We start from the raw sequence: 69,246 nt of genomic DNA, 5'->3' as shown, positions 1-69,246 counted from the left end.
CCATGAAGGTTACCAGCCTCTCCGCCATTCTGGCGCTCTCTCTTTCCGCCCACGCTCTATCTAACGGTTTCGTGGGCTGCTACTCATCCTCCGGCAGCTTGGTGAACAAGGGCTCCAGTCAATTTCAATCCACGGGATTATGCACAAGTACTTGCGGTCGCAATGGTGCGAGATACGCTGCTACCACAAATAGCGTTGACTGCTACTGTGGCTCTTCGCTGCCTCCGAGCGCGAAGCTCGTCTCCCAGTCAGAGTGCAATGTCAACTGCCCAGGATTTCCAGAGGACCATTGTAAGTGTCGCCATTCCATGCTCATCACTCTAAGGCACCTCATATCACTAACACTTAAATTGCGACGCATGTAGGTGGAGGCAATGGCTTCTGGTCCGTTCACCAGACCTATATCACGGGCGATGCCGTCGACGGCGGCGACAACAACAACAACAACAACAACAACAACAACACAGATGATGGGGATGGGGACAGCGATTCGGGCGACAACTCTGGGAGTGGTCCAGACGATGGCCCTGGTAGTGGTCTCGGGGATGGCCCAGATAATGGTCCAGGCAAAGGCCCAGGTGGCGGCCCGGAAACGACGATGGCATCCAGCTTCACCGTTTATCCCACTCCTTCTGCAGTCATTACGGTGACAGCTGTGACCGGCACCAGCTCCCCATCTGCCACTCTCCCGAGCAAGGAATCGTCCAGTGTCTCCGTCGCGACGGTGTCTCCAACCACAGCCACCTCGGGGGCCAGCCGGCGATTCCGGTTCTTGTTTTTCTAAATTGCTCATAGACCAGCATCACGTAGTTGCGGTCGCCCAATACTGTATACCCACCTGTCAGGGCACAACTGAACTGGGCATCACCATTCTTTCTGTCTTTGATATGAACCTTCGACAGTGGCTCGTTTTGCAGCGGTAGCTACTCCAGTATGACGACCACGTTATTGCTGTCCATGAGGCAGATTCTCGCATGCTGCGCAAGAGACGGGCTAGAGCGCCCAATTTCTGTAGGAGTTTGACCACATTGGCAACACGTTGCCGGCCACTTTCGAGCATTTACAGAGAGCTGAATCGACCATTGGCCGGCCGACACTCTGGCGCAACGCCAGGATATCCCCCCCGTATCGGTGCAGCCGTGGGTCCAAGGCCACGGCAACGGAGAGAATCATCAAGCCCCACGGTCGCATCGCTTCCATAATGCGAGAATAGGGTACATCTTGCTATCATGGAATCCCCCTCAGAATGGCGATTATTCACTCGGTTCCTGTAGGTTACACCTGACTTGGCTGCATGGCTCAAGGCTACGTCGGAAGTCGCAGCCCATCTCCCGCATTTCTTCCACGGTCTTCTCATACCTCGTTCCACGATAGCCGGGCACGATAAATATAATGCAATAACGGACTGTTCCGACTCAGGATAGATCATTGATGTAGGGCGCGGCGCTGTTTTCGCATAGAGTGGGACAGCGAGACACAAGGGACCTTAACGCCACAGCCAGGTTTCTTTAGCGCACAGGCAACAGCCTACTACTCACTAGTGACTTAGTTGCCTTAGTCGCCGAGGTCTGCCTAACGGGACGGCTGCCTAGACCTTCTGAATAGTGACTCACTTTATATAATACAATATGTATCCTTCCCTCACTCCGTCAGACATCAAGCAAACAATACACGGGGCCAATATGGGTTCGAAGCCTAGTTCACCCATCAAACTGCCAGGATTTAACCTTCCCTTGAACTGGCAGCCCAAGGTAAATATCTGTCATCCCCGCCACATGGTGCCCGGGGCAGAACATAACACTTCGTTCTTCTTAGGAAACGGAGCTTTTCCCCAACGCATTAGACTATGGAGATATCAATGATGGCTACGTTGGGTAAGACTCCCCGAATTGCTACGTATTATCCAGCAAAATGGGCGAAACTAACCGCGTACTCTGCAGTCATCTAAGCACTCAGCGTGAAATAACCATGATGCAGGTCATGAATACGATCTCAGAGAAGCCCGAATGGTGGCGTAAGGTATGACCCCTTCTAACGATACATTGGGTCTTGCCATTAGACTGATGCAGAAAAGGTGTTCGACGAAGGCATCACGTCACGATGGCGGACGGAGGTGCTGGCATCCGGTCAAGACGTGACTCCTCAAATGATGGACTATATCATCGTAGAACTCCAATGGAAAGCTCGAAACCTTCAGAAAGAAGGACTGCTTTCGATATTTGATGTCGGGGTCGTCCGCTCCGACACAGCCGTTTCGAAGGAGCTTCAAAAGGCGTTGCAGCAAGCCGTTGCTCCCCTCGAGAACATACCGGCCCATGAAAAGGACTACCACCCCGGCTCAGACCAGAAAGTTGTCGACCTCGTTCACCCTTCGCTCTTCCCACTGGTTTACGGGCGCACGCGCATTCTACCCGATCATTTGATCACGTCGGACAACAGTCTCGGCAGTATTGGTCAAGGAGTGGTCGTGCCCGTTCCGTCGGAGGAAGAGGCCAGGCCATCCGCCGAGGCAAACACTCCGTACAGAAGATGGCAGGTGGAGCAAATGCGCGCGTTCAGCCGACAATTTCAATGGCTGCCCTGCGACGTGGAATTGGGCACAGAAAGTGGCTGTCGCATTGTCTCGTACATCAACAACCTGCACCCGACAGAGCATGAGCCCCTCTACCGCGTGGTGGAGCAGATCATTGATGCGGCCATTCCGCTCTGGGAACACAGCTTGACGCAGGTTCGGGAGGAAGGAAACGAGCGCATTCCCTACCACGGGGTGTCTTATCTGCTACACCCTGACCCAGAACCGAAGCCCGAGGAAGATGAGGACTCGGACAGTGAGGAGTTTTCTGAGCGCTATTATGCGTGGGAAAAGGCTCGTCCCATTGCTCTTCCGGAGCCAGGCCGCTTCAGACCCCCCGAGCCCGCCTGGAAAGGATGGGTGCACTTGCGACAGTCTTTTCACGAGACGGGGCTGCAAGTGATCGTAAAATTGGCTAACATTGAACTCACTCCGGAGCGGCCAGATTATGAGGGAGGATCATGGCATCTCGAGGGACAGCTAGTAAGCATTATAATTCTGGGAGTCATGAGGATATTTTGAATCCACTAACATATACTCGGACTAGAATGAACGCATATGTGCGACAGCCATCTACTATTACGGCAGCCATAACATCACTGAAAGCACGCTGTCCTTTCGTCAACGGGCTGGGTCTCTGTACGATGTGGATTACGACCAAGATCGACATGAATTCATCCACACAGTCTATGGCTTTAGTCCCGACGTGAGCGGAAATGGGGAATCCCAGATCACCCAGCACCTTGGCAGCGTGGTCTGTCGCGAAGGGCGACTACTTACGTTTCCCAATATAGTGCAGCATCGGGTGTCACCCTTTGGCCTGGCAGACCGCTCGCGACCGGGCCATCGCAAGATCCTGGCGCTGTTCTTGGTGGACCCGCATCGGCGCATCATCTCCACCGCAAATGTACCACCGCAGCAAGAGACCTGGGCCCGCGAGAGACGGGATGCGATTCAGCAGGTGCTTGCGCCGAAATTACCGGCTGAACTACAGCAGATGGTGTCTGATAACATCCCCGCGCTTGCCATGACCCTGGAGGAAGCCCGGGAATACCGGGTGGTGCTGATGGACGAGAGACGAGCCAAACAAGGGCCGCAAAATGACGGGTTTGAAAAAGGCGACTTTTCACTTTGTGAGCATTGAGAGCTCTGTTAGGTCGACGCAGGATAGCTCAGTCGATAATAGCCAGCCACTCTAATTGGTGGTCTTTTCCACCTCGAATTCAAAGGAGCGTTAGCCTCCGCGCTGTAAATAAGTGTATCTGATACAGCCACCGGAGTGGCTAAGGTGCCAAGCTCTTCACTTCGGTTGTAACGGCCATTTGCACAAATTCATCTACTTTTGGTTTTAGTTGTTACCATTTACACCCTCTTGTCTCTCAATCGTCCACCCGCCCCTGTCTGTATACCCATTATTGTGCCACCCGCACCCTCGTCACCGGCCCCTTGTATGCCTTCCGAGCATAGAGGGCATAATATACCAAAGCGAACACCACAACGGCGCCAAAGATGACAATAGCCCAATTGAACTCAGAAGGTGCGGTGTCGTTAGTCAGGGGGAAGAAGGTAAAGACGAAGACGACAATCAGCACCAAGAGGGACACCGTATCAACGAACGGAGTGAACCGACCCATGCTCCAACGGGCCGGTGGAAGAGGCTGCTTGCGCCACCGTCGCAGCCGCACGCAACTGATGGAGATGAGGTAGGATGAAAGCAGGGCCGCCGTTCCCAGTGACATGATGGCGTTGAAGGCCACGGAGGATCCGATGTTAATCAAGGACAGAAGGGAAACAATCAGCAAGCTGACGCAGAGAGCGTTCAGTGGTACGGTGAATGTCTTGTTGACCTAATCTATCGGTTAGTCCGATATTATCCCGCCAGGAAAGGTGAAGCACCAGGGAACGCCACCTGAGAAAAGAAGCTAGAAAATGGAACGCCCTTGTCACGAGCGAATGAGTAGATCTGTCGCGAAGTAGTGGCTACGTTGCTGATCGTGGCGCAGAACTGCATGATCATGATCACCACCGTCATCCCCGTTGCCGCGGGCACTGAGCCAGTCGAGTTTAGGAACACCTGAATGAAGGCAAAGCCGGTCGTGGAAGCCATGACCTTGTCGATGTCCCCCACACAAAAGGCAAATGTAACGATCATGACGAACCCGGTGGCGCCATTCAAGATAAGCGTCCAAACCATGCCTAGGGGTAGCACGCGTGATGCATCGCGGATTTCCTCGGCTTCTTATATGGTTAGTCTGTCATCAAGGAAAACTTGTCCCGTCAGGAGGGTCATACACATATGTACCGCCGAGTCAGGGCCTGCCTACAAATTAGCATTGCTTCAAGGCGTAGTATTTATTTTTAATTCTGGCATCTGCGACGTACCGATCAAAGCATAGATTGGTCCAACCACCCCGACCAAGCAAGACAGGCCATTGCTCCCCCATCCGCCACGGTCGACAATAGATCCAAAGACGTCTGATGGTGGAACCGACGGAGACAGCACCCACAGTGGAATCAATATGCCAAAGAATCCAAAGCAGTGGACAATCAAAATGATCCCCTCGATTAGCGGCAGCTTCTGTGCCAACAGCGTGTTGAAGAGCAGTGCAGCGAACGCCACTGCAATCACCAACAACGTGACATGCCACGGCTTATATTCGTAGGAATCTGGGTAGTTGATTGCTAAGAGGCCAACTAGCATGTTTGCTACGGTGTAGCTACAGCCAGCAATGCCCGTATGCCATCCGAGCACGCATACCCAGCCAGTGATATAACTCAACAGGCACTGGCAACTGGGCGGGGCGAACTCGGACACCCAGTGGTATTGTCCGCCGGAGGTTGGGGCCCTATTTATCCAAAGTCAACAGCCGCTTTCTAGGAACAGCTGCCATCATTAAAGCCCCAGAATAAAAAGAAATGAAAGAGAAGGTCGGTGTTCGAGGGTTATCACACATGGATGCCATCTCCGCCATGGAGAGAATTACGAAACTGAATCCGCAGAGGACACCGAGGTAGGTGTAGATCATTCCACCTTTTCCTCCATCTGTCAAGCCGTATGAGGCACCGCTATTCAATCGTTAGTACCTTTGTTAGGACTGCCTTGTTCATACGGCATTGACTTACAATAACACTGCCTCCCAGGTGCACATCAGCACGGCGCTGAAACCCAGCACCGAGAGGAATCGAAAATTGCGCTGTGCTAGTCAGCTAGGAAGCCGAAATTGGAGCCACCTCTCAAGTGCCTACTCACATTCAACTCCTGATCGCGTCCCACACGCCACATATCGCGGCCATCTTGAGTGGTTCCTCCCTTGGTGGAGGGCAAAGAGCCCTCCTCCGGCGCAGTGGTGTAGGCGACCGACTTGCTCCCTTTCTCCAGCCACATCCTAAGATTTGGCTTTGCTTGACATGTATTGCTCGATAAGAACGAACAAAAGTTTTGGCTGCCAAAAAGATGAAGGGGGGATCGGAGGGTTAATCAATACGTGGGACAGATGCAGCGTCACGGTCCTCTCTGCCGTGGCTCGCAAGACTAGCAGCAGTTAGCAGCATTAGTCCCCAAGCTAGAGATGGCACCGCCGAAGCACTTGCCAGGGACCCCGGTTAGACTGTAGCCCGCCGTTACATCGTCCAACTGACAGGTTATTATCTTCTCAGACGATGGAGCGTGATCCCTGTCAGTTGGTTGTGCCCTCATCCCAGCCTTACCAAAGGAAGGCAGGTCACCGCCAGTCAGCACCGTAGCCATCCTTCCCTAAACCCTGGCCACGTCAGGCCTAATATACAGTAGTCGTAACACTGGGAACCGGGATCGGATGGAAAATTGTCGTCTGGCTTTCATTTCCGACCGACGGCCCGGCGGAAAATTTGGGTGTGGTCGCTTCTGAGCCTGTTTAACCTTCTTGTCCTCCCCAGTCGACATTCCGACCAGGGTACCTGTTGATCCTAGGAATCACTTCCCTGTCCTCTGAGCCGCCTGATCTATTATAAAGTAAGTCCCGGCAGATTGAGAGCCTCAGCAATGCCTCTGTCCATCGTCCCGAGTTCCCTCAAGCCTCACCCCGTCGACACATGGCGGCGCCTTACGGGATCAGCCCGACGGACCGCAGCGGGGTGATCGTCATCGCCGCAACGCTGTTCATGTCTTGGATGGTGCTGGTGTCCTTGTTCCGGGTCTATATGCGGGTTGCCATGAACGGACCAGCTGGATGGGATGATGTCGTAGTCTGGATCGGTGGAGTAAGTAACCCTGACCTCATTGCCGCTCGGAATGCCTGAATTGATCGATCTCAATGAGACAGGCGATAGGAATTGGGAATGTGGGTGCTATTATGAAGAGTGTATCGCAGGGTCTGGGACGAATCAATCCGACCGACGCAGAGGGTGCCATGAAGGCAAGTTCTACCTTCTCATCGGGATGCGTCATTTGTCTTGGTTACTGACTCGGGGTTATCATGACAGGCTTTGTATACAGCCGATCTCCTGTTCCTCGCTAGCCATGGCGCCTCCAAAGTATCTGTCTGCCTCCTTCTTCGGCGCCTGGGCCGAGAAGGCGCCTATATACGACTCTGCACTGTGGGCCTCGCGGTACTCGTCCTCTGGTTCCTCGCTTCCCTTCTTGCAGTAGGACTTCAATGTGAACCTTCTCAGCCATGGAATCTCACGCAATGCCACTCTTTCGTCAGTTGCCTTTGCCACATTCGGATGATGACCAGAATACATGCTAAGAGAGCCAGGTTACGGGATGGCGTGCCATGACAGCGCTCGATGTGATCACAGAGGCCCTTCTGGTGGGCCTGAGTATTCGTTTGGTGTGGGGAGTGCAGATGCGTCGAACTCAAAAGGCCGGGGTGATAGGTGCCTTTGGCACTCGAATTTTGTACGTACACTCATTGCCTGTTGTTGCCGCGTATATGGCTCGGCCACATTAGCTGACCGTTGGCAAGGATTGTCGCCCTTATCATTGTGCGCCAATGTTACCTCAACCGGGTTGGGTTGAACAATATGCTGCTGGGCATATCGAATGTGGTGGTCGCCACCGAAGTGCTCCTGCACAGCAGTCTCATGGCGGCGACGGTGCCCTGCCTAAAGCCGTTTGTGATCGCCTTCAACACGGGCTGGGGTCAGGGTGGCCAGAAAGATGGCTCCTATCTGCGGTCGGAAACCAGCGAGGGCCCTCAATTCAAGGCCCGATCGCGTCCATATCCGGCAGATGATGAGATTACCATGATCCCGACCGGGGGAGCGAGGGAGTGCGAGGAGAATCTGGAGGCAAGCGGGGGGTTGGTGATCCACCAGACGCGAGAGTGGAGTCTACGAACCGAGTATATTGAGATGCAGCCGCTCAAGGGCCCAGAACCATTGTAAGAGAGTGATGGTGGTAATAGAACTACTCGGGTTAGCTAGATACATGAAGAATCCCACACTTTGCTAGCAACTACGCGGCATCACCACCAACGGGATCCCGCAGCATGGACATGGCGCCGGTCGGAGTCACCCCCGATACACTGACATCGCGAAACCCAAAGCGCTGGTAGATCCAGACCCCTTCCTGACTGGAATCCACCCAACTGGGGATCCCGTCCTGATCGGCACGGTCACATCCCCACTGGATGAGCATTGATGCCGCTCCCTGCCGGCGATAATCCGGGTGGGTGATCAGGGCATCCAGATCTGGAGTGTCATCATTAGCGGGCGCATCACCACAGGCACTAGGATGATAGAGAATAGAAGCAAAAAGACAGAATATTGAGGAAAGGAGCATACAATAGTGCGGACGCGAGCCCATGATGGTCCGTCGCGCCTGGTCCAGCCCCCCGAAGAACGTGTCGCAAAAGACCTGGTCGAAATCGACATGGCGCGGGGGAAAGTGGTGACCTGGAGAGGTGGTGTTGAAGTCCCATTTCACGAATGCTACGAGGGGAGAGGTCGACCCGGTACTATCCGTGACAACTTTAAGATAGTGTTGATCAGGAGATTGCAGACTGGCACGGTGATAGTCCTCTAGCCAGGCGCGCCCCCCCAGGGTATCGGGATACAGCCGCCGATTGATGGGATCACCAAAGGCGTCGTACCACAACTCGACCATAGAGGAGATGTCATCCTCTATAACGGGGAGGAGATGGAACATGATGATGATGATGATGATAGAATTAGTAGTGCTACTACCAGTTGCTTGCTCGGTTCGGAGTCGGGAATGTGAAGGATGATTGGAAATGATGAAGTTAATTGAACTACTACACCCGGCTGCTACTTGTAAGCATGACCCCGGGGGAATATATATTTACTACGGTTACTAGTAGTAGAACTAACAGACCCCGTCTTTTCCGGCGTGGGGGAGTCAGCGCGGGCTGAAATGATGGACGACTCTAGATATGGGGATAAACTAAAACCGACGCCACTTCTTAGTAGCACTACTGGTAGAGACACTGCTACACAACAATTGCTGGTTCCCTCAGTTCATGTTTAGTACTAGAATGTACGCACCGTCGAGTTGACGTCCTCTAAACATTGGCAGGGTCACCATTGTGTGCAAGCATCATCTGGAGTCCAACAATTACTGGTCGCAGAGAAAAAGAATATATATATCCGTTTGTAACAGTGTGTGATTCACAAGGAAAGCGTCGGGAGATATGGTCAAGGGAATGGTGGATGGAGATGGATGTGACCTCCTCGGAGAATAGTCGGGAGAGAAATGAGGAGGCGGTGGATGGATGCCTGATTCCAGGCTGCCACACGTCATGCCTGAGGCATGAAGCCAATATATATCATGTGACCCAAGCAATTAAACAAACAAGACAAACTATAACATGACCGAGCATTATCACTAACTTCCAAGCTAATCCCTTTTGAGGCTTCTTGGCGTCGAGTAATTTCCACTGGGACTCAAGAATAATAAACCCTCTCTTGGGGCAGTTCTTGCAATGTCTCACTGTCAGACTGCCGGTACCACTTTTCTCCCTCTACCAAGCAAGCCTTGAATAATATAGGTCAGGGCCGTTCATGGGACCCTGACCTCCACCCCCCTTCGGAAGCCAGCCGGATTGCTTCTAAGACATCCTGAAGTGGACCACTATCCTGTTTCTCACCATTCCTATGCTCCGCCAAGCAGACCTCGTTTTTCACCGGAGTTCCCGGGTCCGCCCTGAACCCAAGGTCTGCTTGGGAACTTGGGAAGAGATTTCCAGCTTGTTCTCTCAACGGCGTCTGGACAAACAAGCTTTGTTGCTGCCTTTCCGTTCCTGATTTGTTACGGCCATTCCCATTATAATCTTCATGACTCGTAGACCCAAGAAGATAAAATTGGAGATGTTGGTTCCGCGAGTCCGGCGATATCTGGGCAGCAGTAGCGCTACTTTAACATCGTAAAATATAAGCCACCACACCCACTGACAGGTTAATCTCCGGTAGAAGAAACCAAGACCTGCCTGCCAAGCCACATAGATTGGGTTCTCATCCATTTCAGGTCCTGTCCCCGGGTCCCTCGTCTCATTCCAGAACATGGTTGAGGGGACCAAACGGCGACGGTCTGACTGCCCGCTCCACCATCATGTATTCCAGCTTGTATATATACCTGGAAACGTTCCCTCTCCAATGCCATCCAGAAGAAGACATCACCTTCCTCTCTTTCTCTAACACGCCTGTCACTCTTTCCAGGCTGTCATTCTTTGATAACACCCAAGACCTTCATTCTTTCGGATTTTTCTTTTTGTTTTCCTCCATATCTTCTATACTTTGACAATCCAACATGCACTACAAGCTGCTTTTCGCTGCTGCCGCGGCATCCCTGGCCAGCGCTGTCAGTGCCGCTGGCGTTGTAGGCGCCGCCGAGGGTTTTGCTCATGGCGTCACTGGCGGTGGCAGCGCTTCCCCCGTCTATCCCACGACTACTGATGAGCTGGTCTCTTACCTGGGAGATAATGAGCCTCGTGTGATTATCCTGGACAGAACGTAGGTCGATCCGTTGATGGGATACAGGGGTAGACAATTGTCTAATATGTGATCTTTCAGCTTCGACTTTACCGGCACCGAGGGTACCGAGACTACCACCGGATGTGCCCCCTGGGGAACTGCTTCCCAATGCCAGGTGGCGATCAACCTGCACAGCTGGTGCGACAACTACCAGGCCAGCGCCCCCAAGGTATCCGTGACTTAGTATGTTGCCCCCGTTCGATTGATGCCCAGACTCTCACCATGCTAATTGCCGTACAGTGACAAGGCCGGTATCCTCCCCATCACGGTCAACTCCAACAAGAGTATTGTTGGACAGGGCACCAAGGGTGTCATCAAGGGCAAGGGTCTCCGCGTGGTCAGCGGTGCCAAGAACGTCATCATCCAGTGAGTGCGGACCATCGGTCGTGGGCTGTGCATTCACCCTTGCTAATAATGGTCAGGAACATTGCTGTCACCGACATCAACCCCAAGTATGTCTGGGGTGGTGATGCCATCACTGTCGATGACTCTGATCTGGTCTGGATCGACCATGTGACAACTGCTCGCATTGGTCGCCAGCACATCGTCCTGGGCACCAGCGCCGACAACCGCGTTACCATCTCCTACTCCCTCATTGATGGTCGTTCCGACTACTCTGCCACCTGCAACGGTCACCACTACTGGGGCGTGTACCTGGACGGCAGCAACGACATGGTGACCCTCAAGGGCAACTACTTCTACAACCTGAGCGGCCGCATGCCTAAGGTCCAGGGTAACACTCTGCTGCACGCCGTATGTAGTCTTTACCCCCTGTACCATCTGCACATTGCTGACTACTATGCCGACAGGTGAACAACCTCTTCCACAACTTCGATGGCCACGCCTTCGAGATCGGCACTGGTGGCTACGTCCTGGCCGAGGGTAATGTCTTCCAGGACGTCAACACTGTGGTAGAGACCCCCATCAGCGGCCAGCTCTTCAGCTCCCCGGACGCCAACACCAACCAGCAGTGTGCCTCCGTCTTCGGCCGCTCCTGCCAGCTCAACGCCTTCGGTAACTCCGGCTCCATGTCCGGATCTGACACTAGCATCATCAGCAAGTTCGCTGGCAAGACCATTGCGACGGCTCACCCCCCGGGTAACATTGCCCAGTGGACCATGAAGAATGCTGGCCAGGGAAAATAAGCATGGACGGTGATACATTCTCATATGCAGAAATGGCATAATATGTATTTCAGGTTTAGTATCAGAAATACTGCCCCGGCCTGGGATGTAGTGGACTAGAGTGCACAACAAATGAGTGCCACAATGTATAAGGCCTTTATTACCATATGAATCGCTCCCGCCGTCTAAATATATACACGTACCATGGATACCAAAATAGGAATCTAGAAGAATTATCTTGCAGCCAGAGCCATTCTCAGCAGCATTGATGTACCTCTCTCTTGACCGGAGAGTGAAGGACACCTATCGCATCTGTCACCGATTTGGGGATGACATGAATGATTCGACCAGGCAGAACAGGTCTGACATTAATAACATGCTTTCCTTGTCGCTGTCATCATCTATTTCCAGTCCCAGACGATATATTCTGCCAGCAAGGGTATATACTGATGCGGTTTCTAAGAATGGGGTTGACTTGGCAGTGTGGTCGGCCGAACCCAGTGATGACATGTACTGATCCCCTGACCGGTAAATTTGTGGCCGGACCTACATGCAAGCAATAATACAGGTCACTCCGGCATGAGTGTCTGGTCTAACGCATGGCAATATTAGTTATGGGCTTTAGAATGGATGAATCGTCTAGCTGCCCTTTCGCCGAAGCACAGCTCCACAGACGGACATACAACCAATCACCGACCGAGCACACCGAGGTTTATTGGTCATCAACAACATGCTTCCATGATGTGCTAAGTACCCATGGTGTGCTAAGTGCTAGTAGTAAGAAATACCCCCAAAAGCTCATTTTGTAGTCGGCCTAGAACGGGGAAGATGTCCATAAATTGAATAATCGCCGATTTTGCGATTCTTAAAAGATATTTACACTGACACCCGAAATCAGTCACCTAGGTCTCCCATTAGGTCGATAGCTTTCGTTGGAAATTCCTCCAGCGTAATACATGCCAGAGTGATTTTCCTCTCCAGTCTCGCTTGCAAAAGTACCATACCATTTCCTATTCTTGCCATGAAGACTGAGACAGACGAGTCTGCGTCTCCTTCGACAATCGTTGAAACTACGATGCGGCACGGATATCCCGAAGGCGGACTCGAAGCCTGGTTGGTGGTGCTTGGAGCATGGTGTGCGATGATCCCTTCCATGGGCTTGCTTAATTGCCTGGGTATTCTCCATGCATGGACGAGTAAGCACCAGCTCCAGGACTATTCCGAGTCCAGCATTGGCTGGATATTTGGCGCGTACAGCTTCTTCTTGTATGCTGCTGGGGCGCAAACCGGTTAGTAAAGTTTCCAATCACCTTGGATTCTGTGGCTGCTGATAAATAGCAGGACCAATATTGGATACCTATGGACCCAACTATGTTATTCTTCCAGGGTCAATCGGCATGGTTATAGCACTGATTGGCTTTAGTTTCAGCCAAGGTTGGGAGCACATGTTATCCGTACAGCAGTGGTACAGATAATGCTGACTTGTTGCGATAGAATTCTACCAGATATTCCTCTCATTCAGTGTCCTTGGTGGCCTATCTGCATGTGCCCTCTTTATTCCAGCCGTTTCCTGCATTGGGCACTGGTTCAACGTGCGACGCGGATATGCGACCGGCATCGCCTGCACTGCCGGGGGTATAGGAGGAGTCATATTCCCCGTTATCATCCTTTTTGCAGCACCCAGAATTGGTTTCCCCTGGGCAATGCGTATCATTGCACTTATCAGTGCTGTTCTTTTACTGATATCATGTCTGACGCTGAAAACACGGGTCCTGAATGAGAAAAGCGTTGGCGCATCCGTCGACTTTCGCGCCCTGCGAGAGAAGAAATATGCCGCAACCACAATAGCGATCTTCCTAGTGGAATTCGCCGTCTTCATACCGATTACCTACATCTCATCCTACGGGGTTCATATTGGCATGGATGACACCCTCGCATACGCGCTAAGTATCTTTCTCAATTTAGGTGCTGTCCCAGGACGGTTCCTCCCGGGCTTAGTAGCAGATCGGCTCGGAAGGTTCAACGCGATGGTAGGAACGTCGATCATCTGTGCGGCGCTTACCCTGGCATTGTGGCTTGCATCAGGGGCGAATATGCCCGCAGTAATTTGCTATGCGGTATTGTTCGGCTTTTGGAGCGGTGCTGCTATCAGTCTCACCCCCGTGTGCATTTCGCAAGTCTGTAAGACGGAGGATCTAGGGAAGAGGAGCGGGACGACATTTACGATAGTCAGTGTGGGTACATTGACGGGCATCCCGATCGCGGGTGCTATCCAGCAACAGAACCAGGGGGAATATTGGGGCATGATTGTCTTCGGAGGCGTGTTGTATGCGGCCTCCGCGGTCGCTTTTGCTGTTGCCAGGGGCATTTGTGCGGGCTGGAAAGTGAAAGCCAAGTTCTAAAGCCTGCGATAGACCAGTGGGACACATAAACGTGCTACCGGAAACACCAAACGATGTACTATCTCTTGTCGGGTAGGGGTGCGTCTGGGTCCACCGATAATATAATTAGGTAAAGAATAATAAAAGTAAATTACATTCTCATTCTAATGGTTATTCTCGCGTCAATTATCGAGAGCAGTGACCACCACAGTTGTTGTGCTTAGGAGCAGTCTAAGAGGGGAACCCTCGGCGAAGTCAACATTGAGGCCAAGAATGCTCTCTAGGAAATGAAATCGGCGAAATGCAGGCACCCCATCGCCGCACTCTTCCAAGAAGGATGCAACTATCTCGGCTGTCGGCCACTCAATTAGCCAGGTGGCTTGCTCGAAAAGGTTTTCGATTCAGTGCATGAGGGGGCAGAACCGAAAGAAAAGGTGCTTGATGCCTAAACGGCAAGTGCCGTAGATATAACCCCTCGGTCTTATATTTGGCACATATAAAGCATTCCTGGTCCCTCGTGCTGTTTGTGACCCTCACCGGGCAATACATTGTATATTTACCTCCACATCATGGATTGGAGACAGAAAGTGACCGGCCTCAAAGCCAGACTATCTTGTCGTTCCACACCTGCTGTGGACAGGGTGGACGAATCACGCAAGAGAGACGCGCAGCAAAGTACACCATCCACTGCCACATCGACAACCAAGTGAGCACCCGAAGTTTCCGATGTTAGAAACCCTTTGCTGACTTCAATCATGCAGTAATGAAACAGTCACGCCTCCGACATATAGTGAGAGCTGCGAAGCTTCCACATTATCCTACTCTCATTTCTACAATGGTACTCGATTCACCGCCACACATAGCCGATAACCCTTACAATTGCCACACAAGAGCTAACGCGGAATAGGGGATCAATGCTTTGGATCTTGTTGTAGGGGGAATGGATACCGCTGGTAATGGTCAACTTGAATTTCATGCGAGATTTCTCGATATACTTACCGACCGGTTCAATGATTTCCTTTCGCTGATCGACGATTGAGGGAGGGGGTAGGGTATTGAAGTACCATATTGCGAGATTTCGGTGGTATTTAACGTTCTATTGGCCCACTGGAGTATAATTAACAATTAATGAGAGGAGCATACGATTGAAATAACAGCATCAACGGCGTGAAGCTGTCGTAATAGTAGTCGGAGTAGTAGTAGGAATAATAGTGGCGGTGGTAATGTGCGCCTTCCGGCGACACTCGGGCCAAACCCATTCGGCGGAGTCATTTGGGCGGGTAACGAATCAGACAAGGCATTCGGCGAACTTGTCGGCCAACTCGTTCTTGGCCGCTGTCGAATTGACTTCGGCGGATTAGTTAAGTAGCCCTTTAAACCCCAGCGGCGATTATCGACGTTGCTGACCTTCTACAAAGTTCTGCTCCAAGAAAACGTCATTTTCAATCTGCAAATCATCGGCCGACCGACTGTCGCATGGCGTCAAATTCTCCGAATCCAACAACTCCCCATCAATTCCACACTCGCTCGCCACCTCCTACCATTCGCCCCTATAGATCAAAACGACACCCCCCATGTGACGGATGCCGACGGAGAAAAGTACGCTGCGAAGCCGATCACCATGGCAGCTGTCAGCGCTGTTTAGCTGCGGGTCAGTATTGTTCCTTTACTCGTCTTCGCCCTCGCCCTCGGCCTCACTCTCGTCAGGGCACTGTGCCGCCGAAACCACCTTCACCAGAAACCCGACCGGTCGCAACAAGCAACTTGCAAGCGACCGAGGATCTGGTGGTGGACCAAGAAGATCCCCCAGTTGCGCATCAAGCAGTCGATATCCCTTTCTTCGAGCTAGACACGGTGAGAATCTCTGCAGATCCAGGCGGCACACGCCCGCACACGCCTTCTGCCTTCAAAGAAAGACACACGCATCAGACCATCCAGACACTTGATGGTTTGGCTGGTGTATCCTACCAGGTCAATGGCGCGTCAGCCGAATCTGACCCATGGCTTCTCAGACACTGCAAATTCAACGACAGAGGCTTCCTCTCCTTCCACCAAGTGCACTTCCGGAACGCAGGGGGCGTTCCGTTTGACGAGAAAATTCCCTGCCATTTTTTGGTCTCGTCGGATCAGCTCTATGAGTCTTCCAAGGCTCAGCTGCTTCCGCCAGACCCACTGAACACACATGAGCAATTAAACCACATTGTCCCCCCCGAATGTGGCCAGAGATTGGTAGTGCTGTAAGCTGACGAGAATACCACCGTTGATGCGCTCTGTGGTTGACATGATATGCCTTTCTCTCCAGCTTTATGAAATTTATTTTTCCCACGCTGCCAATTATTTCGCGGTCACATTTTGGGCTTGCAGCAGCAGGCACGGTGCCCGACCAGAGTATCCTTCAAAGGACACCATTGTGTCTTTTGGCTGCAATCTACGCATCCGCACAGCCATTCGCCAAGTTTGATAACTATCTCTGCTTGATCGATGCGTACGCTCCTCCCCCGACTGATCTGCTCTGGCGCATGGTTCTTGACCTTCTGCTACGGGACATCCACACTGCCCGTCTTTCGACCCTTCAAGCAGGAATTCTCTACCTTCACCGACCGATCAGCGCCACCGAAAGTGCTGTGGCTGATAGTGCCTTCACCTGGTCCTTGGTGGGCATGCTTGTCGGCGTTGCCATGTCGCTTGGGCTTCAGTTGGATTGCCGGCTCATGGGACTTCCATTATGGGAAAAGAGGATTCGTCGTCGCCTCTGGTGGGCCATCTACGCCGAAGATAAGTGGCGTTGCTTGCTTATTGGGCGTCCGTCTTACATAGGAAGCGACAATTGGGACGCCACAGACCTGAGCGATGATGATTTCGTGATGTCCGAGTGTCTGCGCCTGGCCCTGCAGGAACCTCCGTCCTCATCACACTCTTCACACGACGTTCTCACTGCTCAACCATTCCAGCAACTCATTCAGTTGTCGCGCATCGCTGATGAATTACAACGCTCCCTTTTGTAGGTCTCCCAACTACGATTGTAATGTAAGGGAGACACTACTGCCACACCAGCCAGGCTTCCTCCACACCAGCCTTCGATCATGCCACACCCTCCGCCTACCTAAGAAGGCAAGACCCGCTCCCTTTAGGGTATAGCCTCTTTGGTATATCTTACCGCCGTCCCGTTTCGGTAGTTTACTTGCCTGAGCTGCTGGAATTCTGCCCCAAATATAAATTTCTAAGGTGGAAGGCAGTATGGTTCTGTCTGTAATAGAAACCAAGCATCAGCTTAAATGGATGGGATCTTACCTTATAAGGTAGGCGGAGGGTGTGGCATCAGTGAAGGCTGGTGTGGAGGAAGCCAAGCTGGTGTGGCAGTAGCGTCTCCCTAATGTTTAATCATGCCATACTGACCAACCCCTGGCCCCATAGCACACTAAAGGCGTCGCAGCGATTATCGCTGGATTTTCATGCAACGCTGGAAATTGCCCGTCCCCTTTTACAGAAGCTCAAGGAGTGGTACGCGCACTCCCCAGTATCGGTACGTCAGCCCGATCATCAGCCCACTACTCTGGACAGCATATACTGCCAGTCAAACTGCCTCCGTTTTGCCTGCATCCTTCTGGAGGTATTTGTGTTCCGCGCCCTCCTGCGGCCAATGGTTCGCTCTGCCGCGCCGCCTCCGTTGCTCGAGGAGAACTTCGAGACAACAGAATTTACGAACCAATTCACCGACCTCCTGGCTCAGTTGTTCGACGCCGAAGAGATCGAGCCGTCCATGGCCATTGACATGTCCGATGAGAATGGCATGGGAAATGCGGTGCTCCGCGCAGCCGATAATTGCGCGGCCAAAGTAATTCGTCTGGTGATGCGTATGACTACCAGTGACTTGTCGAGCTTCTGGTATAGATGTATGTCTCGTCCCTTTTGGGTAACGTCTGTGGAAAACTCAGGCCGCCGATATACTGACCGAGCTAGGGTCTCGTGTCGGATTTGCAACCGTCTCTAATTTCCTACTGCTACTGCTTGTACAAGCGCCCACGAAAGACCACGCTCTCCGTGCCAAAAGCCTTGTGGACCTTTGGCGTCAAACCTTACGGAACCAGAGCACAGGGTGTCCGGCCATGAATCTTGGGTTAGTCAGATTAGATGGGTCTCTTTGGCCTGGCCTGGCGAGAAACTATTACCTCCCAAAGCAAGTAAAAGAAGTCCTGGAAGAATAGGAAGGAGTTCTGTGGAGGATGGTGCGTGTCTTGAAGAAGGATTGAGGGGGCAAACTTACGAGATCAGGCCCCACAAAGCGCCCCCAGTGCGTCTATTGACTTTCACGATGACCGGAAGATAGAGATTGATATACTGTGCTCAACTTGGTAAAGGGATCAAGGGCCCGCACCTGGTCGGTGACTGATTACGTCCCTAAGTACCAAAGCTAAAGGAAAGCGAATGTGAGCTGAAGAAAAAGACCTCGACGACATTAGACACCATATCTCGCGCCGACTAAGTACTTAGCTCAGCTAGCAAACAAATATAAAGTATAATCCCGGATCAGCTCCCTCACATACCTCAGTATGCTGACCATGATTTATGTTCCCTCATACCATGAAAAATACTATAGCCAGGCCGATGTCATATTTGGACCGCTCATGTACACATTAATCTGCATGGCTTGGAGCGCATTGTTGTAGTATTGTAGCACCTCAAGGGTCTCCCCTGTTGCCTCAGTGGGTGCCAGAAGCCCTTTGACACCCAGTGCTTTCACCTCGTTCAACCACACATCTTGGGTCTCCTGCGAGGAAGTCATGGCGTCCGGGATGAAGGCCGAGACGTTTTGGTAAGGGTAGACCTTGCCCTGGATCATGCCGCTAGTTACGACAAAGCCCAACTCTTCGTCAATGACTAAACCGACACGCGCATTCTCATCTGTTGGATGATCTGAAGGCCAGCTGCAACTGAGCGGGGTGGTGGTTTCATTGTTGTATGTTCCCGTATCGATGACCTTCCAGCCAATTTCGGTAAACTGGCAGTTGTCGTCGACCCTCACGGACATATTACTTGAAGTAGCAAACAGGGCTTCACTCAGAGCTGTCAATGTTGCCCGACTCGCCTTTGTCCGATTACCTGGCGGTGACATCAAGGCCTCATAATTGCTGGGGAGCTCAGCTGCCGAGAAGGAGAAGCCGTGGTCCCCGCGGTAGCGATTGATGAAAAGTTCCAACTCGGTGATCTCCTGGTTGACGACCTTGACTCGGCCCCTGAGGATGGACCTTTCCGTGTCGCTGCCTTCGCTGACGTCCAGGGCAAAATACGCCGACCCTTGTGTGGTATCGACTGCGAGCAAACTAGGTGGCCCTGCTTCCGTGACAGTTCGCCAGGCGGTCATCATCCCGAGCGCTGCGGGGTGCGAGTTTTCCGTAGCCTGATATATTGCAGCCATCGGCAAGGTGTATGGGTTGTGCACTACCATGGAAGCCAGAACCTGATCGACGATAATTGCCATGCACGCTCGGTCACAGTCACCCTTCAATGAATTCGAAGCGTGGTGGTCAATCGACGAGGCGGCAAGCATCGGGGACGCTCCCACTGCGAAGACGAGGCCTGCCACTGTAGATAGGAATAACGACTCCATGGTTGCTCTGATCATAATTCTTAAGTAGTTACTAACCGAGATAGGTAGGCTATGAAAGAGACGGCTACTGCTACACTGAAGCGCTGACCGAACTGGTGTACCAAGTTGTCAATTAAATAGCTCAATATATTGAGAAAAACCCGGCAACAATCCAACTTACGAAGCAACTTGAACCAGGATAGTCTGACGAGGAGTCCAGAAGATCATGAACCGCCAATGCCCACATTCCGATGTTCCCCGCGTTGTCCACAGATGAACACTTTTCGGAATGCTCTCAGGTGTATCGCCTTGGTAGTAACCATACTGTGCTTGCAGAATACTACAAATTTCTTGGCTACGTAAGTGCCTGATCCGATGTGGAGGCACGGAAAGCGGACCCGACCCCAGACTTTCCGTGAGGAGGAAAGGGTACACCAAGCTTCGAAAGATAGTGAGATTAGCATGATTACGCTGCATAATATATCATCAGAGTAGTTTATGTTGAAAAATGTTGAACAGGAGGATATATTAAAGTCCATGCTTTCACGTTTCGTATACGTTTCCCTAATTGATGCTCCTCCCTGGTCTAAGCTTCTGCAAGTTGGGCAGCAACGGTTGGTGGGTCTAATAACTAGTTTCCTTCATATGGTATCATAGAAAGTGTTCGCTGGGTCGTAGAATGTTTTATTGTAGAAAACCTTTTTGCCACATTTATAATAGCCGTTTAGCTTTGATGGTTGCCGAGTAACGTAGTTCACTAAACGATGACCAAGAAGAACGTAATCTTTTGATGGTCTTCATGGCTTCTTCATATGCCTTCTGAAGGATATATCAGGCAGTGAGACATGCCACAAAAATAAACTTTCCGAGCCATCTCGTAGTACTATTATCAACACCCCCCACTCTTTAATAGGGGTAGATCAATAGCGGGATTTGATTAGTTGAAGTCAGAGTGCCACGAGAGCTCAGGGTAAGATCGATGAAGTATGGCTCTTTGATATTCTTATAACATCTGTTTCAGACCCAGAGCAACCTCTGCTGGAACACTGCTATCCTATCCAGAATGTACTACTACTTCATCGCACCACCCATACCACGTCTACACTATGGTAATTACTCTCCTGGCACAGAAAATCTTCTTCCCCGTTATGAGATACCACGACTCCGTTATTATGACGATGCTAACGACGCTGAGACGCTCAGACCTTTTCCATCCAATTCGAATCTGCAGGGGTCTACCACGTCGGTACGCCCACTGAGCAGATGCTTGTCTCATTCGAAGAACTTCTCGCCTTTCACGCGGGCATCGTCGGTCTCCTCGAGTATGGGCACGGATGGCGAGTCATAAAGGCAATCATTCGACGATTCCTAGCACGCCTTCGCTGGCAAGCTATAGACAGTCCGTACTCAATATATATTGATAGTTCCGGCCCAGTATATTACGTTATCACCAACGGAGAGGATGCAATCCGTATTACAGGACAGGAGCTGGGTTCTTCACTGTTCGGACGGGAGATCAAGAAGCAGTGGGATCGTGGAATGGTAGAACCGGGATGTTTAGGAGCCACATTTCTGATCCTGAAGGCCTTTGTGTACGGGGTGTGGAATAATTTGGCATACTATAAGCGGTGGAAGAAGGTTGCAGCCTTGTGAGTAGCAAGCTGCGCCTCAAATGATAATTAGGATTGATATTGGAGTTAGGGAAATGCTTCAATAACTGCTGTATTATGATTTTTCACAGGGGCGTTGCTGTGCTACGTGGTGACTTTGTGTAGATTTTCGCAGAAAGCACGGACTGTTGGTTTAATTATGACACCTTTTCACAGGTAAGAAGTTTCGATAGCATCCAGAGCAATAAACTCGATATTGATATTTCATCAGCCACCATGACAATGTTAGCATCTAGAATGTTCCTACTTGTGTTAGGAACAAATTAAAACAGGCTGGGGCCTGGGCTTTGTGCACTAGAAAGGAGAACGGCAATGTCTAACGGGTTGATTGGGTAGGAATTAGAGACACGGCAAGTGGGGATGCGGCCGGGTGGGTACTTGGGAAAGATTTCCGGCGTTTCCCTGTCAGGGGCCGAAGCAAAAGAACCAAAACATGGCGTGCCTCCTGGCCAAAAAAACCTGATGTCGACTGAGTACTAAGTTTGTTGTCTGAGGTCGGAGATGATTGCTAGAGTGATTACTGCTACTGTCCAGTGTAGCCCAAAGAAAGCTACACAGGATTGGTATACGTCAGGCCATGGAACATTTCAACTGGCCCTCTCGAAGAGGTTAAATGATTAGAGATACAGCGCAAGAAGTCAGGGCCCAATGAGAGGCTACAGTATGAACACAGCAAAGCCTCTGCCATATATATCAACTTCGATAAAAACCTAGTATACATAATATGCCCCCTCCTGCTGTACAAGAGACTAACTCCGCGGCAGAGGCTACCATAAGGTGATATCGGGTCTGTCTGAGCTTCTGTCAAGGACTGCTAGACCTTAGCATAATGACCGTGCGGGTTAGAGTATATGGGATATGCACTTTTAGCGCTGCTGCGCTCGCACATGCCAGATGATACCTCAGAGATTTCTAGGCTTGCTTCCTGCTCCTGTAATACTTATTCTGGTATTGGGAGTTAGGTATGTTGGTCCACCTACAACATAATAATGCATACTTCTCAGCTGGGCTTTGGAGAATAGTCTCGCAGAGTAGCATAGGATACTTATCTCTACTGACACCGGAGGTCTAAAATTGTGGATTAGGGCACCGATCGTTCTATTTCTCGTTATAATAAACAGCTCATGTATGATTGTCTCCCTGAGATATGAGAAGTCTACGCATTTATTTGATCGTGCTACCTAAGCTAGTTGTTGTACAAATATCAATGTTGTGCACTCTATGTTTCCACAGTTGACAGTGAAGTAGATTTGCAGGATAGTCTGACATGTTATCAATATTGCGCTTACTTTATGATTTTGATACCGAAGAATGTTTCTCTTTGTCTTCTTGTCAGTAATGTAATTTCCCCACCTGGTGCCTACAAACTAGGATTGTACTGATATGAATGTGTCGATCGGCTAATGAACTAGCAACTGCCGAAATGTAGGCGTAGTCACGTGCCTGGCTCTCAGGCCGCCCACAAACGACCTCTTGCTTTGTTTTGCTAGAGCGCCTAGTTAGCTGGAATTCTACGTAGTACACACTCTTTTGCTGCAATTCGCGCTTATTCGCTTGCCTTTTCGTTGTTTCGTTGCTTTACACGTATTTTCGCCCCTCAACATCAACGTTAATCATCCAGATCGGGATGAGTCATCTCAAGGAGCCTGGCTTAACCAACTAAGTATGATGTTGAGACTAACTCCGGTCACTATCTCCAATCATTATCGAGTGCAAATTTTTTTTTGATAGTAAGTATGGATGTAGGTATCTTTCTTGCTTCTCTATTTCCTCAACCTCCAGTCGATGGAAGGGCGGTTTTGAAAATATTTTTGGGTGTGATCAGCATCTCTGCTTGGCACTGCAAGCATTGGTAGTCGTCTGAGTGACCGGAGAATGATTCACTCCGGTTGCCAGAGTACCATCGCCATTAGTACAAACTTCAAATCCTGAGGATGCACATGAACTCTTAATACAGATATTACTCTCCAAGCACTGCTCAATTCCAGCGAATGGGAGCTAATCAAACAATGAGGAGAAAACGAAACAGCACTTCGATATCTCCAAATATTCTCCTCCATATAAACTTACTACCTTCTTGTTACCGGCTTCTCATCAGTCGAACATATAATGAAAAGATTTCCTAATAATTGGATTGCGCTAAGAGCATCATTATGCAAGGGAGGAATAATTCGTGAGCTAGCGCCTGGGCATATGATTCTTTCATCCAGTAAGCATGCCTACATGGGACACTAATAGCCAGTGGCGGCAAGGCAATGGCCGGATGCCGTTTAGAAGCCCGACCCCAAACACATTATTGTTTTTTTCATGAGTAATGCTCTTCATATAAAAGCCATCAATACTTCCTTCCGGGCAATTTAAATTAAATTACAATTAGCCGTCCTCATCTCCGGTGTCTTGGGACGTGATGTACTACGCCCTTCTCCCCATTATTACAGCACTCGTCTGCCTCCCTGCAAACGCCCAGGACCATGCTTCAGGCATCCCTGCCGGCCCTATCGCAGATGTAGTATGCGCGACAGCAACTCAAGAAGTGGCTAACATGCCATATCCTGGTGATTGCACAAGATGGATAAAATGCGACACCGATTATGCCGGCACCGCTACAGTTTATACCTGCGATGAAGGGTTATGGTTTAGCTTTGATGCCCAAACATGTACCTGGCCGGACCAATCAGGCTGTGTGAACATAAGCCCAACCTTGTGAGTTGCCTTTATCTCGCTCCTACAGGGATAGATCTCTTATGATTGTAGGGCAGGGCTTTGTTTGTTCATTTAAGTTAACATAAAGACTTACAAGGTGTTCTTCTTCGCGAACACCATGGGGATATTGCTATGTAATATTCATGAAATCTGGCTACCCTCCATTATCTACGTTGTGACTCGGGCTCTTTACCCAAGCAGCGATAGCAACTCATATGTGAATATATATGATGCTCGACCAACTAAGTTGATGGTATTCCAGCCAGTCGAGCTCTGGTCAATGACATGCTGGTAACAGTGCCTTGTTAGTGGTTTCTGTTGGGTCTTCTCAGTGTTACATTTCAGCGAACTATTCAACGGCAATAAACTTCGGCCCAGATAATCTTGAAGGGAGTCGACATTTAAGTACTATCTGCCTGTGATGCGGTGAAGCTTTCTGCCAAACAATATGTATCTATATATACTACAGGATCAGGAAGTAGCAAACGCACGCGTACTGTCCACCATGTTCTCCTACATACGGAGCTCCATGGTAAGGTGCTCCTTGGTTCCTCGCATTATCAATAATATCTCCACAGCAAACTTTTTCATCGGATATAATATTGGGTTTGCGCCATAGGAACTAATTAATAGATATCCCATGGTAAATCTCTGGTTCCTTCTCCTAGAGTTTCTTTATTATGATGTCTAGCAGGGGCTATTTGCAGACTACCTATGTGAGTAGCCTTGATGTCATTCTTTTGTAAAGATTAAGTGTATTATTCCTGGGACTTGGCAGAGCTGCTGGTTGAATGGGTCACTCCGACCAAGCCACTATGCACAGACAGAGATGCAAACAATGGAAGGCTGACACATGGCTGTTTAGGGATTATTTGCGTCCATTTTACGTGCCTGACTATGGATGTCTTGGCACTGTTAAAGGGGCGTGGAAACAGTCTTGCCGATTCGCACAGGTATCGATTTCGTTATCTCAAATAGCTGATATATATCCCCTTCATCTTACCACGGCTAAGTCACAGATGAGAGGTATTGCCACACATGGAGGACGACTTAATTGGCTGTTAATCTTGCACAATAGTAGCCAGAAATTTGGTTGAGATCGAATAAAGGCATATTTCATCATCATTACTAGAGTTCTACCCTACCAGGCATCGTGGAATTGAATACGAGAAATCGCTCGTCTAGATCGAAGGTTCCAATGATGGCGGCCAATCCGATCGAAGCGCTGCGGGAACCCGAGGGTCTACCCCTGCTGAATACGAGGGCCGAGATCATACCTCATGGATATATAACACCCCTCTGATCACCAATCTAATGTGATATTGGAATATGCATCTACCCTTTCTCCCAATCTGAATTTAACAGAGAACAATCACGGCTTTGGAATTGTCATGCCTGTTGAAACCGCACGTGCTCTGATTCAGCCAACCGCTGAATCTATTGCGGATGATCTAACCCTCCAAACCGACGTAGTTGCCAATCCCAACCCAACGAAAGGCGAGCACTTAATTCATGTCCAGGCATGCTCCCCTTGCGCCGGAGAGCTTTCCTGGCCGAAAAACTTTCCTCCGTCCACTGATCGCCTTCTAATCCCATGTCCCGATGTCTCCGGTACCGTTGTCTCTGCGCCCCCAGATTCCCCTTTCCAACCCGGGGCTGAGATATATGCTCGTACAAGTTATGTCAGACCTGGCAACGCTCGTGATTTTACAATCGCGACTGCAGACGAGCTCGCCTTTAAGCCAAAGCGCTTGAGCTGGGTCGAGGCTGCTGCGGTGCCAGTATCAGCCCAGACTGCTTGGCAGATTCTCTTTATTTACGCCGGGGTGGTCCCTCCCGAGGGCGTGATGGATATACCCAAAGCGCGATCGGCATGGAAAAACAAAAGAATACTCGTCACAGCTGCATCTGGTGGCGTAGGGCTGTGGGTTGTGCAGCTTGCAGCGAAGGTGCTGGGCGTCGAGGTGATCGGAACATGTGGACCCGACAACATCGATCTAGTACGATCCATGGGGGCCAAGGATGCTGTGAATTACCGAGCCACTGACCTGAAGGACTGGGTAGAGGAGGAGGAAGGAAGGCTGGTGGATGTGGTGGTTGACTGTATAGGAGGACGAGCACTCCAGGATGCTTGGTGGACTGTGAAGGAGGGAGGCACGGTAGTAAGTATTTTCCAGCCTCCTAGAACTGTCTGTCCATGGAAGAGTCCGAGCACAAGGGGTGTCAGGGATATATTCTTTGTAATGCAACCAAGTGGCAATCAACTGGGGGCGGTCAGTGAGTTGATTGAATTGGGACTGTGTAAGGGAAGGGTGGATAGCGTGTGGCCGTTGGAGCAGTTTCGGCCAGCGTTTGGAAGGCTGGCGACTGGCCATGCGAGTGGAAAGATTGTATTTGACTTATGCCTAAACAGGTAGATGAGACCCCATCACAGCAGGTAATAGGTAGGTAGAGGGTTTGTTTTTTATGAACTATGAAGTGCAATCCACGCATTCAACGCTGAGGACAATCGAAACTGAGGCGGTGTTGTGAAGAAGATCGTAGAGATGTTGAAGAAAAGCATTTAGGTAAAGAAAGAATGCGTAATTGCCACCACTACTCTAGTCTTATTTTCTTACTAAATCTAAGTCTTATGTCTAGGAAAGGAAGTCTTTATAAAATAATAGTCTCAGAATGTCTAGTTACTTATATAATATAATAAAACTGATCATATTATATTCACGTTCCTAAGGTGAGTCTAACTAGAAATATAGCTTATATATTAAGACTTTAAGCATATTGTTTTGCTGTTTTTTACTAGTTATCTTAACTTATAGTAAGTAGAGATAATAAATTACATATCTGGAGATTAAGGTTGTACTCAAACAAAGATTATAATTTAGCATGGTGGTCTTTATAAATAATATAATAAAGTTTATTATTACTGTTAAAACCCTACCTATAGTATAAAAACAGCCAGACAGTCTCAGGAGTCCATTATTCTGGCACAGTATCTAATACAGAATCAAGCGCAACTACACTGATAATACTGACTGGCCTGCTCTAGCTTTTCTAAGTAATAATTTCAGGATATTTATATAGTTAACTTAGACTGTATATAACAGAGGATTTCTCTTTATATAAAGATTAGTATTTTTATATTTTCTAAAACTTTCTCTCAATATAACAATCAGAAGAAATGGATATAATACTTAATATAGATACTTAGTTATATGCATGAGATTACTAATACTTTATTAGATTATTAAATTATAATTGTCCAGTGTGAGATTCCTAAGAACAAGTAGTTGAGAGACGCCGTCGTAGGTTGAAATAGATTGCGGGAAGTCGGAAAAGGGTATACCGGATATATTCCTGATATATAACTTATTCTACTCTAACACAGGACCGCTGACGCTATTTACTAAATAAAGCTGTAGTAAGTCTCTTTATCATCTTTCAAGACAAGACTCTGATAGAGGAAATCGAACATGACTCTCCTCTCTAATATTAATAAGATAATTTAAATTAGTAAGAAAGCCTAGGGAAAATACTGTGAGAAATATAGCCTAATTTGTTTTTTTCTTTGAAAAGGACTACAATCCTTTAGATATTCCGTAAGCTTGAGAGTAGATGAGAGCTAGACTAGAAGACTAGGGAAAATCTCAAAGAATATTAGTATGTACGGAGGTATTATTCTCCAATACTATTAGTAATCTATACTTTACTTTCATTACCATATTTCTTCATGAACGCATATGACCTATATCCACCTTCTAATATAGATTCAGCACCTAATATTTCTTAATCGCACACAACGCTTCATGTAAATGCTGGTAAGGTATTACTCTTGATTGTTTATCTTCAAGCAACTCTTTGAGGATCAATCTAACTTATAAAGGGAGGCGCTACCGCCACACCAGCCAGGCTTCCTCCACACCGGCCTTCGCTCATGCCACACCCTCCACCTGGATTATGAGGTAAGGCTGTATCCATTTAGGGTAAGGCCCAGTTTCATAACCCTACCGCTTGCTATTTTAGGGGTTTCATTCCTAAGGCACGAGTTAAGTACCTCAGGCGAGTAGACTACTATATTAGGAAGGCAGTGATACATTCCAAAGTGGCTATACCATAAATGGAACAGACTTTACTTTATAAGGTAGGCGGAGGATGTGACATGAGCGAAGGCCGGTGTGGAGGAAGCCTGGCTGGTGTGGCGGTAGCCCCTCCCCTTATAAACTGTTATAAGTGTTATGGCGAGGCCTAGTAGATATGACCACTGTGTCAACTAGCACTAGTCCCAGTGTAATTGTGGAGGTTGGCTAGAGTAATAACACATCAAAAGTGTAGCTTTCTGGTCCTATTATGAGAACCAAGTATTAAGGCTCGGAATCCAGAAGCTATACCGTCTAAGTACAGTAGTGTGGTGATAGCTTGCTGCTGTCACAGAGGGTAGTCTGTGTAATATGCCTAATGTTGCCTTACCGGTACTTCAGCTGTGCTCAAATCTACGGGCTTGAAATTTAGCTCCCATATGGCAGCAATGTTGTTACGTGGGAAGGAACTAATTGGGCGGACCAATCTAGGGGTATCCTGACACTACAGACAGGCTTCCTGTTAGGCTGGTGAGCAATCATGAATTGTCCACTACCCCGAAATGACGAGAAGAATATTGCTATGGGTGGCTAATCAATATATATTGTTTCGCGGTAGATTTACAGATGATATTGTTTTAGACTGTCTATGACCTGGAAAGAGAGAACTTGCTGTGGTAAGTGGTACTAAGTCAATCTTTCTCGTCGATAGCCCAAACAGAAACTCATGTCAATCAACTACTTGTACAACAAAAATGAGGCTATATTCAATGTAATATTATATGTACAGTGATGACATAACCTGTTTATCTCTGCTCAAACACTCCCTTGAATAGCCGGCCCTTAACAAAATATTCAGTGCTGGGGCTTCCCGCATTCGACGTCCTTCATCCACCGAACCCCAAGCTAGCAACAGCTAGAGTAATGACAGGTCCTTAATTGTGATTGTTGCATCCCGTGACGTAGTCAATTTTGATCTGACAATTGTCGTTGCCATTATCATCGTCCGTAACAGTGCCGCATATCTTACAGTCATGGGCCCTGATGTTGTTGAATGCTGCTTTCATCTGCTCGGTGGTTCTAGTGCACCCTCCAGGACCCGCAACAAAGACACCGCATCCAAGACCGTCAGGTGCACCCCAGCAGTTGCCCGTACGGCCACCGCTAGAACATGTTAGGTTATTTTGTCAGGAAATGGAATAATGGTTCCTTACTTGGTGTCAAAGACTAGACCTGGAAGCATAGTATCAACAGCCTTTTGGCAGTATCCAGTCATGCCTGGGAAATGGCCACATTGGCTCGAGCCTTTGCAGCTGAACGAAGGACCGGCTATCAGACTTTGGCCAAAAGGAGTAGGGGTGGCGGTCTCCACGCTGTCCTCAGGATCTGCGGGAATAAAGGCCGATGCCAATGTGGAGAGGAATGGGAGAGAGACAACAAGAAACTTCATCGTGATGTATTTGAAAGGAGCTTTTGGGGTCAGGCAAATTGCTCTAGATGGTTCAGAAATAAAAGTGACTCGAGGGTGTTTAGGGGCCTCCTTATATAACTCTCATTTACTAGCCTTTGCTTCCGCTGTCACCGAACTACGTGGCTAACAACCAAAAGCGGAGACACGAAAAGTGAGAACCTCCCTACCCGGAATACTACTATCATTCGCCCAGGATTAGGTTGTGGTGAGTCAGTCCATGTGCACTGCTCTAGTATTATAGCACTTGCAAGGGTTTGCACTAGTCTTTATTGGCCTTCGCCATCTACTGTTATTAACCCCCACCATGATTAATATATAGACCGTAAGCTACGCATGGGTATTCCTCTAAGAGACCACCGCCAAGGACTGGAATGCTTCGATAAGAAAGCCCTGGGAAATCCGAGAAATTACATTACGGAGCTAGCAAACTTGTCCGCATAGAACCCTGTATCCATTTAGGCATATACAACTGATGAGGCAATAAGACATGCCACAGTAGCACCTTTCCAAGCGAAGCACGCTCAATTCTAGTATGAGCTAACGGCTTTCTCGGACGCATTCTCCCTCATCTTGGTCGCTCGTCACCCTCGGAACTGAATGATACTGTCTCATTTCCAGTTCATGAGCGCTGTCATTTGAGGTTACATGGGCCAAGTTCAACTCCAAGACACCGGCGCCTAAGGGTTGACTTTTCAATAATGAGACTGAGATTATACTCTATGATAACCTTTAGAATCTATGGGGCACTCCGCCGTGGCATATATTGCCTATGGAGAGCAAATACCTTAGGTAATATTAAGAAGATTACCAAGGGCACTAAAGGAGCCGGCACTGCGCTGCCTCGACGTCCGGCTAGGCTGGCATAACCCAGGGTGGCCAGTCGAGTCTCAACATCTTCACCTTCTTCTTTGACTTCGAACCCTTCCCGTTCGATTCGATTACCATGTGGTTAATCAGTACATGACTCCGGAATACGCTGGGTCGCATGGAAATTTCTAAGCATCCTTCCCAACATTGGTTCTAATCTTACATTCGTATACTCGGTGTGAGACATAGACATGTAACACTCACCCTTCTTTACCTAGTCCTTGGCCCTAGTAGAAAATACCAGCAAAGAAATATACATACGGTACATAAGCGGGAATTTAGACATCTGCTCAGCTTCACACTATTTTTGGTTTCAAGAATTTTGCCGAGGTCCCCATTGCACCTCTAGTTCTACTGTAAGGAAGGGAGTCCTTACCAGGATAGATATCCACCTCCTCCCAGTGCCTACCTGAGTATATAGGGGAATCTAGGGGTCCGCAGAGTATCTGCGGGTAATGATAGCCTTATGGTCTTGTTTTGACTTTTCCCCTTGGCAAGGATCTTTACACCTACCAAAAAAAGAAATTATCGATCACTATACGATTCTCGACCACAAAGCTGCACGTTGCATTTGCCGGTAATATCAACTTTAACTATTACTTTCATATTTGACGGACAAGATTTCCTAGGGTCCTACTATGTTATGGGACCAGGTAAACACGTCGAATGTTATACATTATTCTCGTTGTGGAACCAAGACAAGCACCCGCAACATTTGCCAGAAGTAGTATAGTGTCCCGCCCCGACGTACACCAGGTAATTGCTAGAAATGGGGCCAGGGCTGACATTCTTTACAGATCCGTCGAACGAGGAAACCAACATGGACAGGTTGCAGCGGGCGTGAGAAGTGGGGTAAATACCTCGGTCACTTGTGTACTGCTATTTGCGACTCAGGGAATTGGGAAAAATGGCGAAGATAAATTATACTGAAACTAGGGTGAATTAGTATGCATAGAGGCCCTTTTTCACAGGTTGGTCACAAGTGATAGATATTATATGGCAAGGGGTTCAGCTGAGCACGCCCTATAGGGCATTGAGAGCCCCATGCGGCGCAGTAACTGTGCGTATTGTGGTAAGCCATTTGACTAAGTAGTAGTAGGGTCTATTAACGACAAATTGATCCTTTCCCAAAAAGGTACCTGTAGTGGGTCCGTTGAGGGTCCGAAGGGCCCACAACAGAGAAAGCGAAGCCTCGGAAGTACGCCTCTATTTCCGTAGAATTTCTTGAATTGTGGATATCGCAATAGGCTTGAATTGTTACAAGGATGTTTCGGTCAATCATGTCCTATTAGGGTAGCTTTATTTAGTGCTTCATAAAGTGATGTGATTTTATATCACTTGAAGTTGGCCAAGTATTGCAGGTGAGTAATCCTTCGTTACCACTAGCAGAGACGTTGTGTCTCCCCCCCTCTCCCCTACTAGCTACTGACAGCTTACCGTCTGCTGGGGTGAACCTCTATTGCTCCCTGAAATTTCTGTGTACACTCGACCATTTCGGTACTACACAACGAGAGAATCGCTGAAATGGGGCGGCGTATGAGATTTAGTGCCTTCCACATAGTCACTTTGGCGTTGGCTGCGGTTCTTGGGATCTGCATCTGGTCACTATGGTTAGGAGTTAACAGTGATAGAGACAACATCCATCCACTGCTCAATCAACTAATTCCCGCTGGCCACTGTGCTTGCCACACTGCTGCTATCTTTGAGTGTCACAGCTGTCTTCGATGCCCCGCCCAGTTGCCCTTTCATGACACTGTTTCCTCGTCCTCTGCACCTCCCACGAAAACTTTTTTTGATCCGCTTGAGTATTCCTACAATGAGACTCAGTGCACCACTCTCTTCCCGGGCCTTTTTGAAGATCCCATCCGCGCCCAGTCATTCTGGACAGCCAGGCGTGGAATCAAGAGGAGTGATATTGACAATATCAAAATGGTAGACGGCATGGCTAGGGTGGCTATCTACCAAGGACGGCTTTATGTCCTTAGAGCTCTGGCGAAGGGGGAGGATCACCGCCGTAAGATTCTAGGGATCTTGGCTTCAATTCATCGCGCCCTCGTCTCGGCTCCACAGCTCGCTGTCATCCTAAACACGGAAATAATCTTTTCTGTTGAAGACAAATTGGAGGACGTTGCTGGACCAGATCATCCGCTGTGGGTGTTGGCACGGAAGGCTACTGAAGAATCTGTTTGGCTTATGCCAGACTTTGGCTTCTGGTCTTGGGGCCACATTGATACTCAGATTGGGCCATATGACGAGGTAGTCAAACACGTGGAAGAGCATGAGCTCCCGTGGGACGAGAAAGAGAACAAACTGGTCTGGCGTGGAAAGCTCAGTTTCGCCCCGAAGCTACGACGTGCCCTACTCGAGATTGCGCGGAATTACGCCTGGGGAGATGTGAAGGAGGTCGAGTGGAAGAACAAGGCCAACTATCTTAGCATGGACAATCATTGTGATTACCGGTTCATCGCTCACGTGGAAGGTATGGGGTATTGCATTGTCTAAGCATTGCCAATATCAACAAGGAAGTCCGGCTAACGTCTTCTAGGTCGGTCCTACTCAGCGTCTCTCAAATATCGCCAGGCCTGTCGATCGGTAGTAGTGATTCACAAATTACAATATATCCAACATCACCACTACCTTCTTGTCTCATCCGGTCCACAGCAGAACTTTGTTCAGGTGGAGAGGGACTGGACGGATTTACCGCACAAGATCCAAGAGCTTCTCGATAACCCTATCAAGGCTCGTACTGTTGCAGACAACAATGTGAATGTATTTCGCGAGCGATATCTGACTCCAGCTGCTGATGTATGCTACTGGAGAGCGTTGCTGCAGGGGTGGACCACTGCATCGCCTCAGATCACCGAAACTATGAGTGACCCAACAAATGTCTCTAACAAAGGCATTCGATACGAATCATTTTTACTGCTAGATCCCAGCAACATGATGCGCTTTAGGCCTTGAGATTGGAACCATGTATTTTATAACTTCGTTGAATGTCGATCGAGTCGGTCCACAAGCTGATCTGGTGAGAGCGGATTCCTCCTATCCTCCGCTACTCCAATAAATTATATAATCCTTTCCTAGGGCATTGTACTACATACGACGATGTGTTGTAGAGAACAATGCCTCACCACCTACTCAGCCGTACATAAGCCCCATATCAAGGGCAGTAAACTCTATTAGAAAAAGGCTATTTGATCTGAATGGGCGGCTATTTCCCTCGGGTGTGTAATTTTCTTCTGCCTCATCTGCCTACATTATATCTATCTGGGCCCATACCCAGCGCTATTAATTTTCCTTTTTTTTTAAGATATATAATAGCACTTTCATGGTTACATGACATCGGAATATTATAATTCGGAATCCATTTAGAAACATTGCAAACTCGCCGAGGTTCGGCTTATGAACGTGGGGAACAAGGACCAGATAAATTTGTGCGTGCGTGCGTGTGTGTGCCTAAAGGGAAGGATTCGTGCCACGGAAGCCACATATTCTACGGGAATTGTGAACTGGTGTTTGTAGAGTGTAGCTATTAAGATATAAGTGAATGAAGTTGAAACAACACAGCAATGCATACCGTAAAGCAAGGTGTAAGCTCGATCTCCCTCCATCTTGACATGATGTCCATCCACTGCGACGAAGGTTCCCAAAAATACCAACTTGGAGAAGCTCCTGAGTCCTCTACCCGTGTTACTGCATGTTACGCATACCATGGACTCGTGTCTAGTGGTTTCAAGTAGCTTTGGGTAGACTGGGGCTTGTGGAGAGCTAGGCTACCTCCAATGGGACTATGGCATCAGAAGACAAACATATCAATGCGGGCCGCTCATACAAGTACTACTTTTGTGGCATACTAGTTCCAACAAGACTGCCTTGAGACGATTTCACCATGGTCTGGATTTCATTCAACTCAGTCACTAGATATTCCTGCTGCCCTGCACTGGAGTTAGAGCCGTACCGGACACCGGTGTATTGTGATGATCTTTTGACCAGTTGCCTTGCAGCCAGGTTGGATCTGTTCGCGGATAGAATAACATCGGCCTCGCTAGGGAAAGACTAAAATAGAATTGCCAGGGCATGGCAAAGAAAGAGCGTCGAGACAAGGAACTTGATGGTAGCAGCCGAATTAGCCATAGTGGGAACTGACCATACAGCTAATTTGACATAGCAAATGAATGTGTGAGTGAGTAAATTTAGCAGAACAAAGTGGTGTTAGAGTGAGTAGATGTTTTTCTGCCTGAATGAGCGACAGAATAATAAAAGAAAGTCACCTCCATACACAACTCGAGGAGACTGGCTAGTAAATGACTCTGACGATGCCTGCCTTTCCAGTGGCAGATAGGCATTGTCTTGCTGTTCCCTCATTACTACATCCTACTGAAAATCTCATCTGCCCTTCCCCTCCTATCTCAGTAGGCTTCTAGTACTCTTGGTAAATTCTCTCTTTGATACAGAATCTATGAGGTGCCAACCTCAAGGATCCTCCAGGGTAATACGCAATACCAGAACATGCATACTGCTGCTGGCGTCAAGCGGAAGATAACATCCGACAGAATTGAACCAACATAGCATTATGGGGCTGTTATCATGTCTTATTGGAAGGGTTTCATTTCCAATGCAACTGTAGTAGCGCGAGATATCTGACCTACCAATTAATGTGGACTATGCCGACACACGGCCTGGCAAGGACTGTACATAGATTAAAGCTGAAAAATGAAGCTAGGGACGGAGATGAACCGGTGTGCCGTTTTCTGGACAAAATAACTAACTGTGCCCCCTCATAGCGCTCCTAACTGGAACCCGGCCTTATGTTACATTGCCAAGAAACCCTTGTGGGGTGTTATTATTCCCCGCCGCCCCACCCCACCCGGGGATCATTGACGGTAAAACCTCGCTGAATTTCATGATTCTTGGCAAGATGTCACGTAACGGATTTTTCGATATGTAAAGCTAGAGAACACGCTAAATTTACTTTTGAAATTCAAGAACTGAAGAAGCGAGAGATTATAGAAAGAGAATAAGACAATATAACTAAGACTTCTATTCAAATTATATAAGAGATCGGGCGAAAAACTGAGAAAAAAGATAAATAAAGCTTAGATAAAAAAGATTAGCCAGGCAGGGAAGTCAAGCAGTTTTATTGTATAATAATTTCTTAAAAAACAGTCAGTCTGACCCTTTCTGGCGTAACGAAATGAATCCAGATATTTTAGTTATAATAAAGTTTGATAATACCAATACACTGAAAATGGCAAGGATATGTAGAATAATTTCCATGACATTTAGACTGGAACTATACTATATGTTCCGCTACAGAGTAATGCCTTCTCTACTATGATCATGGGACAAGCTGTCTGATTTCAAAAATAGTTGAAAAGAATATAAAAACATATAATAGAAGAGATTTGCTGGTGGTCATCCACCCAACTACTAACCTCCCGGCGTATGGCTTGTGTGCAGTCAATAGGCGGGTGGGTGCCTTTAAACCGGCGACCCTGGCGATTGCCGGCGCTGTCGCGCGAGCTCCCTGGGTGCGCTTTAGATGGCGTATGCGTTACTCGGCGACTCCCGGCGACCGGCGCGACCTGGCTGACTTACCCCACTTCTTACCTATGAACAGGATCTGAGCAACAGTGAATCCAGCAGAGCCCCAAGCAGAGCCAGTGCTAGAAGCAGTCGGAGCAAACAAAGCGCCCAATGTATCCGAAAACGGGATGAGTCCAGATACAGATAGGTCTAAGCCGAAATCCTGGACAAACCCTATGTAAGCAATGCCAAGCCCTAGTAGAATCACTAGAGGACCAGGAGCTCGAACACTAATCAGAGCTAGAAGAGATACAGGCCTATGTCAACCAGGTAATAGAGGCTCAGATAGCTCAGCAGCGGACCCGTGAACTACAATATAAGACTTGAATTAAGGCTCTAGAGAAGACAGTTCAACAGCTCCAACACCTCCGAGCAACTTAGACAGCCTCTCCTGCGGCCCAAAGGCCCTCAGCAACGCAAAAAACACATCAAAAATCACTATCTCACGTCCCCAGGAACCCCGACACCCCCAGGACCAACGGGCAGAATTTTCTGCGCACAGACCACACAGCAGAGCCGCACCCATAACCAAAAGACCAAGCAAGCCTGAAGCTCAAGCTATATACGCAGATATCACAGCCCTACTGAGCACAAACCCTGGAGGACAGGGATAGCAGACAGTTACTAAAAAACGCCATGAAAAGATTCCTAGAGCTCAGAAAACTAAGGCAGTACTGTTACCCTAGCTAGAAGCTGCAAAAAGGACCCCTTTAGAGGCCTGCAGATTGATATTCAGATAGGAAGATAGTCTTGGGGCATCTAAGTCAGAATATGAAGATATTATTTTAGGGCTTAATATTACTCTTACTGAGGCAGGATTACCAGATGTTGGCGGCGCCTTCCATGTTTAACCTTCCTAATGTAGTTTAATGCGCCACATGACCCACAAAGCGATTGCAGATAGTTAGCTAAACTGCAGCTCCGCTGCGTAGTAGAATTAATCAAGCATTCCACTCATTTCATTTTCCGCCTCCATCACCAGACTTTCTACAGGTAGTAGACGCAGGCTATACCCGGACAGGAACTATATCTGTTGTTCTACAGAAAGTATCCCTGAACCATTTACTATTATCTGGATATTCTGATCTGATAATAACAGCTGCTAGAAGGATTGATCCTGCAATTATCTTATTAGAATTTTCAGAGCAATGGTACTATCTAAAGATATATAGAATTCCTACTAAACAATATCTTACCTTAGGCCTAGGCCTGACAAGGCAGGAGATTGAAACAGGCAGCGCTATATACCTGAAAAGGGATCCTACCTGGTTAAAGAGCCCAGAGAGCTTTAAAAATAGCATTTAGAAAGGATCTAGCATTATGATTACAGTAGGATCACTAGCTGAAGCTCAGCAGATCCAAGCAAATGGTATACGCTTTGGAGGCATAAGGTATAAAATAGAGCATTTCTAGGAGCTAGGACCTAATACAGTATGCCCCTAATACTGTGGAATAAGGCACAAGAGCTTTAAGGCCTATGAAGAACGTCCACCGAAATACTATATTTGTGTTAGACCTTATGAAGGTCTAAATTATTCATGTTTAGTCCTAGGCTGTTCAGCTGGAGCAGGCAAGGCCTGCCAACACAGCCCGGTGAGGTGCGGTAACTGCGAGGGCAGACACCCTGCCCTAGCTGTCAGCCACCCAAGCAAATAGGCTACCTGAAAATAGTGAAATTAAGGGCCCATAAGGCTGCCAAACCGTCCAGCAGTACAGGTAGTTATTAGAGGATGTCTACGAAGTTTACCGGCGCCTAATAGCCCAGGTAGGGATATATCTGGAGGTTCTATGACCAGAAGTCCTAGCTTAAGCTGCTTAACCTTAAGGACACCTCGGACAGCGGTTTAAGTGTTATGACCAAGCAGCCCCTAGGACTAAATAATAGAGAATCCCTAGACTCTTTAGCCTCTAGGATCCACCAACCTATCTCAATATTAGTATTGTAGTAAAACTGTTGCAGAGCTTATACTATTACTATAGCAGCCTTTTATTAGGGTTTTATTAGTCACGACCTGGTTCTCCCCAGATATAGCAGCCTGGGGCGTGCCATATATTTGAAGAAAACTCGGCGCAACGGGTAGGTCATGGTCCAGATGAGCGTCCAAAACACTGCGCTTCAGAACAGGTAAACTGGGCAAGGCAGGGCAATCATCGAGATTCTGGAACTGGGTTGTGCAACCTACGCTGGCCGAGGAGAAGGCGAAGGTAAAGCCTCCGTAGTCTGCGGCCTGCCCGACGGGACTGGCGGTGTCGTGGGGTATTCCCTGGATGTACTGGCGTTGCACCGTCGACAGAATGGACTGACGATCATCCTTGGCTGTCACCGCAGCCGCGGGAATCCGCACAGGAATCGTATTGATGCAAGGGCCTAAAACGTCGCAGAAGTCGATCGGCAAGGTTCCTCTGGTTGAGACAACACGACCAAAAACAATGTCGTCATCATCAGGACGACAGCCAATAACCCGTCCAAGTGCGATGGCGCAAGCTGCTGTAAACACAGTGGCTGTCGTGATTCCGTTCGATGCGCCCGGAATACTTACTGTTCGATCTAGAACAGTCGGTGGGTTGTCCAACGCCGGCGTGAGATCGGCAGCCCCAGTCGTGAGGGAAGCACCGGACAGAAAGTCGCGCCAGTAATCATGGGCCTCGGTAGTACGGGAAACGCGGTGGCGGGCATACCTGGCAAAGCTGGGTGCCTCTGGCAGTTTGGCACCTTGGTAAAGTGTCTCAAGATCCCGAGCAAGAAGGCCGAGAGTGACTGCGTCGTATAGTGCATGCGACAAGCTAAGGAGCAGGCGGGTTCTTACACCCGGCTCAATGAAGAATTTGACTCGTACCCAAGGCGTCCCCAGGACTGCAGGTCTGCTAAGTTCCGTTGCTCGATCCGCCTTAAATATCGTGTCCATGTCTTCCGAGTCGAGAACCTTTTGATGCTGGATATCAAATACGATGTCTTTCAGGGTAGCTTGGTAAAAATGATCTCCAACCGAAAGAAAAATGGACCGGAAGATGTCGTGGCGGTTCAACATGTCTTGACAGCTCTGAGCCAGTTTCTGTTCATCCACTGTGGGTAGAAGGTCTAGGAAGAACTGGAAATATGATCTACGAGGGGTACGGAGGGCATCATCAATATAGACGGTTTGTGTCGAGGACACAGGCCAAATGTCGAGCAGCGAACCAGCCCCGGCCGGGACTTGAGGCAGCAGCTCATTCTCGAGAAAAAAGGTCGTCTGGTCTCCCAACCCGAGAGCAGCAAAAGGAGTAGTTGATGAAGGCCTCGGGTCATTGACGTAAGTCCTCATCTTGCTCACAATATCGAGCAGATTACGCGCGCTGAGAACATCGCCAACGGTCACCAGGAGCCCCTCTTGCTGAGCCAGAGAGACAAACTGCATGGCCGAGATAGAGTCGCCACCAAGGTGAATAAAGTTATCATCCATAGCCAAAGTCTCAGGGGGAACGCCGAGCTGCTTTGCCATTAGACCATGGACTCGAATCTCGGGAGGGTTTGCCGGCGCATGACGCTGGGACATCGACTCTCTTTTGCGAATAAGGTCGTGGCGCTTCATTCCAGCCCCTATGCTTCGGAGTTTGATGCGATCGGTCTTTCCGGATGCAGTTATGGGAAGTTCATCGAGCGGAATATATGCGGTGGGTATCATATAAGACGGCACGCACTGCAGCAACCTGCTATGTACCACGGAAGCTGCGGCGGTAATACTGCCGGTCTCGCCAGCAGCGACCTCTAGGAATACCACCAGTAGAGATTCGCTTTCACCTGCGGGTATAATGAGTTCGGCCACTACCTGCGAGAGGCGCAGTGGGTAAAGTGCACGGCGGACATGATGCTCTGTATCCCCCAACTCAACCCGTTGGCCTCGGATTTTTACCTAAGCATCCTTGCGTCCTACGAATGCGAGCGTACCGTCACTGTTATAGCGGACCATATCACCGTCACTGTTATAGCGGACCATATCACCGGTGCGGTATAGCCGGCGATAACAGTTAGTTAATATTGCGCCCTCATCCCGTGCAGAAATCCAGCGGGGTGCCTCAACAAATACCTGGGCAGTCTTTTCAGGGGCTTTCAAGTATCCCTGTCCCACCAATGGGCCTCCAAGCCAGAGCTCGCCCACGCTCCCAATGGCGGCCATTTTTGGATGGTCGGCTGTAACATCTACCACCCATGTCTCTACACCGACACCGCGGCCAATAGATGGATCGGTATTCGAATCACCACTGGGTTCGATGACGTGAACTGTGGCTACAGGTGTACATTCAGCAGGGCCGTAAGTATTAAGGACCCTAACTTTGCCCTGCCAGTAGGACACGTCGACTGCCCGCAGCGGCTCACCAATAAAGCTCATGGTATGTAGGTCGGGGAGATCTGCGCCTACCAGTAGCCGGGCAACCGTTGGTGTCACATGCGCATAGTTGACCTTCATCTTCGCGATGCTCAAGGCTGGGTTGTGCCGACGTTCTTCCTCTGACGGAATGCAGAGGCAGCCCCCCGCGCAGAGGGTTTGTAAGACATTGGACCAAGAGACATCAAAAGCATAGGAAACAAAGTCCCAGACACGGGACTGGTTTGACAGTTCTAAAGCGGCCTGTTGAGAATGGACTGCTGTAGCAAAGTTGGTATGGCTTATCATAACCCCCTTAGGAATGCCAGTGCTGCCAGAGGTGAACACAACGTAAAGGGTCGACAATGGGTCAATGACAGGCAATGACGACTTTGCGAGGTCATTCCGGGAAAATACCCTGAGATATTCCCCGGCGATTTGAACCGATTCATGTAGTTTCCTGGCGAATTCTGCATTATCTGTAGAAGAGAGGACAAAGGGCGGATCCACTAATTCGATGATGGTGCGTAGACGGTCCAATGGTAGGTTTGCGTCCAGGGCCACTGAAGCACCACCAGCTTTCATGATTCCCAACTGGGCTACCGGCATCCATTTCAGCTTCTCGAAATACAACGGTATTACTCGGCCACCAGTTTGCTGAACACGTGGATTGTTCAGAAGGGAAAGCGCAAGATTGGAAGATAGAGCGTCAAGCTCGCCATAAGTGAATTCTCCATCCCAGGCGCATATAGCCGGCAGATTGGGCTGCTTTCGCACCACCTGTGAGAACAAGTCATGTACGCAGCATTCAGCCCCTTTGGAAGTTAAGTTCCAGGAGCGAATGTCGTCCAGGTCCTGGTCGCTCGCTATTTGGATCTCCGAGACGCGCTGATCTTGATTGGCTGCGGACAGCAACTGTCGTAGTATAGCCTCGAACTGTAAACCCATTCGCTGGGCTGTGATCTTGTCAACAACCCGAGAGTCGATACTAATCCGCACATGGACACTGTGTGGTTGAGGTTGACATTCGAGCAGGAGGGGATACGTGTTGAAAGCAGCGAAGTCGTCGTAGGCCCGCCTATCGTTGGCAGAGTTTCTCTGGTCCTGAAAGATGCACCAGTCTCTAGGACCATTATTCCGTGGCTCTGGTTGCACAAGAACCAGCGTTTGAAACTCACAAGCCTGTTCGCAGGCTTCATTCAGTTGCTTGATTCGCTGCAGCCCAGCCTGCTCAAATGGGATCATGTCCACTGCTTGTATTTTGACCTGATCTAGTAGGTCTCCAACAGTGGACCCCCTATTAACAACGACGCGTACGGGCACCGTCGCGATTAAGGGGGCAGCGATGTCCTCTATTCCCGGTAGCGATGCCTGACGACCAGAAACCGTCACTCCGAAGACAGCATCCGTAGTGCCGGAGTAGGACGACAGCAAGATTGCCCAGGCCGCTCGTATAGCATTGGAAGCAGTGACCTTGCCTCCCCAGTGAATGTCCATGATATCCTGCTTCATAATGTGGTCTGAGCGGGGTTGGAAGCTCGAAGATGGCAGAGCGAAGAACGGCCGCGCTTCGATTCCTTCAAACTGGGTGCGCCAAAATTCATCCATCTCCTGCCCACTATACCGCTGAATATAATGAAGGAATGTCTGCATAGGAAGAATCTTGGGCATATATCCTTCATGGTAGAACGCAGAAAGGGCCTTCTCGATTAGCTCTAGAGACCAGCCATCGAAGACAGAGTGGTGCAGACTCCAGATGAAGTGTGATCCTGAGCCACTTGCATCATCCTCTACCAGGGCGAAGCGAGCAAGAGGCTCGCCGAGTTCAATTGGCCTGTGTTCAAGCGCATTGAGGGTAGCGTTCACGTCTCTGCTGCTATTCTCCCACACACTTCTGCTCGGGCTCGTGACCACTTGGACCAGGCCGAACTCAGGAAGATTGACAATGCGTGAGCGGAGGATTGGGGTGGCGTAGACAATTTGCTCCCAAGCAGCCCGGAACCTTGCGATATCAACATGTTTTTCTAACCGGCGCGCCTGCCGAAGAACATAGTCACCAGGGCGACGCATGGTCATAGCAAGTAGTCCTTTCTGTAGAGGTGTACAGGGGAACACATCAGTAACGCAATCTGCCTCGAGATCGCATAGCCTCGCCGCCTGGGACCGAACCTCATTCTGCGGCAGATCGAGAGGGAGAAGAGAAAATGGGTCAACATTGTCATGCCCTGTTGAGCTGGGCTGCAGCACATCAAGCTGACTGTCTGCAACTTGAGACAGCTCCCCCAGCGTGGGCTGCTTGAAGATCTGTGCAACAGACAAAGTGATTCCACGCTCCCGCGCGGCCCCAACCAGTTGCATGGCGTCTATTGAGTCACCCCCCAAACTGAAAAAATTGTCGTCTAGTGAGAGCCGAGCAACAGGCTTGTTCAACACAGCAGCACAAACCTCTAGTATTAGGGTTTCCAGGGAAGTGGGAGATGCGTGTGTACCATTATCGGTCAACATGCTTTTTCTGCGGTTCCCGGGACTGAACTTAGCAATCCCTTCTGTCGTCAACGAACAGCCTAATTCCTTTAGTAGCCGCCTGTTCGTCTTTCCGGTTGGGCCGACAGGAATTCGCTCCACGGGAATATAGATCGCTGGAATCATGAAACTGGGCAACCGTTGGCTTAGTCGGTCCACGAGGGCCGTGGCTAAATCCTGGATTTTAGTAGTAGCAGCACCCTCGTCCCTGTCGGCTAGTTCCACAAATGCAGCGAGCAGGGGGTTTTGGCCATCGCTCAGTTGGATAGTATCAACGACGAAATGCACTTCCGAAGCGCCTTCTTCAAACAGTCCGTGTCGGATGTGAGTCTCAATCTCGCCAAGCTCAACCCTTTGCCCCCGGATCTTGATTTGAGAGTCCTTGCGTCCGACAAAGATGAGGCGCGGGCCGTCGTCACTCAAATCATATCGAACTAAGTCCCCAGTGCGGTACAAACGACCTTGACGGCCTGGCCGGCCGGCGCCTCCACCCTGCAATAACCATGAAGGGTCATTAAGAAAGGCTGCGGCAGTCTTCTCCTGATCTCCCATGTATCCCTGTCCCACTAGTGGCCCTTCCAGCCACAGCTCACCGACGGACCCTATCGGAGCCAACTTGTCGTTGTTTGAGATGCTCACGACCCAGGTGACCAGTCCTTCTCCGCAGCCGATGTCATTTTCGAGTGAGGCCAAATTGACTGGAGCCATTGTTGCCTTGACTGAACATTCCGCCGGCCCATATGTATTTAACACACTTAAGTGCTGTGCCCAGTCGCCAAGCATGGTTTTGGTGAACGGTTCGCCACTCAAAAGCACCCGACGGAGCTGCGGGACGTCCTGGGGGTTGATAAGACGCAGAACGGAAGGGGTAAGGTCTACTAAAGTAGCCTGGCTAGCTCGCAATGATCCGACGATATCGTTTATTCTTTCTTCATCGGAAGGGATGCAGAGGCACGAGCCCGAGGTTAGGGAGTGAAGCACATTCGACCATGACACATCAAATGCATAAGATACAAAATCGTAAACGCGGAGACCGGTTCTGTATCCAAGGGCCCGTTGTTGATGAAGAATGGCTGCGGCGAAGTTGGCATGCGAGACCAAAGCACCCTTCGGCAGCCCGGTGCTACCAGAGGTAAAGACCACGTAGAGAAGGTCTGAAGGTACACAATTCCGCGGCAGGACTGGTCTCACCGCAGTGTCGAGCTAGATGCTATCAATGAATTTGCGGTCCAAAACTACCAAGGATTCCACGCCGAGAAGGGCCGCTGCCACTTGGTTCGCATCAGACGTAATGACGACTTTTGGTTTGACCACCTCGGTGACTGTCCGCGCACGCTCTGTAGGTTGCGTTGAGTCCAACAACACCGTAGCTGCCCCAGCCTTCATGACTGCTAGCTGTGCGATGGGCGTCCATCGTGACTTTTCTATGTATACGGGAACTAGAATACCTGGCCCCACAGCCAGCCGGTGAACTAGATAAAACGCCAGGCGGGATGATAGGTCGTCCAGTTCTCGGTACGTCAGTTCACCATCCCAGGCTGATATAGCCAGTGCCTGCGGTTGCTGTTCAGCGACTTGGCTGAATATATCGTGAACCAACACATCGTGTGGCTCGGGGACGATCGCGTTCCACGACCAAATGTCGGTTAGATCCTGGTCGCTGACAGTTTGGATATCGGACACCATATCTGTCCAGTGACCAAGGTCACTAAACCATCTCAGAGCTCGCTCGAACTGCCAGAGCATTCTGGTGACCAAGCCTCCGGTAATGACATGAGAATCGAACTTGGCGTGCAACCGGATATTGCCCGCGGTGACCAGGCATTGGAGAGTTAGCGCAACGGGCCGTGTGCCAACAATCCCCTCAGGATTAGGGGAGTGGTCTATTCCAGCGTCTCTAGCAGCCCAAAGCGGGAATGAACGTTCGGCAGAAGGCTCGGTAATGACTATAAGTGTTTGAAACTGCGAGGGGCGCGCTGTTTCTCCACTGACAGTCCGGAGACGCAAAGGATTGAGATACGATCTCTTAGTACTATCGGAATGAAGGATGTCAAGTACCTGAGAGATTTCAAGATTCGACTCGAGAGTCACCCTGGTTGGCAGCGCCGATGCGAGCTCTCGGGATACTGGCTCATTATGTGATGATAGGGCTGTGCCAAAAAAAACGTCATGGTGTTCACCGTGGGATGCTTGAACCGCAGCCCATGCACCTTGCACCAGCGCAACGGCATTATACGTCTCGGACCATCTTATATGACTGACAGTGTGAGTGATATCTGCCCAAGGCTTCGGCTGATAGTGCACTGAGGGTAGAAGTGGGAAAGTGGATGCCGTCAGATATTTGAATCGAGACGCCCAGTATGCTTCGGCTAAAGACTCATTGACTCCCGCAATATGGTGGAAATAGGCCTGGTGCAAGGACATAGTATCTTGGATGAGATCGGGCTTCATCATGAACCTGATGGCGCACTCCAACCCAGACGCAATTATCGAAGCCATGCCGCTACTAATGTAATACCCTCGATATTGGATGCTAATGTCTGTCGTGTTGACGCCCAACACTGCGCTCAAGATGACATCGTACTATCGGATGAAGTGTTAGCGAAGGTTGAAAATGGTAACTGTTTGGTGGCAGTTCTTTATATTATATGTCTTACCTCATGCGGATCTTCTTCCCTAATCTCGTCTAGGCGGAGACCACTCTCGCTTCCGTACTGATGTTCTTCGCGAACGGTGATGGCAGTATTGAATAGCTGCCCTTCACTGCCCATGTTATGCTGTATCTCAGCCAGGGACGTATGCTGCCGTGAGAGGTGTTCCAGGGATTGCTCCGCAACAGCCGTGAGTACGGGCTCCAGTCGTGTCGCTCCGAGGTCGATTCGCGCGACCAACATGCTGATCAAGGGACCCGCGACTTCTTCAATCCTGTCAACAGGAGTATCTCGCCCAGAACACACGTAGCCGAAGCAAACCTCTTGTAGCCCCGTGAATTGTGCTAGCACTAGAGCCCACGCAACCTGCAGGAAAACTGCACGAGTGATATTCTGGCGTCGACAGTATGTCGCGATCTCCCCCGACTTGGCGGCTGAAATTCGCAAGAGACCATATCGCTCGGATCCGTCCACACAAGGATCTGGCATGGAGGAAAGATCACTCGGAAGAAGACAACTCTGTGCGCCGGAGAGATGTGCTGTCCAGTAAGCGAGGTTTTCGGAGATATTCACGTTCTGAAGGATGTGCGTAACGATATTGCGGAACTGGGGACGCTCGGGAGCGTTCTGCGGCAGGATCTGATTGTCGTAGGCGTGAGCCAAATGGCGCAATAGCACCGGAATAGACGAAGCATCAATCAATGCATGGCTCATATCTAGTCGGCAGGCCACCTCTCCATCCCGGGCCTGGCAGATTGTAATGGCATGCTGCGGTTCAGTGTTATGTACAGGGGTTGACGCTTTTGTCTGTAACAAAAGTTCGGTTGGTGATGACGATCCTGCTGTTACAATGCGAAGTGTACCGGGTACTTGCTCATCGTGAAGTAGTACTTGGATATAGCGGCCTGTCTCCGGATGTGGTGTGAAGACCGTGGCAAAAACCGCGTGTGTGCGGATTACAGTTTCCCATGCAAGGGCCAATCTTTCCGTCGAGACCGGTGAGGGCTTCCCAGAACCCATGTAGCATCGCCAAACCCAGCTGTTACGGTACGAAGCCTTTCCCTTCTGTTCGCTTATTAGAATGCCCTCCTGTACTGGTGTACACGGGTAGATGTCGAGAAGTCGGTCCCCTGCGAACTGGACGTCCGATAGGAGGGCATCCAGGCCGGCATAGGATATGGGCAACAGGGGGAAGTCGGCCAAGGTTCGCCGTGGCGAGGCCTGTTCCAGTTCTCCAGCGGCGGCACGTAGGGTGTCCGGAAAGACTTGGTCCACCCAGCGCTTTAGTCGGCTATGATGCCTCATGCGCGCGTGCATGGTGGTGGAAATTCGTGCGCAACCACCTTCAATCACGATGTTGATCTCCACCAGGGCCATCCGTTGATAATAATCCCCAAACTCGGTAATTGTAGCCACTCGCCCCGGGCGATTCTCTCGTTGTAGCAGTGCATCACGGCTCTCCAGCTGTTGGAAGACTCCCCGGTAATTCAGCAGGAGTTCAACCTGTTTATGATCTCGAAAAGCCTCCCGCCCTGCCGGATTATAGTACCGGCTAGTAATGTAAGGCCGACCCTTCCCAGGTATCTGCGCACGGCGATCCTTTGCTAGACGGACTAGGTCAGTGATTGTGTCACTCGCAGTGGCTGGCACAAGCAAAGGATGAAGCGTCGTAAACCAGCCGACCGTTTCCGCCACGTCAATATCTACTCCAGATATTGGCTCCCGACCATGTCCCTCTAAGAAAAACAACAACTTGCGCAGGAATCTAATTTTTGAAATCATACTGCAACACCACGCCCCAGAGGCTTCAAACTTTGATAAGTTTCTTGTAACTCTTGTTGCTATTAATTAATACTAATATTAATTAATTATTATAATAATAGTATTAAAGATAATTAATTAGTCCAGTTTAATTATTTTTATAAAAAAAATCTGAATACTCCCAGGAATATATTTTAAATCTTTAATATAATATAAATATACTGTTAAAATATCTGGAAAAAAATAAGAGTTCTTAGATATCAAAGCTAATTATTAATTATATTAAAAATATACAGGAATTCCTGGTTAATCTCCTGAAAAGTTTTCTAAAATAATCTTAATAATAAAAATATAATATTCTTTATATAAAAATTAAAATATTATACTAGAATATAGAAGAACACCTCTACTTATTAAAAATTATATTAAAAAATCTGTTAACTTTCTTTTTCTTTATTAATATTTATAATTAAATTAATATTACTACTTAAAGAGATGTGCCACCTGTTATTTTATTATAATTAAAATTTATATTAATAAATATATCTCTCTTTAAGTTAATAGAGAAGGCTCAGATTATTATTAAACTTAATAATTTAAATAATATAATCAGATATTATAAAATATTTCTAAAAGATATTCTTATAAAAATTAAGAAAATATATATTTAAATTTATTAAATTAAAATCTCTCCCTCCCTAGCTGCTATAAAATTTATTATAATATAATAATTTAAATTAAGTAATTTAAGTCTTAATCTTTATTTTATTATAAAAATAAAAATTATCTGCCTATATCCTGCATGAGTATATAAATTTTAGAAAAATATAATCCTTTATATTTTAATTTAAAAAATAATAATTTATAATATATAAATTAAATTAATTAATATAATACAACCAGAGGAGATTATTAAGACTTTATTAATAAATAATATATTCTATTAAAATAATATTTAAATTATATATATAATATAGCTGGCAGTCCCTTCCCAGGACTCTTAAAAAAAAGTTATTTATTCTAGTAATAAAATTTATCTTCTTAATTATTATAAATATAATAATTAAATACAGGATTTTATAGGATTCAGAGCTCCTGGTTATAATTAAATATAATTAGATAATATAAATATATTAATATTATAACTATCAGTAATATAATTATATAAGAAGTATTTATTCTAATAAAAAATCTATATATATTATATAAAATATTATTATATTTATAAATATCTATATAGGACTGCAGGTATTCTTAAAGAACTAAAATATATTAATTATAAGAATATATATTATATATAGAGCAGGAGCTATCCAGTTTATAAAAAAAAATATAACAGATTCTAGCCAGGCTAGTTAAAAAATTTTTTAATTATTTTTATTTTATTCCTTCTTATTTTTAAGTAGCTTTTTTATTAATAAAGACAGTCTTTATAAATAAATTAATAATATAAAAGATTATTTCTAAATATAACAGCCCTGAAGACCTCACTGTATTTTTTATTAAAAAAACTAAATATAATATAAATCTAATATTTATTAAAGCCCATGGGGCGATACAAGCAGTAAATAAAATAAGAAAAAAAAAGAAAAAAAAAGAAAAAATATAAGAAATATTTAGATTATAAATATTAATACAGGATCTTTTATAAAAAAAAAATAATAGAAATCCCAGTCCTGCAGGATATTATATTTAACTTCTAATCTGATTAGATTATATAGATTATATAATATATTAGATTACAGATAACAAGAATAAGCAGTATCATGTCAATATATATAAGAAGAATTTTTTATACTAATACTTCTAATAATTTTAAATTTCTAATCTTAATATAGGCCCCCAAAGACCTTAATATATAATTTATAAATATATAATTAAAAGATATACAGCTAACTGATATACAGCTGATAGAGAAATAAGATAATAATCTTAATATCTTATAATAAATACTATAACTCTAATCCAGATAGATAAAATATATTCTATTAATATTATTACTAAGTAAGATATCTAGTAACAGTTATAAATCCAATATATTAATATATTTAAGAAAATAATACTGTATAGAAGAGATTCTCTAGCTAAAGATCTTTTTAAATAAAAAAAATATATTTATTATTATTAATAAATAAAGACTCTCTACAGATTATCTAATATAATATAAATAAATTAAAAAATCTAGTAATAAGGTACTTTCTGCAGAACTTTCAGATTTTAATTACTAATATGATAATTATTTAAGAATCCTAGAGAAACTCTAGTTTAAATATTATATATAATTCTGCCCGTAGCTACCAGCTGTTATATCTAGTAATTATAATAGAAAAATAGATATAAATATATATATTTATATTTAAAAAGATTAATTTAAATAAATAATAAGCCTTTCGTTGGGTAATACTGGTAAGGCATCGAGCTGCGTCGGCTTCTTTCACTCTATCGGATTTGTCCCAAGCTTCCTGGACTCTTTCAACTAGCGTATCGTAATCTTGTAACAAGCTTGTTTTGTCTTTTTGTCATGCAAACAAGGTCAATACGGGGCCGCGGAATAGGGATGCGAAAAATGCGGCTTTTTTCTGGTTGCTCTGTGCTAGTTCGTCGTTTGTAAGGAACGTAATGTCACACCAGGTCTTGATCGTTTCAAATTGTCCTGGTTTTCCGAAAAACAATGGTGCCTTAGACATGTCTGTGACGGGTTTTGTACTAGGGTAATATCCCGGTACTGTCGTATCGGTATCGTCACGTTCAAACTTTTACAGAATATGCAGGAATTTTATTTTTATAATAAGTATAGACAGATCCTACATCTATTAAATATATATAATAATAAGAGTAGAATAATTATAAATATTTTAATAAATCTAATCTTCTCTAATAATAAATAATTAAAAAATAAAGATTAATTTATATTAAATAACTTTAATCTTCATTATCCTGTATAGGGCGGGGAAGCTGTTAAATCTAATTTTAAAATAAATCTTTTATTAATATTTATAGATAATATTAATTTAGATTTCTGGCTTAAATTAGATATAATTATCTAAAAATATATAAGATAACAGACTATAATTAATCTAGTCTTTAGTATTTCTAAATTTATAAATTATATAATTATTTATAAGACTGCATCTGTTATATATACTAATTCTAATTATTTTCTAATAATTATAATTATTAATCTAGATATATTGTTAATAAGACCAATATTAAAAAGAAATTAAAAGACTATAAATATAAAAAAAAATATAAATATATAAAAATAAATCTAGAAGATAATTTATAATAATATTTAAATAAAGAACTAATTTCTGTACAGGTTAATATTATTATTAATTATCTTATAAAAATAATATAATATATTATTATAAAATTAACCCCGTGGGCTAAGCTCAGTAAATAAATTAATTCTAGCTTTATCCCAGAATACCGTGAGGTAATAAAAGTAATAAGAAAAATAAAATATATATATAAAAAAGAATAAACAGAGAATAAATAACAGGAATATATAATAATAAAAAACTAAAAAATAAGAATTATTAAAAATATAATAAAAAAAATCTATTAGAATATTATATATAAGACTACTGAGAAGGGGCTCTGTAAAGACTGTAATATATAATAAATATTTTATTAAATTAGAAATTATAATAGAAATAATAATATTATTCTAATCCTTAAGAATCTGTATAATAATATAGAGATTATAAAATAAAAAATAAAGTTTTTTAATATATCTTCTTCCCAGAGTCCTTTAATACTAATTTATCTGATATTAATATTAATATAACTAGGAAAATTAAAGTCATTAAATTTCTTCTAATTATAAATCAGAAAATATATAATACTGTTAAATATGTTCTAGTAAACAAGATATCTAGTATTAATATTATTTCTAACTATATATAATATATGCTGGTAAATAAATTAGTATTTATTAAAATATTTATTATAATTTTTAATATCTGTATATAGATCAGGCATAATCTAGAGTATTTCTAATAATTAATTATAGTAGTTCTTTGTAAGAAAAACCTCTATAACTTTTATTTATTTAAGTTGTATAGATTAATAATATTATTAAATATTCTAGATAAATTATTAGAATTAATTATTATTATATATATAGTATGGATAGTAGAGAATTATAATCTACTTTCTTATAAATATTTTAAAGATTATAAGAGTATTTCTATTAATTATATTATCTAAATAATTCTAAACAGAATTCATAATATTTAGAAAAGGAATTATATTATGAATTTACTATTATTAAATATATTAAAAATATATAATTATATATTATATATATATCTCTTATATAATTTCTAGTAAATAAAACTAGGCTATTTTATTTTATAGATAACAGTATTCCTGTATAACTATATAATCTAGCTTAATATATAGAAATATTTAAGTAAATTATTATTAATATTAAATAATATTTTTTAAAGATTATTTATCTTATCTATTCTATTTTTATTATTTAATATTTTTCTTTTTTAAGCCTGCTCTAAATTCTACCTTAAAAAAATCTAGATATTTAACTAAATAAATAATATAGCTATTCTAGTAATTTCAAGAAATTATATTATTAATAAATAATTATTAAAAAAGATTTTTATAAAAATTAATACATGATTACAATACTATATATCTAAATTTATTTTAAAAAAATTTGAATTTATCTACTTTAGAAATCTATATATTTTTAATCCTAATTTAAATAAGCTAGATAAACCACCAGAAGCTATTAAAATATAGAAATACTATAAATAAGAAAATTATAATTATTTATTAATTATAATTCTTATTATCTCAGAATCAGAGTTAATTATTATATAATCCTTAGAATTAGTCTAATATCTCAGTATCTAGCTTAATAAGATTTTTTATTTAATATTTATTATACCAAGACTATAGTTAAAGTTAATAAAAATCTTAAAATTTTCTAGAGTATTACAGGCTCTATCTGGAATATTTTTATTATTTTTATATAATAGATTTATCACGCGGTTATAATTCTATAATTATTATATAGAATTATTACATGGTACAGCCTGGCTAGTTAATAAATTTAAATTAAAAAATAAATCTATATAAAAGCAGAGTTTACTAGAATCTAAAAATATATAATTATCTTAATTAATAAAGCTTTTAAAAGCATGGCTGCAGCTGTACTTAATATTAAATTTTATTTATTATTTATAAGATAACTTATATAACAGATAATTAAGAAAATTATCTTACAGATTTAAATAAGACTAGACTCTAGAGATTATTTAATCTTATAATTTAATATATAAATATTAAAAAAATAAGTTTAAGTTAAAGAGCATAAGCCTGTTTAAAATTCTTAAATAAATAAAAAATATAATATTTATTCCTGCTATTTTATAATAAAAAAAAATATAAAAAACTTATATTATAGTTATTCTATCTTTTTAAAAAAAATATATTTAATATAATATTTAATTTTATAAGATTATATTTATTAAGTATAACCAGATCTGCTGTACTGAGCTAATCTTAATTATCTTTTATATAAATAATAATAGTTATTATAGAGATATTAAAGCTTTTATAATTAATATTTATATTAAATAAGTCCAGAGAATATACATAAACTCTAAAATAGATTTAATTATATATATAATTAAATTAAAAAGTATTAAAATAATTTTTTTTCTCACAGGGGATATCCTACTGAGATATAATTCTAATTTTTTAATTTATATATTTATTAATAATTAGATTATAACTTAGATAATAAAGACTTCCGGCCGTCTATATAGACAGCTGTATATAAGAATTATTTATAATAAATATAAAACTTTATATAATACAGATTTTATAGTCCACTGGATCCCTGCTTATATAAAGATTAAAAGAAATAAAATTATAGATTCTAATATAAAATAGATAGTAAAATATAGGACTAGACTAGAATAATAAATAATCCAGCTTATATTTACTACTAAAAAAGCTGTTTACAGTAAATTCTTAAATAAATAAATTAAATAATAGAAAATAAAATATATTATAATATTTATAAGACACCTGGTAGAGGCCCTAAATAGAAAAATAATAAAATTTTATAAAAACTTATCTAAAATATATATATTTATAATAATATAAATATATATATAAAGAATCAGCCTCGCGTACTTCCTCTATAAAATTAAGATATAAAAAATTAATTAATATAATTATAAAGAGAGATTACAGATTTCTAAATATATTTTTTTAATATATTCTTACTTTATAAAATTATATAATTAGATATTTAATAAGATTACCGCACGTGAGAGATTTATTCTGAAAAATAAGATAATTAATTATAATTTATTTATATCAGATCTACAGGCAGTCTGCTATATTATTAAATTTATATTATAAATAGACCTGCTTAGAGTGGTTAACGGCCAGGGTAGGGTAGGTTAATGGAAAAATTTATACCTGCCATCAGGTTAACAGTTAGATATAAGATTTTCTTATACCTAATTGTAGAACAGCCAAAAATAAGATAATTAATTATTTTAATTATTTTTAATATTAAGATTTATTTATTATACTCTTTTAGACTTTAATACAGGTAAGATATACTTAAATTAATAATTATTTATTTTGATTATTTATATCTTTGCTAATAACTAATATAAGACTAATTTTTTTAATTTTAAAAATAATTAGAAAAAAGAAAATAGTATACTCTATCTATCCTTATCTATTTAATCTAATATTATCTCGGGTAGTAGTAATAATTAAATTTATAAAAAAAGACTATTCTTATAATATAAAATAGTAATAAATATATATATTTATAACTTTATTTTAGTTATATATTATTAATAAATTATTAATATTTCTTAAATTAATTCTTCAGGCTGGTAAATCTCTCTGAAAATTATTTTATATAATAATAAATAAATTTATTATTTTTTTTATATACTTAAAATACTGTCCAAGCATTTATAATAAATCTAAAAATTATAAATTATTTATATTATTTAATTATAATATTCTATGTAACTTTATCTATTTAATTTATTTAAAAATTTGTATTTTCTATAATTTATTAATTATAAATATAAAGATTCAGATAGTATTTTTTAAGTAAAATTTATAAAAGACTTTTATAGACTTTATTAATAATATTATTATAATAATTATAGAATATCTTTATAGAACTTCTTTTTATATTACTTGATAAAACCTGACTATCTATTATATTAAAAATATTTTATATAATAATTACTGGATGCTGCAAACTCTTATTTATAAATAAAATTAGAAAATATTTTTAATAAAAACTTATTATTATTAAATATTTCTAATATATATAAATATAATAGATTATATTTATATTAATATATATTTAGAAGTAAAATAATATTATACTAATTAAGTTTTTCTTATTTTTTATTTTCTTTAATTTCTTGTATAAATGGATAATTTATTATAAATTAATTATTATTATTAAATCTATTCTCAGAGAATACTATTAAATTTTTTTTTTTTATTTTATAAATCTTTATAAATTATAATAATAACTAGATAGAGAATAGCTTTTTAGCTTATATTATTTTTTTTTTCTAAATCTTAATATTAAATATATTATAAAAAATTAGAAAATTATCTTATATCCAGTTTTCCCGGAAAAGACTCTTATCTTTTATAATTAATAGAAAATAATTACTTTTAACTAGATTTATATATAAGATTAGAAGCTATTCTTTTACTTTAATTAAGAAAAGATAATAATAATATAGATTTATTTTTTAATAATATCTCTTATATTTCCTGTATTATATATTTGTATATTTTATAATATTCAGTAGTTAATAACTCCAGGATTAATTCTATAAACTACTATCTTTATAAGAATTATAAAAATAAATATTCCAGTATATTTCTAAGCAAACTATTAAATAAATTCTGGAGAAAGAATTATTATAGATATATAATTATTAATAATATTTTTATAAGTAGGCCCTCCAGCAGATTATTATTATTAATATTTATTATATTATTTCTAGACTTCTACTATTTATGATAAAAGAAACTTTCTTAATTAAGTATTATATTTTTTTATTATTTATTATTTATTATTTTACACTGTTGAGCATATCCAGTTTAAATAAATAATTAATCTTATTATTCTAGTATTTTTTTAAATATCTATTTTTTCTTATTAAATATAAATTAAAGAATATTTCTTAAAACTATTAGAGAAGATATATATTTAATTATTATTAAAGTTTTCAGACAGCGGGTGCATGTTAATTATAATTAATTATTAAATTAATTTAAATTAAAAAATATTTCTTATTTTAACTAGATATTTTCTAATAAAAAATATAGATTATTATAAGATTTTATTAGACTTCTGACCAGTGTCTAGATCTTATATTAATAAAAATTTAATTTAAATTATTTTAAAGATTTTATAAAAGTACCACCTTATCTACTAGCTGTTAGATGTAATTACTAATAATATTAATAATAATAATATTATATTTAATATTATTATATTAGAATTTCAGGCTTAACTCAGCCAGGATACTTATTTTTATAATATTTTAATAAATTTTAATCTTATAAAGATTATTTAAAACCAGTATTATATTTTTTATTTAACTTATATTATTCAGCTTTCTATTAATATCTTTTTTTAGAAATTCTGAATTAAGACTATTAATAAAGCTGTTAAATATATATAAAAAAATAATAATAAGAAATTAGAGATCTCTTCCAGTATTTTTTAAATAATTAAAAAAATATATAATAAGAGTTATCTATAAAAGTCTTTTATAAGATTTTCTAGAAATTATTTATAAAAGTCTTATATAGAATACTCTAGAAGTTATTTATAGAAGATTTTTATAAATAATTTTTATATTTTATTTATTATCTCTTATTTACTCTTCTAATTCTTGATTATAGACTTAGAAAATTATATATTTTATAAATATAAGTCTTTAATATTAGAAAAAGTTTTAGTTTATTTAATAATTAGAGTCTGCTTCAGTATATTATTTTTTTTTTAATTATAAAATCTAATAGAACTTAACCTATTTTATAATTTATTATATAATTAAATTATATTTAGTTATTAAGAATTTTATCTAGTATTAGAATTATAATAATATCAATTATCTTTATTCTATTTTAATAAAATAAAAACAGTTAAAATATTTATTTAAGTTCTTATATCTTTTTTTTCTTTTTATTTTTTATTTATCAGAGAATAGTAGATCTACAGTTTATAAAATCTATAATATCTATAATAATTTCTTTGATTATTTTAATTAATTTATTAATTAGCTGGTATAAAAGCAGGTACTTTAAAAGAAAAAGATTTTTTAAAATTTAAAAAATATATATTAAAAATTTTATAAGTATTACTACCAGATCTACTAGATTAAAGATTATATTTATATAATTATAATAATTCTAGACTTTATATTAAAATTTAAAAAATTCAAGAAGAGCGCCTGACTAGATAATAATATTAATTAATATTTTAAATATTAAATTATCTTTAAAAAAATCTTTTATTTTTATTATTAATAAAATTTTATTATTAATATATTATTTTTAGTCTCTAGCATACTATCGGGTCTGGATAAGATTTTTTATAATATTTTAAAATACTAGAAATTCTTATTTTTTATAATAATATTTAAAGAACTCAAGGTTTATCTTAATATTAAAAGTATATAGATTATTAAAAACTGGAATAATAAATTAATTATTTTTAAAATTATATTTATACTGATAATTATTTAGAAATTACTAGATATTCTAATATTCTTATCTACTAGAAGTCTTATTATAATTAGTTTTTTATTTTTTATTATATAATTAGAGACTTCTTAACTATTATAATTAATAAGATTAATATTAAATATCTTTTTAATAATTCTTAAAATATTTATTATTATTACTGGAGCTGTCTGTATTCTAAGATTATTAAAGTCTTTATATTCTAGATATATACTAATTGCTTTACTATTATTAAAAAATATTAGAATATTTTTAATAATTTTTCTCTAGATTTTATTATATTTATAACTAAGAATTAAAAAAATAATAAACTAATAATAATCTTCTATATTAATGAGAATAAGGATATAGATAATTTTAATAATAATTTTAAAAATAAAATATTATTAAAAAGAAAAAATCTAATTTTTTTTTAATTTAATAATATTACATGTATCCAGATATAGATAAATACTTAAATTATATAATTTCTTTATTATTATAATCACTGATCAGGACAATATAAAGAATAATTTAAATAATAATTAATATATTTCTTTTTAGTAATCTAATCTAATTATATTTAGATTTCTAGTATTATTTATAAAAGTTTAATATAGAAGTAATTAAGCTGCTGGCTACTAGCTAGAAAATTAGATTATTATTAATTAATAATTAATCTAATATCTATTTTAATAATATAGTAATTAAAAATATATTATTACTAGTATATTATTTTTATAAAGACTCTGTATAAATTATTAATTAATTTATAATTATTAATCTTCTGAGTATATCTGATCTTTCTAACTAGTAATTAAAATTAATTAAAGTAATCTCTTAATTGTAATCTACTCTTAACTATATAATTAAGAGAATTTTTATACCTTAACCTAACTATCAGGTTACGGTTAAGGTTAGGTTAAGGTATAATGGTCAGGTATAACCACTCTAGACCTGCTTAGATAGTTTAGCTAAATTAAACTTAATTCTGAAGAATCTGATCTAGACCAGGAATATATAGATTTCAGAACTATAAAAATAGATATTAAAAATATTAAATAGAAGGTTCTATATACATCCTGCATAAGTGTTAGGGGTCGCCCCTTAGTTCCAAGAGTATATTGCCTGTTGGACAAGAAGGAATAGCTGCTATTCAGAACAGGGCCTTAAAGATCCTGAGATTTTATATATTATATTTAATCAGCAGACAGTAATAAGACTAATTAATTAAGTTTTTTAATAAAAACTTATCCTGTAATATTATTTTTTTTTTTTAATAAGATAATAATATAGAGACTAGCATACTTATAGATTAAAGTATTTTAGATTTAGATTTTTAATTAATCTACTCTGTTATAGTCTTATATTCTATTTTAATTTTTAATCTTTTTATTTATATTTTTATTTTTAATACTTAGTTCCCAGATTTTATATTATTTTTATTTTTTTTATTTCTAGATACTTAATATTCCTAAGTCTTTCTTTCCTAGACTCTGATCTCAGTTATCTGTTTAATATAATTTCTTCTATTATTTTAAATAAAAATTTCTTTTTTTTAATATAGATTTATTTGATTAGTTTATTAGTCAGGTAACTAATTCAAATTTTTATAAAAAAAATTTTTTTTTTCTCTCTTTTTTTTCTTTTCTTTTTTTTATTTATAAATAAAGGCAGTCTATACTCTTAGTTAAATATTAGACTAGTCTAGATTAAAGATAAACATGTATAAGAATATAGACTTATTATTTTTTATATTTAATAAAAATAAAAAGATTTACTTTTTTTATTTTTAATTTTATATTATTATTTTTCTTACTTTAACTTTATTTTATTTTTTATTTTAATTATATTATTTATGGGGCTGCTTCACTTAACTTTAATAAATAAAAAATATATTTTTAATATTTCTCTTAGAATTATAATCTTACTTTACTCTAAGTCTAGTAGTAAAAGATAGACTTTTATTATTTTTTTTTTTTTTTTTTTATTTTTTTTTAAATTATATTTACTCTCCCCTGTGTTCTTCTTTTATATAAAATATATAAAAATAATCTTTTTTTTTTTTTATATTTTTTTTTTCTTTTTTTCTTTCTTTTCTGTCTCTTGCTTGGTTCTGTTAATTTTTATTTTTATTTTAATTTTATTTTATTTATTTTTATTTATCTTTTAATTTTATTTTATCTATTCTTACTTATACTCTAGTCTTATTTTATTATACTGATTACTAGATTAAAAATTTTTTTTACTAATATTTACTATATTCTTTGATCTGCTGGCCTGTCTAATAATTTATTATAAAAAAAAATAAATATACTTATATCTTAGAATTTTATTAAGTTTTATAATAATTTATAATTTAAATATAATATTTAGCTAGTCTATATAGCTCTTTATTTTTTATTATTTTAATTTATAAAATTTCTTCATGCTCTTTTTAAGAAGATTAAGATTATATTAAAAAATAATAATAAATAAATATAATTATATTTCTATAATATCTGCTATTAATATTATTGATTTTAATTATAATTTTATTAATTCTATTTCTGTTTCAGTGCCTGTCTCAGTATCTAATAAATATACTAGTAATCTATAGATTATTTCTAATAATAAATATTCTTAATTCTAGATTTACTAGGCTATATTAATTCCTGGTTATATAGATAATTAAGACTGTTATTATTATTTTTTAAAATATTAATAATTAGCCCTTCAGGATATTAATAACTAGCTAAATAGCTTTTTCTTTTTTTTTTATTATTTTAATTTAATAAGACCTCCTCTGGCCCTGATAGAAATATACTGGGTTTAATTATAATTTCTTCTAGAAGTTCTTTTATATATAAATAACAGTAGTATCTTAAAAGACTTTAACTAGTTTCTAAATATTTTATATATAATTTATTTATTTAATTTAATAATAAAGTCTCTAATCTTATCCTCTTAATTACTAGATTTTTTTTAAAATAATTTTTACTAGATACTTTTTTTTTATTAATATAAATAATTAGAGGCTGCTAATTATCCCTTTATTAAAATAATAATTAATCTATAGCTGTTAGATATAATAAATCTATATAAAATATATTATAAATTCCAGTAGATATATCTAAACAGATAAAATAAATATTTAATATTTTAATAATTTAATATTTTATATTTTTCTAGTCCAGCTTCTTACTCAGCTGGTTAATATTAATATTTTTTAAATTTAATTAAATTATATTTCTAGTCTAGTATATTAAGACAGGTAATTATAATTAATTTATTTATTATTTTATTTTTTATTAAATATATATTAATAATACTCTAGCCCAGTTACTAGTTTTTTTAATAATATAAATAATATATTCTTCCACTTGTACTAGACTCCGGAGGGTCTTATTATATAAAATAAATTAATTTTTAATAAAATTAAAGAAGAATAGCTTATATTTATAACTTAAAAAAACAGAAATATACTAGTAGATATTAAAGTTTAAATATTAATAATTAATTTAATAAGTAGAAGAAGCTTGCTTTAATTATTTTATTTATATTAAATATAAATTCAGAGATAGATTTTTATAATATTATTTATTTATTCAGTGGCTCTGTCTATTTAGAAATAATATATTATAAATAATTATTTTTTAATATTTATTAATAAGTATAATTATTCCTAGATTTTATTTATGAATTATATTTTATAATCTAAAATAATTATTTATAATAAGCTATATTAATATATATAACTATCTAGAACTATCTAATTTAAATTTTTAATTATTATTTTTTTTATAACTGCCAACACCACTCCTTTTATAAATTAATTTATAATAATTAAAATATTTATATAATTATTATTCTCTGGTAGTCTAATAATAAAATTTATATTAATATTTTATTATAAATATTTAGAAACTAGAAGAGATTTTAATAATTTATATTTTTTTTTATACTAGACTTTTGTCTTTCTGCAGGTATTATAATTTTATATAAATATTTATATATTTTATATTATATTAGATTAGAAATATTTCTAATTTATTATTAAATATATCTGTTCTTAATCTAAATATTTAATTATTAGTAAATTATAGGCTTTCTGTATTAGTCTCATCTATAAAAATTTATAATTAAGAATTTATCTTTATTTTTTAAAGATCAGGTTTCCTTATAAGTCAATTATATATTTTAAAATTAAAACTTTTTATTTTAGACTAGATAAGAATCTCTGAATATTCTTTTAAATTATTTATTTAATTTCTTAATATTAGTTATTCTGTTTTTTAATTTTTTTTTATAATAATATTATATTAACAGGTACAAAGATTATTTTTAAGAATTTAATCTAGATAATTCTGCAGTATTTTTCTAACTAGAAAAGTTAGAAAATTTATATAATAATTTATTTATTTTAGTAATTAAGTATATTTTAATTTTTTTAAGAAAATATATTAGCTTAATTATTCTCTATATTTTTTTAATAGATAAAGAAGAAATTAAATTTACTGAAAAAAAGATTTTACTAGATATATTTTTTTAATAATTTTTTTAAAGTATAGAAGTACTTCAGGTTCTTATAATTTATAATTATTTTAAATTCAGAAATAGAATATAGTTTAATATTTTAAATTTCTATATATCTAATAATAGCTAATAGTTTCTTATTATAAATCTTATAATTATATTTTACAGGTATTAATTATTTTAAAAAATAAATATATAGATATAATTTCTCTTTCTTATTATATTAGAATAAGTATTTTTTTAAATTATAATTTTTAGAATTAGTCTCTAGAATAGTTTATTTATTAGAATTAAAAAAGATAAATACTAGTTCTGTATAAAATATTTTTTTTAAATATAAGAAATTCTTCTAATATTCCTGAGTTTACTAAAATTATATATTTTTTTTAGTAAGATTATAAAAAGACTTAAGTAATTCTAAAAAATTTAGTATAAATTAATAATAAAAATTAATAAATCTAATAAATTTATATATTTTTTTAATTATTATAGATAGCTTTTATTCTTAGATTATATAAATTTTTTTTAGATTTATACTTACTTCCTGTCTAGTTTTAATAATAAATCTTAAATACTTTATTTTTTTCTGCTTAAATTTATATTTATTAATATTTAAATATAATCTAATATTTTATAATTTAATCAGGACTTTTCAGATCTGCTTCTAGTATTATTATAAAATTTTAATTAAGAAAATAAGTATATTATCTAGATAAATAAAGTAGAATTTATCTAAGTATTTTTATAAGATTTAGTTAATATATTTCTGAAAGATATTAAAAATATTTATAAGTTTAAATAAAATAACTAGTTACTTATAAAATTTATATTAGATATAGAAAGCTGTTATCTATTCTTATTCTTTAATAATATATATCTTATAAAATATTATAAAAATATCAAGCTTAATAAACTATTATATTTTCTTAATTTAATTTAATATTTCATGGATTAAAGGTAGCAAGTATTAATTTTTTTTTATAATAATATTTAATTTATAATAATTAATATAAAAACAGAGATCTTTTTTTAATTTTTAAATAAAGAATACAGAAGCTACAGCTAATAAATTATTTATTTAAATAAATTCTTTATTTAATAATTCTATAAGTTTTTTTTTAAGTATAATAAGTTCTTTCTAGAATATATTATATAAGAATTCTTATAAAGACTGGGATATCTTTCTATTTTTCTTTTCTAATTTAATAGAATAATTAATATTAAATTTATAATATAGAAATAAAACTTCTATATTTCTTAATTTAAATAGATTTAAAAATTACTAATACTATTCTAGCAGCTTATTCTTTAAATTTAATTTAGATTTAATATATAAAATCTTTTTTATATTCTTTAAAAATATAGTAAATATCTTTATTCTTAATTTTAATATTTTTTTTTCTTAATCTATACTTAGAAAACAGCAGCTAAAATCTAGATAAAAATATATTTAAACTAGAATATTTATATTATCTTAATCTAGGTCTAGATTATCTAAAGATAAATTTAATTTTAATTTAATTTAATTTTTTTATCATAGTACTCTAGTTAAGAGAGACTTAAGATAATATTATACTTTAAATTATAATTAAATATATATATATATAATCCTGATTCAGTATATACCCTAATATCTAGATATATTTAAATAATATAATTAATTATCTTTCTTTTTTTAATTCTAGATACTAAAATTAGAATAATAAAAACCAGGTCTAACTTATTTTTCTTTATATATTTTAAATTAATAATATTATAAATAAAATATTTAATATTAATTATAATACAGACATTAGCTACTCAGTTAATAATAATTTTTAAAAATAATAATTTAAAATTTATATACTTCTTTTTAAAAGTCTTTTATTAAAAATAATTCTTTTTATTTAAAAATTTCTGTTTATAATTTTATACAGAAATTATTTTTTTTTCTAATTTTTATCTTATTTATTATCTATGGTTTTTTTTATTAAATATTTTTTATATTCTGTAGTAACTGCTCAGACTAAAAATTAAAATATAGATTTTTAATAATAATCTTAAATTAAATATTTATTTTTTTTATATTAAAGATAGAGACCTGCTTTCTTTTTTTATTATAATTTTTTAATTAAAATTTATTTAATAAAATATAGATTATACTAATTCAGGCTCTTAAATTAAGCTATATATTTTTATTTTTTATTATTTATTATTAAGATAATATATTTCTAATCTATAATATTTCTTATATTATTTATTAAAATTATATAGAAATTATAAATCTATATATATTACTAGCAGTTCTAATATTTTTTTTTAAATATTATTTATTTTATATTATAGCTATATTATTAAAGCTAATTATAATATTTTTTATAAAAAAAGCTTTTCTCCAGGCTAATAATAGCTTATAATAATATATAATTAATTAAGTTTTTTAATACTATAATTTTAAAAATATTTTTTTATATTACGCTATTTGCCTGGGTCAGGATAATATTAAAATTTTTTAAAAAGTCTTTAAAGCTCTTATTATTCTATTAAAGAAAATATAACTTTTTTAAAATTTTTATTTTTTAATTCTTATTTTTATAGATTTTATCTAGTTTCTTTATTATCTTTTTATAGATAGCTGTACTGTCTATATTTTAGTATTATAATAAGATTTTTTTTTCTATATTTTTTTTTAATTATTTAAATATATAAATTACCCGGGATGTATTATCTGGATATATAATTAAATTTATAAAAAATTTAAATTATAAATATATTTTAAATCTAAGATAATTCTTTTTATTTTATCTGTTAAAGAATTTAACTTCTAAATATATAAATTTTAGTTATAGAATTGTATATTAAAAGAAAAAAATAATAATATTATAAAAAATATTATTTATAGCTTAAATATTAATAATATTTTATAATTTTATAATATATTAATTCAGCTGTTCGTGTTTATTCTATTAAATTTATTAATAATAATTTTATTAATTTATTATCTATTATTCAGTCCTCTTTAATTTATTAATAAGATTAGTAAGAAATTATAATTATATTATATTATTTATTATTCTTCTATTTTATTTTATTTTATTTTATTATATTTTATTAGTTATATAATCAGATTCTATACTGTAGATTTATTTAAAAAGTTATTTCTAATATTAGAAGTTGCTTCTTAGTTCTAAGAATATATTATTTATTAAATAAAAAGAAATAACTGCTGTTTAGAACAGGGCCTCAGAGATCCTGAGGTTTTATATATTATATTTAGTTAGCAGGCAGCAACGAGGCTGGTTAGCTGTGTCCTCTAGTAGGGGCTTGTCCTATAACAATAAGTTAATAGAAAAGATTATATATATCAGAAAAAATAAATATATTAAAAATGGAAGATGGATGAAAAATAAAGAGATAATAATTTATAAATAACTAATCAGCCAGTTATAATACTCTTTTACTATTTTTATTATATGACTTTGCTTTATATTCAGTATATTTAATTATATTTAATTGTGGCAACAACTTTCCTATATTATGAATTATATTGCTTATATATTTATTATAAGTTTGAGAGATTTAATAATATTTAGAACTATATTTTTACTTTAAATAGTGAAGCACCTGCATAGCTAGCATCTTACTTAGCAGGCTTGATCAGGTATAAGAATATGAATTGAATTGAATTGAATTGTCCCTCTAAGAAAACTGGGGGCACATGTCGCTCCGGAAATGTCGCCTTGAACGAGCACACCAGTGACCCGATTATAATATCCAGAGTTTCCGTGCCGAGAGCATCGTTGCTCGGGCCTAACAGCATGGCTGTCGAGTTGGCATCCAGAATATGCTCGAATTCGTCGCTGTCTCGGAAGAAGTTATCTCCCCATGCAATTCCCCAGTAATCCCACTGGTCAGGCTTGATTGAGTAGGGCAGCACTCGTTTGTGGTCCAGCGACTGGGCCTCGTCTCTCTGTAACAGACACCATTCTCGAAATGATGGCGGTATGACCGGGGGACTTGGAAATCCTGTCAATAGCTGTGCCAGGTCATGCCAAATTACACGCCAGGAGACCAAGTCAATGACGATATGATGAGCGCTCAGTAGCAATGTCCGGTCATCTTCAATTTGTTTTTCCCCAAAACGAGTGAATAAGTCCGCCGCGAAAACGGGTCCTTCCACAATGTCTAGCTGGGTCTGACGTGATTCTACGATCTCCTGTAGACGGCCATCCACCGCATGCTCCGCCATAGCGAACGAGTCCGCCGTTGCTGGTACGATGAGCTGCTCCCACCTCCCTATATCTGTGCCGTCACTGCGTTGTTGGAATCGGAACCGCAACATGCCGTGGCGCTTAACCAATGCCACGAGCGCGCCCCGCAGTTCGTGGAAAGTGATGGGTCGAGTTACGCGAAGCAGAAAGCTCTGTGTGTAGTGATTCAAGCCTCGTGGGTGTGCATCGAAAAACAACTGCTGCATGGGAGATACAGGCCACAATTGACCTTCGATCTCGCCGTTCAGATGATTTATCGCTTTCTGCATTGAAGCCACGGCGGCTCGACTCCGGGTAGCCAGGGCTCGAATTGTGCGCAGGCGCAGCACGTCACTCACGGTCAAGCAGATTCCTCGCGCTCGACACTGGGAAACGACTTGCATGGCTGTAATAGAGTCGCCCCCGAGACGCGTGAACGGGACATCCGTGGACACCTGATTCTCGGGTAGGTTAAGAACGGCGCCCCAGACTTGCCGAATCTCGGTCTCCCGGTCGTTCGTTGGCACGGACTGGCACGTTCCTGAGCTAACAGATGAATGATCTCCGAACTTTGTAACAGCCTCGAGTCGTAGGCTTTGTCTGTCGACTTTTCCTGTTGCAGTCATTGGAAACCCTTGAAACGGGATATACGTAGCCGGAACCATGTAGGCGGGAACCACATTGCCCAGTTGAGCATCCCACACCGCGACAGCGTCACTGGTCATAGTGGCCATGTCCGACGGGAAATCCTCCTTCAGGGGGCTCAAAAGGGCCACTAATATGGGATTCTGGGCATTCGATGGCTGGATTACATCCAGGGCGACATTTAAGCCCTTGTTCAGCTCATCTGGGAGGCACTGACGCATGTGATACTCGATTTCACCCAGTTCAACGCGCTGACCCCGGATCTTTACCTGGGAGTCCTTGCGACCAATGAAAACCAGAGACCCATCCTCACCATTGTAGCGCACGAGGTCCCCCGTCCGATACAAACGACCCCGGCGGTCTGCATTCCCCGTGGCACGTCCGCTGTGGACGAGCCAGGCTGGGTTATCAACAAACACCGCAGAGGTCTTCGCGGCATCGTTTAAGTAGCCCATCCCGACGATCGGCCCTTCTATCCATAGCTCTCCGACTGCCCCAACGGGTTGAAGCTGAGTCCCATTGAGACTAACCACCCAAAGGCAGCTTCCAACACTTTGCCCAATGGGCGGGGCTTCGCTGCTGGTAGACGGGTGGACCATTTGCAATGTAGTTGTCACGGAACATTCCGCGGGGCCATAGGTGTTGATTATCGTGGCACGGTTGCAAAACGCATCGACAAGCGACGTCTTTAGTTCCTCGCCGCTAAACTGGATGTATTTGACACTGTCTGGAAGCTTCTCTGGGGGAAACCACGCCGCTGACGGCGTCAGGTGGACGTAATTAACCTTGTACTTCAGAAGCGCCTCGGGGATACCTTGAATGCGCTCTTCGTCCGATGGAATGCATAGGCATCCTCCCGCAGTAATTGTATGCAGGAAGTTTGACCATGCCACGTCAAAGGCGTACGAGGCAAAGTCAAATACCCTCTGGCCCGGTTGAAATTTCATCGCTTGCTGCTGATGTTGAATCGCGCTGGCAAAATTGGAATGCGTGATGGTAGCACCCTTTGGTAACCCGGTGCTTCCCGAGGTAAACACAATGTAAAGTCGCGAGGTAGGAGATACCAGAGGGAGATGATCGCCTTTCAGTTCGGGCATACTGACAGAAGAAAAGCCAGAAAAGCCCTCGCCTATAACCAGCACTGGTCGTGACGACAGGTTACGTGCCTTTGATTCTTTGCCCGTTGAACTAAGAACCACCAGAGGGTCCACCTCACGGATGATGGTGCGCAGTCTCTCATCTGGCAGGGAAGTGTCCATTACCACCGAAGCTGCCCCCGCCTTCATGACTCCGAGCTGGGCCACGGGAGTCCACTTTGACTTTTCCATATGAATCGGCACAATTGTCTCCTGGATGTTGTATTGAAGTAGGAAACGTGCGAGTAATGTAGACAGTACATCAAGGTTGTGGTATGTCCACTCGCCGTCATGAGCAGAGATGGCAAGTGCGTCTGGTTGTTTTTTAACTGTGTTGACAAACAGATCGTGGATGCATAGAGATGATAGTTCGGGAACGGTGGCGTTCCAAGTCCAAATCTTGCGCAAATCATGCAGATCCACCACACGAAGGTCAGAGACAGGCTTGCCTCGGGCAGTACCACTGGAGCCCAGCTCTTTGAGAACATACTCGTATTGCTGGCATACGTATTTGATCACTCGTGGGTCAACAGTAGTGGCATGACTCGCGAATGTCAGCTGGACCTCAGTTTCTTCTAGAACGCAATCCACTAGAAGAGCCCCATGATGGAATTCCGAGAGGTCCGACTTAGTAGACTGCCGTCTAAACCAGGGTTCCACGCGAGCAACATGCTGCATACGCATTATGTGTTGAGTTGAAAGTCTCTTCTTCACACAATGCAAGAAGTCTTGAACGTCTGCTGTCCAATCCACAGAAATGTAGAACGGAACAAACGCTGTGGGAGGATGGCCGGGACGCAGTAGAGCCTGTTTATAGTTCGGTAAAATCGAAGCGAGGAACTCTGCCGACCCCGTGTGCGCCGACATAACAAGCGCCAGTGCTCCGCAAGTGAATGCTGCAATGGGCCCGGTCCGTATATCCGCTGGGAGGGAGATGCGGAGAGTGCTCAACCCAGCACCATTTGCCTTGAGAGGGGTCCCAAGGGATCCATTCGCAGCAGCGCCTCTGGTGAAGCTGGAACCCAGGATTGAGGATTTCAATATACCAGAATCCCATGGCTCAGGCTCCGGCTGTTGCACAGCCTGGCCCGGTATAATTCCGTTGGAAATCTTTGTGTGCATGTCTCGGAAGGTAGGAAGGCAAAGACCTTCGCTTGAAAGACCTGAAAATGTGTCTCGATACTGTAAGGGGAAAGAATGGTGATAAGAACAGTAGCATCTTCCCAAGCGCAATGTCGCACTTATATACGTGGGCCATTGAGCAGTGGGATTCCCCCCACCTTTTCCGCTTCACCATCACCAGCATATGGACCCCTGGTATACTTACGTGGCCTCTGTATGTTGAGCGTTTTGAGTTAATCCCGCTCCAAGGACTTCTGTAACCCTGTCCATCACAGGAAGCTTGCTGCCACGGAGCATGAAGCAAGAGAAGGTAGTCCGAAAGCTGCAGCGCAACTGCGCCATATTGATCATCAAAATAAAAGATACAGAGTAGATCAGTTGAAATCTTTGAATCCCGCAACTGTTCCTTGTTAAACAAAGGATACCCCAGTAATCCAGTGAATCATCATGTCAAGCGCTACATCCGGCCAATCTTAAGATAATTACTATAGTACCAATACTACTTGTTAGCCAATTTGGTCATTAAATCCCTCTCTCCTAATTTTACT

General features: G+C 41.1%; 16 protein-coding genes across 16 annotated transcripts in view; 10 read left to right on the top strand and 6 right to left on the bottom strand.

Annotated features, from left to right (window-relative positions):
• The window catches only part of BO79DRAFT_233613 (WSC domain-containing protein), a gene marked incomplete at both ends in the record, with an annotated part of 1,740 nt that extends 956 nt beyond the window's left edge, over nt 1–784 (top strand). The window contains 2 exons of the mRNA XM_025684293.1: nt 1–291; nt 366–784. The exon at nt 1–291 is cut by the window's left edge and continues 54 nt beyond it. Of these exons, the coding sequence (XP_025533967.1) occupies nt 1–291; nt 366–784 (710 nt within the window). The remainder of the gene's footprint in view (nt 292–365) is intronic.
• An 860-nt stretch (nt 785–1,644) lies between these two features.
• BO79DRAFT_291459 (DUF4246 domain-containing protein) lies at nt 1,645–3,882 on the top strand. The gene is made up of 5 exons (XM_025688998.1): nt 1,645–1,751; nt 1,816–1,874; nt 1,941–2,019; nt 2,075–3,055; nt 3,120–3,882. Exons 1-5 carry the CDS (start codon nt 1,683–1,685, stop codon nt 3,714–3,716), a joined length of 1,785 nt encoding a protein of 594 aa, XP_025533966.1. The 5' UTR covers nt 1,645–1,682; the 3' UTR covers nt 3,717–3,882.
• A 102-nt stretch (nt 3,883–3,984) lies between these two features.
• BO79DRAFT_161733 (putative amino acid permease) lies at nt 3,985–5,957 on the bottom strand (the record flags this gene model as incomplete). Its single annotated transcript, XM_025679032.1, has 7 exons — nt 3,985–4,419; nt 4,482–4,807; nt 4,865–4,888; nt 4,955–5,418; nt 5,525–5,638; nt 5,696–5,766; nt 5,823–5,957. 7 exons carry the CDS (start codon nt 5,955–5,957, stop codon nt 3,985–3,987), a joined length of 1,569 nt encoding a protein of 522 aa, XP_025533965.1.
• A 474-nt stretch (nt 5,958–6,431) lies between these two features.
• On the top strand, nt 6,432–7,996 carry BO79DRAFT_205434 (uncharacterized protein). The gene is made up of 5 exons (XM_025681850.1): nt 6,432–6,811; nt 6,874–6,966; nt 7,034–7,252; nt 7,309–7,451; nt 7,519–7,996. The coding sequence occupies exons 1-5, from the start codon at nt 6,644–6,646 to the stop codon at nt 7,937–7,939; spliced, it is 1,044 nt and encodes a 347-aa protein (XP_025533964.1). The 5' UTR covers nt 6,432–6,643; the 3' UTR covers nt 7,940–7,996.
• Nucleotides 7,958–8,789, bottom strand: BO79DRAFT_183708 (GNAT family N-acetyltransferase). The gene is made up of 2 exons (XM_025680282.1): nt 8,339–8,789; nt 7,958–8,245 (listed from the first exon to the last, which is right to left on the bottom strand). The coding sequence occupies exons 1-2, from the start codon at nt 8,700–8,702 to the stop codon at nt 8,010–8,012; spliced, it is 600 nt and encodes a 199-aa protein (XP_025533963.1). The 5' UTR covers nt 8,703–8,789; the 3' UTR covers nt 7,958–8,009.
• Nucleotides 8,790–10,319: 1,530 nt separating this feature from the next.
• On the top strand, nt 10,320–11,688 carry BO79DRAFT_291455 (polysaccharide lyase family 1 protein; the record flags this gene model as incomplete). The annotated part of the gene is made up of 5 exons (XM_025688997.1): nt 10,320–10,522; nt 10,583–10,726; nt 10,784–10,909; nt 10,966–11,296; nt 11,353–11,688. 5 exons carry the CDS (start codon nt 10,320–10,322, stop codon nt 11,686–11,688), a joined length of 1,140 nt encoding a protein of 379 aa, XP_025533962.1.
• A 1,000-nt stretch (nt 11,689–12,688) lies between these two features.
• BO79DRAFT_161735 (monocarboxylate transporter) lies at nt 12,689–14,069 on the top strand (the record flags this gene model as incomplete). The annotated part of the gene is made up of 2 exons (XM_025679033.1): nt 12,689–12,956; nt 13,162–14,069. The coding sequence occupies 2 exons, from the start codon at nt 12,689–12,691 to the stop codon at nt 14,067–14,069; spliced, it is 1,176 nt and encodes a 391-aa protein (XP_025533961.1).
• Nucleotides 14,070–14,617: 548 nt separating this feature from the next.
• On the top strand, nt 14,618–18,388 carry BO79DRAFT_205425 (Zn(II)2Cys6 transcription factor; the record flags this gene model as incomplete). The annotated part of the gene is made up of 6 exons (XM_025681849.1): nt 14,618–14,754; nt 15,479–16,285; nt 16,351–17,010; nt 17,409–17,571; nt 17,623–17,941; nt 18,009–18,388. The coding sequence occupies 6 exons, from the start codon at nt 14,618–14,620 to the stop codon at nt 18,251–18,253; spliced, it is 2,331 nt and encodes a 776-aa protein (XP_025533960.1). The 3' UTR covers nt 18,254–18,388.
• Nucleotides 18,389–18,639: 251 nt separating this feature from the next.
• Nucleotides 18,640–19,656, bottom strand: BO79DRAFT_161693 (uncharacterized protein; the record flags this gene model as incomplete). Its single annotated transcript, XM_025679030.1, has 1 exon — nt 18,640–19,656. The coding sequence occupies one exon, from the start codon at nt 19,654–19,656 to the stop codon at nt 18,640–18,642; it is 1,017 nt and encodes a 338-aa protein (XP_025533959.1).
• Nucleotides 19,657–20,698: 1,042 nt separating this feature from the next.
• BO79DRAFT_161699 (uncharacterized protein) lies at nt 20,699–21,288 on the top strand (the record flags this gene model as incomplete). The annotated part of the gene is made up of 3 exons (XM_025679031.1): nt 20,699–20,744; nt 20,831–20,957; nt 21,060–21,288. 3 exons carry the CDS (start codon nt 20,699–20,701, stop codon nt 21,286–21,288), a joined length of 402 nt encoding a protein of 133 aa, XP_025533958.1.
• A 2,413-nt stretch (nt 21,289–23,701) lies between these two features.
• BO79DRAFT_279114 (chitin binding peritrophin-A domain-containing protein) lies at nt 23,702–24,303 on the top strand (the record flags this gene model as incomplete). The annotated part of the gene is made up of 2 exons (XM_025687949.1): nt 23,702–23,988; nt 24,097–24,303. The coding sequence occupies exons 1-2, from the start codon at nt 23,713–23,715 to the stop codon at nt 24,301–24,303; spliced, it is 483 nt and encodes a 160-aa protein (XP_025533957.1). The 5' UTR covers nt 23,702–23,712.
• A 1,076-nt stretch (nt 24,304–25,379) lies between these two features.
• BO79DRAFT_205422 (NADP-dependent oxidoreductase) lies at nt 25,380–26,425 on the top strand (the record flags this gene model as incomplete). The annotated part of the gene is made up of 1 exon (XM_025681848.1): nt 25,380–26,425. Exon 1 carries the CDS (start codon nt 25,400–25,402, stop codon nt 26,423–26,425), a length of 1,026 nt encoding a protein of 341 aa, XP_025533956.1. The 5' UTR covers nt 25,380–25,399.
• A 2,483-nt stretch (nt 26,426–28,908) lies between these two features.
• BO79DRAFT_279107 (uncharacterized protein) lies at nt 28,909–29,531 on the bottom strand (the record flags this gene model as incomplete). The annotated part of the gene is made up of 2 exons (XM_025687948.1): nt 28,909–29,245; nt 29,296–29,531. 2 exons carry the CDS (start codon nt 29,529–29,531, stop codon nt 29,017–29,019), a joined length of 465 nt encoding a protein of 154 aa, XP_025533955.1. The 3' UTR covers nt 28,909–29,016.
• A 2,412-nt stretch (nt 29,532–31,943) lies between these two features.
• On the top strand, nt 31,944–33,380 carry BO79DRAFT_279105 (DUF821 domain protein; the record flags this gene model as incomplete). Its single annotated transcript, XM_025687947.1, has 2 exons — nt 31,944–32,898; nt 32,965–33,380. The coding sequence occupies 2 exons, from the start codon at nt 31,944–31,946 to the stop codon at nt 33,378–33,380; spliced, it is 1,371 nt and encodes a 456-aa protein (XP_025533954.1).
• A 4,533-nt stretch (nt 33,381–37,913) lies between these two features.
• Nucleotides 37,914–47,304, bottom strand: BO79DRAFT_279093 (acetyl-CoA synthetase-like protein; the record flags this gene model as incomplete). The annotated part of the gene is made up of 5 exons (XM_025687946.1): nt 37,914–37,928; nt 38,189–39,783; nt 39,931–44,074; nt 44,111–45,454; nt 45,529–47,304. 5 exons carry the CDS (start codon nt 47,302–47,304, stop codon nt 37,914–37,916), a joined length of 8,874 nt encoding a protein of 2,957 aa, XP_025533953.1.
• Nucleotides 47,305–65,044: 17,740 nt separating this feature from the next.
• Nucleotides 65,045–69,246, bottom strand: part of BO79DRAFT_279092 (acetyl-CoA synthetase-like protein) — a gene marked incomplete at both ends in the record, with an annotated part of 4,418 nt that continues 216 nt past the window's right edge. Inside the window, 3 exons of the mRNA XM_025687945.1 lie at nt 65,045–65,075; nt 65,190–68,758; nt 68,904–69,098. Coding sequence (XP_025533952.1) covers nt 65,045–65,075; nt 65,190–68,758; nt 68,904–69,098 — 3,795 coding nt within the window. The remainder of the gene's footprint in view (nt 65,076–65,189; nt 68,759–68,903; nt 69,099–69,246) is intronic.

Source organism: Aspergillus costaricaensis, assembly GCF_003184835.1.
Source record: "Aspergillus costaricaensis CBS 115574 unplaced genomic scaffold BO79scaffold_63, whole genome shotgun sequence".
NCBI classification, from domain to species: Eukaryota; Fungi; Ascomycota; class Eurotiomycetes; order Eurotiales; family Aspergillaceae; genus Aspergillus; species Aspergillus costaricensis.
The sequence above is the reverse complement of the archived record's forward strand: the minus strand, read 5'-3'. Positions and strand labels throughout refer to the sequence as shown.

Bases quoted from the DNA above. Each gene is read 5' to 3' on its own strand.
- BO79DRAFT_291459 (XM_025688998.1), top strand. From the start codon at position 1,683: ATGGGTTCGAAGCCTAGTTCACCCATCAAACTGCCAGGATTTAACCTT. The intron at 1,875-1,940 runs GTAAGACTCCCC...CGTACTCTGCAG, and splicing joins ATCAATGATGGCTACGTTGG to TCATCTAAGCACTCAGCGTG. The intron at 2,020-2,074 runs GTATGACCCCTT...GATGCAGAAAAG, and splicing joins AGCCCGAATGGTGGCGTAAG to GTGTTCGACGAAGGCATCAC.
- BO79DRAFT_205434 (XM_025681850.1), top strand. From the start codon at position 6,644: ATGGCGGCGCCTTACGGGATCAGCCCGACGGACCGCAGCGGGGTGATC. The intron at 6,967-7,033 runs GCAAGTTCTACC...TTATCATGACAG, and splicing joins ACGCAGAGGGTGCCATGAAG to GCTTTGTATACAGCCGATCT. The intron at 7,452-7,518 runs GTACGTACACTC...ACCGTTGGCAAG, and splicing joins GCCTTTGGCACTCGAATTTT to GATTGTCGCCCTTATCATTG.
- BO79DRAFT_183708 (XM_025680282.1), bottom strand. From the start codon at position 8,702: ATGTTCCATCTCCTCCCCGTTATAGAGGATGACATCTCCTCTATGGTC. The intron at 8,246-8,338 runs GTATGCTCCTTT...ATGACACTCCAG, and splicing joins GGGCTCGCGTCCGCACTATT to ATCTGGATGCCCTGATCACC.